This window comes from Haliaeetus leucocephalus, unplaced genomic scaffold (assembly GCF_000737465.1).
Source record: "Haliaeetus leucocephalus isolate CR32 unplaced genomic scaffold, Haliaeetus_leucocephalus-4.0 Scaffold0, whole genome shotgun sequence".
In the NCBI taxonomy this organism is placed as follows: domain Eukaryota; kingdom Metazoa; phylum Chordata; class Aves; order Accipitriformes; family Accipitridae; genus Haliaeetus; species Haliaeetus leucocephalus.
This window is the reverse complement of record NW_010972436.1, coordinates 11,189,228-11,252,406: the sequence shown is the minus strand read 5'-3', so window position 1 is coordinate 11,252,406 and position 63,179 is coordinate 11,189,228. Positions and strand designations below refer to the sequence as shown.

The following is a 63,179-nucleotide window of genomic DNA, read 5'->3' as shown; positions in this document are numbered from 1 at the left end:
CGAGGCCGCCGCCAGCCCCCCCGCCTGACCCCTCACGTCCTTCCCGCCCGCGGAGCCGCCCTGCGAGGGTCCCCGCTCGCTCCGGGCTCGCCCGGCCGGCCCTTGGGCCGCGTCCCCTCACCCTGCTCCCGTCCCCGCGCTTGCGTCCCCTCACGCCTCAGCCCTGCTGGGGCTGCCGGAGGGGGTGGGTGCCTGGCCCTGCCCGCGGGCTGCGGTGGGAAGGTGCGTGTGGGGCTCCCCGGGCTAGCGGCGGGCAGGGCCGGCCGGCTCCCCAGGCTTCACCGGGCTGTTGGCTCCCGCCGTGAAAGTACGGTCCTGAATTACCCGGAGCGGCGGCTGCGGCTGTGCGTTGAGATCAGGATCCCCAGGGATCCCGGCGTGTCTGGCTCTCCCCGAACCGCTTAGAGGCCTTTGAGGATCTGAGAGGGCCGTGAAAGCACGCCGTTAGGCAGCCCCTTAGTCTTCCGCGGTGGGAAAAAGCCCGAACTTTGGCAGTGCGTTTTGAGTACCTGTGGGGCTGAATAAATGATGCAAAAATGAACGGATATGCTCCTTCTTCTGAGGGACAAACCAGATCTTCCTGTGAAGCAAATACCATCACTGCCACCGCGTTAGGTACGCTCTTATTTCATTGTGGCGCTGGGATTTTAACCGAGTTGCAGAGCAGCCGCCCAGACCGTGGCCCAGAGCTGAGCGCTCTGCGTAGGCAGCGGTTACACCCTGTCCACGCCAGCGTTCCCTCCGTCCCCCTTGCAAAGAAACCCGTCGCTGTGTGTTCAAGCCCTGTCTGAAACCACCGCGCACCAACCACCTCTCCTGACACCTGTGTCATGAATGACATTTTTAAAGTGGGTGACTATGTTTAGTGCCAAAGCGAAGATATTGCAGAGGAGGAAATGAATGCTCATAACTATGTTCTGCTTGATTTAATTTCTTCTGCTTGCTGCACACATGCGCTCCCTAACGCCCCCCAAAACCAACCAAAAGTAAGGCCGGTGCACTTTGATTTAAGTTTACAAAAGCTGGATTTTGCTTGGTGCTTGCTCCCTTATTTTATACCAAAGCAGAATCCAGATCATTGTTGCTTTGAAGCAAGTACTGTGCTCAAACCTCACATGTACCCACTTTACCAGACAACAAAACTAGCAATGTTCTTCCAAAGGTGTTGCAATTGAATGTCTCCAGCTTCCCTTATGCCTCAAGGGAATGCTTTCCGGTATTGCCATGTATTTGTATTCCTTTTTGTATATATTCACATCAACTTTTTAAAGACCTGCTGAAGAATTTCTGCTGGGCTGCTTGAACATGGCAAGCCTGAACTTTAAAAATAGCTCTTTCTTTCACTGTAGGACTTTTTTTACACGCTTGTGTACCAATATATTTAGTATATATACTTATTTATCCAGTTGAATACTGTCTTTTTATTAAACAATCACAAATGTTTCCTTCATATTTTCAAGGGCTACAGCCAGAAGTAAAAAGAAGTTGAGTTTAATTTGGGGAGGATATTTTTTGATGCTTAGCTGTGAAACTGAGGATAATTGCACTTTTTCATTCTTTCTTTTTTTTTTTTTTAAATCGACAGGCTGAATGCTCATAATTTATGGTTACTTGAAAATGTCCATAGCATAATGCTGTGAATAACTTCAGGGTAAATGAGAATTTCTAAGCCTTATTGTTGGGAAGTGCCTGTTTAAAAGAAAGAAGAATATGGAATAGGCTTATTATATTAGAAAAATAATTAATTAGAAAGTACATATGAATTTAATCTTACTTGTCAAATGCCAGTAAGCATTTATAAATGAGAACTTCTATATTATTGCAAAGTGATGCAGTTTATGTTCTAATCAAGAGAACCAGAAGCATAGATAGGAGAATCAAAATTCCATCCTGATCCTGTTTCATAAAGGACTTATTGTAACCTAAGTAAAAGCTATTGGTTTGTATGAATTCTGAAGCAGTTGCCATCCATTTAGTGTGATCTTCTGCATCACACTAAAAACATGCAATTTGATGAGAATGCATAAGTAAGCAATACTGACAAGGGTTCTTAGTGGGTGTTTATAGTACTTACGCAATTTAAAGCACTATCTGAAATGGTTTCATTTTATGTTAAAAAGCTTTTGAACAAAACCATTCCAGACAGTTCATTGCTACAAAATGTTTAAAAAGTGTCAGCTACCCTTATGTACTGAAAGTGAAGATGGCAAAATAGGCTTCCCAGGCCTTCTGCATCAGTGTTTCTGGATCAAGATTTGCCTCTAATTAAAAACTTTGCCAAGCAGGATATTTATAATCTCCTGTTTCTATAGAAATGAGAAACATAACTAAGTAACTTTTTTCTTATGTGTAGTTTCAAGGCTTGTGTAAGTCAGGGGAAAAAGCTTTCATTGATTCCAGTGATCTCCGAGTCATGCTCTTTATGGGCAAATGTTTGGTAGTGGTTACCAACATATAACTTTTTTTGATACAGAAACTGTTGGGCAGATTTAAGAAAACATGACAGTTGAGGTGTATGTAGCTGTCAATGAATATGCAAAAAACTCCCAACCAAACAAAAATCCATGAGGCAGAACATTGTTTCAGTACAGCATGAGGCAGGGCTACACCTAAGTTCAAGAAGACTAGATGTGGAGGAGCAGCTCAACGTCAAATATGTTGTGTTAGCCTAGATATTTTTAAGACATGGTTTATTGCTCTATTACATGAAATCATAAGCAGAGGTTAGTTTCAGTGACGGTCCTTTAACAGCTAGATTTAGCAGAAATGCCATTAAGACATGCACTTGACAAAGGCAGGTTTCTCACCATTTATCCTTCTACTCAAGGTTCATGTGGCCAAGCTGTAGAAAGAAGAAAGACAGTATGAGACTTGAGGAACATGGTTCTAAAGCAAACCTGTTAGGTTTCACTTTTTATCCTGAACCAGTACTGAAGCAAAGCTTCGTAATGATTCCAAGATACCGTGTGAACCTGTGGGTCTTGTCTTTCGTAAGGAATTGTGAAAATTGTTGGCTTGGAGTTTCTTTAGTTCTTATGCTGATGACTTTGCATCTTCAGAGCTTCCTGAAGGCTTTGCCTGTTGGCTGATTTTTGCCCTACTTAATCTCTACTGCCATAGTATGCTGTGGGATCTGCTAATTGTTGTATCCTGATACTTATGAAACTAACATATATTAAATCTGTAAAATATTTTGTCTGTAAATGTCTGAATTTACAGACTAGCTGATAGTGAGGTGACATGCAAACATTTTGTAATCACTTATCTTTGATGACTTATCTAAATTAAGAACCTCACCTTTGGCAAGAAGTACAGTCTTCCACTGATTTGTACAGATACCATCCATGAACCACATAATTTATTCTCCTTATGTGCTGTTTCATCTGTAGAATATTTATTTATTTATGTGCGACTTTAAAATACCTTAAGACTTTTAATCTCACTGTCTGAATATCCCATTGGAGAATCCCTTCTTACTGGAAATCTTACATTTGCATTTCGAGTTTGAAAGTAGTAAGAAACTTACACTTGCCACTAATTTATTATTAAATATTTCCTATTTCAGTCTAGTTGTTTGTAATTTCAGGTGAAATTTCCCATGTTCTCTGGGGAAAAAACTGTAGCATTTGATTTCTGAAATATACTGAGAAGCAAAATAATTAATAGGAAAAGTGAAATAGTAAATTATAACTGGAAGAGAGTATGTCATATGATTAATTCAGCCAATAGAGTGTACTAGAACACTGATTTTGTATCAGTTACATATTGTCAAACACCATGAAGTATTCTTAACAGTACTATTTGATATGCAGATTTCAGACAATTGGCCTGGATACAGTCTGGATTTGTTCACTTATCCTCAGCACTACTATGGAGATCTGGAATATGTGCTCATACCTCACGGCATTATTGTTGACAGGTATGTGTAGTTTGAATGTTACTAAATAAATTCTTTGGTCAGTGGTATTATTCTTTTTTATAAAGCCTGTCATCCACAGGCAGTGTGTATAACATTTGTCCTAAAATATTATATTAGCAATTATAAAAATACTTTTATTTATTTAATTTGGAAAGTAAATAAATGCTTGAAGGTTAGGAAATGCTAGACTTGTAGTTGCCTTTGCAACTCACTGTCTAATTTCTTTCACGTAATTTCTGATTTGGGCATTGAATTAAACAGAGGTCCCACAAAAAGGAGAGTGTGATCGCATAGTGAAATTGGCATTGGAATGTAAATTACAAGAGAGCTGAACTGCAGGTGAAAGGGCAAGTACAAAACTTTCTATATAGTTATACTTGAATGTCCCACTTGCACTCTAACCATCCTGTGTTTTTAATATAAAAAGGATGTGGTGGGTTGACCCTGGCTGGGGGCCAGGTGCCCACCAAAGCCGCTCTATCACTCCCCCTCCTCAAATGGACAGGGGAGAGAAAATATAATGAAAGGCTCATGAGTCGAGATAAGGACAGGGAGAGATCATTCACCAATTACCGTCACTGGCAAAACAGACCTGACTTGGGCAAAACTAATTTAATTTATTATCAATCAAATCAGAGTAGGGTAATGAGAAATAAAACCAAATCTTAAAACACCTGCCCCCCACACCTCACTTCTTCCCGGGCACAGCTTCACTCCTGAATTCTCTACCTACCCCCTCCCAGCAGCGCAGGAATGATGGTTACGGTCAGTTCATCACATGTTGTCTCTGCTGCTCCTTCCTCCTCAGGGGGAGAACTCCTCACACTCTTCCCCTGCTCCAGCATGGGGTCTCTCCCATGGGAGACAGTCCTCCACGAACTTCTCCAATGTGGGTCCCTCCCATGGGCTGCAGTTCTTCACAGACTGCTCCAGCATGGGTCCCTTCCATGGGGTGCAGTCCCTCAGGCACAGACTGCTCCAGTGTGGGTCCCCCATGGGGTCACAAGTCCTGCCAGAAAACCTGCTCCAGCATGGACTCCTCTCTCCATGGGTCCGCAGGTCTTGCCTGGAGCCTGCTCCAGCGTGGGCTTCCCACGGGGTTACAGCCTCCTTTGGGCACCCACCTACTCCAGCATGGGGTCCTCTCCGGGCTGCAGGTGGATATCTGCTCCACTGTGGACCTCCACAGGCTGCAGGGGGACAGCCTGCCTCACCATGGTCTTCATCATGGGCTGCAGGGGAATCTCTGCTCTGGTGCCTGGAGCATCTCCTCCCCCTCCTTCTTCACTGACCTTGGTGTCTGCAGGGTTGGTTCTCGCACATGTTGTCATTCCTTCCTCCTAGCTGCAGTTTCTATTGTGCAGGGGTTTTTTGCCTTCTTAAATGTGTTACCCTAGAGGTGCTACCACCATTGCTGATGGGCTCGGCTTTGGCCAGCGGCAGGTCCATCTTGGAGCCAGCTGGCATTGGCTCTGTCGGACGTAGGGAAAGCTCCTTCCAGCCTCTCACAGAAGCCACCTCTGTAGCACCCCCCGCTACCAAAACCTTGCCACACAAACCCAATACAAAGAAGAAAAAACTACGTTCAGTTATGTACAACTTTGGCAGCTCCCCAGTACAAATGCCGATTAACCTAATGGCTCCTGACTGCACCATTGACTTCTGTCATTCAGCACAACCAAAAAGTGTGTCATGGACTGTTCGGGTCCAGATGCTAGGTTTGGAGGGTGGCAGTGGGAAAGCTTGATCATCACTCATTCCTTACCTTGTAGTAGTTCCTGTGTGCTCTCAGTGTAGGCATTTGATGGTGCTTTGGTATTTGTGGTAGTCCAGCTCAGTGTTCATGGTCAGTTATTATTTTGACATGCTGTTAAAAATCTTACGAAAAAGTTACAAAATGGAAACGGTAATTTTCAACAGTGTATTTATTGGGAATTTCATGGGACATTTTCAGCCTGCAGCTCTCTACCTACCACATTTAAACAGCCAGTTGCAAGTACTGAAATTGTTGGAACTCCTTGAAAGAAGATTGTAAACAGCCATCATAAGGAAGAGTTATGACTCTTGTATTTGTTTTTAAATACAAGCTTTCTTTCCTTGCCTTTTCAGTTACCATTGTGTTTAATTTTTCATCTCTTTTGGTTAGAGTCAACTGACTTTTAATTCCTCTTTTTTAAATAAATATGTTACAACTTCAGTTCTCATAGAATTCAATATAAATTTGTTTGAAGTAAGCATTGAACTACAGTTTTGTTTTTATAGTCCAGCAGAATGAACTCCACTGGTTTTTCTTACTCCAGCAGAAAAGACTGATTCTGTTCTAATGGAAAAGGACGCAGAACTGAATATATTGTGATCACGCAAAATTTTCATGTAGGAAGAAGGCTCAGCACTTAAAAAAATTATCTTGTCAGTTGGTAGCAATTAAATATAGGTTAAAAAACTGGTTTGTTTTTATTTAGAAATTGAAATTAGTACATTTGTCTATGCTGAAGTTCATGCTCTTTTAAAATACAAAGTGGTCTTTGGAATTTTTGGAAATTTCAGCTCCTCAAACAATCTGAGGAAGAATATAAGAAAAATGAAAATCACCAGAGAAATGTTTCCTCTTAATGAGAGGCTTTCACCATTATGCTCAGACTTGACAAAAGATGATAAAGACTGTTTTACTAATCTTCAGTGAAGTAATTGAAAGTCTTTTACTAATCTTCATTCTTATATCAGGAAAAGGATTTGTATATTTGAGGTCAAGCAAGATGATATAATGATATCTTCTATTTTTTTGAATCTAAAAAATACTAATTGTTGCTATATGGAATTTACTTGAGCATTGCAAATACCAAGATGTGAAAATGAAGTGACAGCTTTTGCTCATAACTAGTATATTATCTTCAATTTAGAGCTTATTCTTTGGTACATGCACATATGTAGATTTCACTAAAGTTCAATGTATTTTTTTAGTGGCAAATGCATTCCCATTCCTCCCACAGTGGGTAGAGAAAAAAAATACAAAAAATGTAATCATGAAAGACATGGGATAAATTATAGGATTATTTAATAAATTGCATCCTGTCAAGAAGTCCACTGTCATTGAAACTACTGATATAATTCAGAGAGCTATCAAAGAACTTGCCCGTGAAAGTGTTTACAGAAAATAATGCACTGAGCTGTTTTTCCTCAAAACATGAAACGATATTGTTCAGTTTTCTGTTGATACTTACTTTATATCTAGAAATGACCTGGTACCCTGTTTTAGGTCTAGAAATGCCATCTACCTTGTTCTTTAGAAAGCAAAGCTACTGAAGAAAAGCATTCATGTTTATTATTTTTATCTTGAAAATTTTTATACTATCATATGGCAGAAATGTGTATCTTTTGGTTTCAATCATCTGCCACGTTGTGTTTGCAATGCAGAATTGTCGGAGAGAAGAGAAAAGGAACCCTGCAATTCCAGGTTAACTACAGCATAACCTTGATTATTCTCATGGTGTGACCTTGAACAAGTCACTTCAGCTCTTTGCACTCTTCTTTTTTTGCTGTATGAAATAGTGATTATGTACACTGTTTATAAAATTTTGATTAATGCTATATTTCTTTATAGTATTTGTGTATATTTTTATTAAAATTGTAGGGGTAGCATCTTCCAAAGCCTATCAGTGTGAAATATTTCTAATAATTGTCTTCCCTATATTTCACTTAATTTATTGTTCTTGTGTAGTACTAACATAAAAAGTTAGGGGATTTTACAGGAATATTTTATATTGATGTTTCCTGTGAGGTAAAACTGAAGGCTAAGTTGCATTCTTTACTCCAAAGTCTCTGAAATGCTTATGAATTCAACATATGCTGAGATGTGCTACCTTCTTTTCTATAACTGGGGAATTTATGCATTTAAGGTTAACAAGTTCGATTCACGTGCTTTGCATCTTGTATCCATCACTCTATATTGGCCTACTATGAACTTGATCCAAACCCAGTCAAGTCAAGACACTTAAACAGACTGTCAGTCAAGCTATATACTCACCATAGTGTTTCTTTGTAACCCCATGGAAAGCATACCATGAACTTACAGAATCTGTATCTAATGTTATTTTATCCTTAATTTTTTTTGCCCCAGGACAGAGCGATTGGCCAAAGATATTATGCAAGACATTGGAGACAATGATATTGTGGTTCTCTGTGTCCTCAAAGGTGGCTACAAGTTCTGTGCTGACCTTGTGGAGCACATCAAAAATCTCAGCAGAAATTCAGAAAGGTTCATCTCCATGAAAGTTGATTTTGTTAGACTGAAAAGTTACCACGTAAGTCAACAACTTATTTATGTAGATTCTGGTTGTATGTTCACAACAAATAGTGGAGTTTTGTAAATGGGAAATTTATTTTTTTTCCTCCAAATTATAAGAAACACAGTGTGAAAAATATTTTTGTTTGAAAAACCTGTGAGGTTTTCTTTCAAAATATTTGCTCATGTCCCTTCATAATTCATGGATAGTATGAATGAGGATATGAAGCATCCTCAAGCTGTAGTTTTTTATTTAGTCTGTCTTCACTTTTGGGCAGAAAATTATTCAAGTTTCCATCATGTAAAATGTCAGCATGTTGTTTGTTCTCAAAATCCTCAACAGTTCTCTCAAGTTTATTCCATGTTACTTCATTTTCCACCCCCACCTCCACATAGTCTGGCATAACTGCAACATGATAAATCTATGTCTTATTCTAAATGTTTAATGCTAAGTAAATAAAATGCTTTCATCTTCATAACACACAGTTTACATAGTAGCTAAATACACCACTAGATGTTGATAGTGTTTTATAAGAAAATGAAACAAGCCATTGAACCAAATTCAGTGTTGAATTAAGGATCAAGACTTCCTGTTATCTTCAGAGGAAATTATGCAATAATGATTCATTTGTTTCAGTGAGGCAATGATAGTGAGATGACCGGCCTTTTTTTAGAATGTGTAATTACAGTTTCTATTTACATAAGCTATGCATTTATATTCCACCTTGTAGTGCACACTCCATAGTGAGGGAGCATTTCTAGAAGTAAGTTGTCCTAGAAATGTCTGAGGAAGTACACTATATAAATGGAGTGATAATACAGTTTCTCTCTGAGCACAAATGCAACTAGCTGAGTCCAGTAGTTCCCACAATAACTAGATCCTTTCCACAGACAGAGGTTGGTTGGTTGGCATTTTGCTCTGACCCCAGTGACCATAAACTTTTCCTAACTTTCACAAATCCAGTCTGAATTTTTTCCATCATGGAGGAGAAGTGGATGAGAGCCTTTTGTAGCCATTTGGTTAGGATTTGGTCCTGGGACTTCTCTTTCAAAATTCATCAGGCCTATGAAGGACATGTGCAATACTAATATTACACAATTTCTAGGTATTTAGCAGCATTACAGAACTAATTAATAGAGTAAAATACAATGTTTGTCTCACATAAAGGCACATGGAAATGATACTCAGATTTTTTTGATGTAGTAATGATAGCCCCTCGATAATACTTCTTGGCGAATAGTGGAGTTACTTAAACTTTTTTTTATTTTGCACCTGGCATATAGGTAATGCGCATGCTTTTCCTATGGGGTTCTCTCTTATCCAGTATGAAGATACCCCAGTTCTTTCCTTGGTGACAAGTCAACTCTTATTAGCCATAACCCATAAGCAATGAGTGGCAGGAGGTGTATAGCGGAAAAGTGTGGAAATCTTCACGTCATTGCTTAGGAAATAAAATAAAAGCATGTTATATCAAGCTGAAACTGCAATACAAATTTTTTTATGCAAGGATGCAATTATCAAGATCAAGTCCTAGATGATCATAGCATTTAGTGGCTGTGCATATTTTGGATCTTAGCCTCATGCTTTAGCAGGAAGGTAGTGCCTTCCCTAGAAATAGTGCTTGCATCTAGTTTTTAGAAAATAAATCTTTTTTTTTTCTTGTAAGTGTTTCCAAACAGATGTCATGTATTTAGAGCCTGAAGCTGTGCTTTATTTAGTGCTTGGAACAGTGCTTGATATTTGCCTGGTCCTGAGAAGTTAAATGACACTGCGGTATAAATTTGAAATTACATTAATATTGGTAAATTCATCCCATGAGATATGCATTAATGTAATGCTGCCTAAAGTACCAGTGCCACTACCTGCCATCCTTTGTGTTTTGAGTTATTGTTGTGTCCTGTCCTATCGCAGGTTTTAGAGTATGTACCCTTGTCAACGTAGCTGTGGTCAGAACACTTAAGGAACTCACTGTTACTAGTTTGAGTGACTCTTCATCCCAGCCTTGTTTGAGACTCCCAAATCCTCCATGTCAGTTTGTTCTGTAATAACATACCTCTCACAGTCTTTTACACTTTAATCAGAGGCAAATAATTACAGTTTTAGAGGTAAGACTCTACATGAACTCTTGGATCATCACCAGTTCCACTCCTTTGCTTCCCTTTGCCTTTTCTGTTCCACTTTCTATTAAGACTTATTACTGTTCTTTCTTTTTATCCCTGTTTTATTTTATAGACGCTGTTCTTCTTACATTATTTATCCTGCTTCCTTTTACTAACTGTTCTCTGTTTCTCTCCTAAAGGGAGTCCTGCTGCTCTCAATATACTTCCTTCAGATAAGTCTCCCTTCCCCCCTCCAGCTGTTTAAATCCAACAACTAATTTCAGCTCAGACTCATGGGATTTTTGAATTGTCTCATTCCAACTTCAATACTGAGAGGTTAGTCAATTTTTAGAGGTTGCAATTTAAAGTGCGATTTCTTGGTTTAATTGTGTAGCAAAAATGGGCTGTAATTGTGACCCAAAGTCAGATCTTGGCATCAGTGAAAGTACATCTTAACTGCGAAGTATCAGTGGAAAATGTTGTACTTTGATGTCTGGCATACAGACACGATTACAGGAAAAGGAGATTGCAAATATGACCAGCTTTACATGGCTCTTTGCTTTTCAAACCTGTCATCATATTCCAGAGTTCAGACACTTCATTAGTATGTTAAGATCTGCTTTCAGATCAGCTTTTTAAGTAGCTAAAAGTTGGGCATGTAAATTCTTTTTTAGACTTCTTCATACAAATGAATTGATTTTTTTAAAAAAAGCATAGTATATTTAGATTCTCTGGATATTAATGAGATGAGTGGCTGCTTGTACTTCCATAATCAGGATGGTTTTATCTGGTTTGCGAAGTACTGACATATGTGCCTAAGCCTGGACATTTTCATGAGAAACTTTCCTGTGTTTTACAAGTGGTGTCTTGTTTCATTATCTCTTGATTCATTATCACGTCAGATTACTGAATTTAGTACATATACGGGTAATGTGGGAAAATACCATTTGATTATTATTTTTAGAGGAAACAAAGTGAAATCCAACTTAGGAAACCATAGCCTAAAAATAATGTGGTTATACTGTTTATATTCTACAGACATCAGTATTAGTTCTTACACAGTTAATAGAATTCCTGCAACTGAAACTGGAGTTGCAGCCTTGTCTGAAAGCATATTTTTATTTCCTCTAGAAATCAAACTGTTTTTTTCCATTTCTTTAGGGTTTTTTTCACTAGAATGCTAAAATGATACAGTAGAGAAACTTAAGGAGTTTACACATGTGGACAGAAACTTATAGGCTCAGGTACACATCAATAAAGAAAAAAATAGGTGTGCTTAATTGTAAACAAAGTTTACATCTACAAATTGAGAAATACACGATTTACAAATAAACACTTGATAATGTTGTTATAGCTCACATTTTTAAGGCTTCTTAATTAGTAAGAATGATATTAAAAATAATAATGAAATGGAAAGGAATCATGACTGGAAGATATGTGGATAGTTTTTCTCTACAGAAGTATGATTTTTGGAGAATGCCGTTTCTTGTAGACTTACAGGTGATATGATATACTTGTTCTCATTTTAATTTTGTGTATTTAAATGAGCTCAAAATAAGGAGATTGTTTAAGTGGGGATTTGATTAGAGGCTGTATGGTGACTTTACAAGCTTCTAGCACAGTGGGAAAATTAAAAGCACCAAGGTGAGAGTTAGAAAATATGATTTCAGAAATAAACAGATATGGAAGTATCATGTAGACTTAAGGGTAAGAGTCAGGAAGTAGATAGAGAGGAAAATAAAATCCAGTGATGGAAATTTGAATGAGAAGCAGCAGCTCTGAGTTTCAAGAGGCAGGGAAGAGAAAACTTTTTAAAATTAACTCAAGAGTAGTGAAGCAATAAGTATAGTGGGTAGACAAGGAAGCACTAGAACAGACCTCATATGAAATATGATGCAGGTATAGAAAGCTGCATGCCAGGTTTTAGGGGAAAAAAATGTATTCTGGAAACACTGATGTAAGAACTGATAGAATTTGGCAGCTTCTTAGATATTGAGTTCTAAGACAACAGATTTTAATATAACATAAATTAGGAACAGTGGAATTGACTGCAGAGATTTTTGAGTTTAGAACTGGATGAATAAAATTTAATATATTCAATTTTCACTATATTGAATTTTTTCCTGAGTGATTGCTCCTCCACAGGGAGTCAGACCTCTAAAGTTGAAAAGAGGTGAGAGTTTCAGATTGATAGAAGAATTCAAAATTATTTTCAGAAACATGGTAGGTTGAAGTCAAGGATGAAAAGTAATGGAGGAAGAAGTTGGACTTGGGAATATCATCTAAGGAGAATGTGACACCAGCAAGAGAGGTAAGAAATATGGATCCAGAAATTCTTTAATATGTTTGTGATATTGATACCTTTAGCAGATTAAAGCACTACTTAGGAAGAATTCAGAGGGAAGTACAACAGAGGAAGCAGGAAGGTGTTTTACTAGGGTGTTTACAAATTAATGGATAGGGCTAGACAAGAAATAACAAAGGGATAGAAGGATGTGGCTGTCATGAAGAGAAGGGCTGAATGGGATATGTTTTAGCAAAAAACCATAGCACAAGAATGATAGCAGAAAAGTAGAGTGTCCACAGACAATAATTAGAGCTTCTCTTTGTTCAGTGTGGAAGAGACAATTTAGGGCAGGCTAATAAAGGTAAAGGTTGAATTAGAGCTTGAGACAGAAGAGGTGTTCTGGCTCATCAAGTCTAATCCCCTACTAATGGATGCAACAATATAACCTAATCCTGTTCCATGGGTATGCCAAATGTGATCTTTAAACCAAAGCTCAATTTTGAAATGGAATTGGAAAAATTAAGTGGAGAAGCAGAAGAAGTATGCAGAGTCTGTAGAACTTTCTTGAGAAGTTTTCAGCAACCTGTCAGTAGAAGAGAAAGTAAATGTGTGTGAATTAAGACTTCTTTAGTGGACAGATGATGGAAGCTAAAAATCGAAAGAATCATGCTAAGACTCATTCTTGAAACTGGTGGGGGGGGTTGGTGGAAGAGAGGAAAAACACCACATACTTTTATTAGGCACATCAGTGTGCTTTCTACATGCATTGCTACCTGTTCTTGTGAAACATTTAGTATTCCCATATCGTTATCCATAGATGTCTATTTAATTCTCTTAATTATCATATTTTACAAAGTAAGTATGATAGTAAACCTCATGTTTTGGGGAAGGGCAAATGAATCTTGGTGGCATAGCTTTTTTTCACTGAAAACCACGGAGAGATGTAATAGGAGTGAGATTGATACTTTTCCTTAAGACTTTTGTGATTTCTTTGGTTATCCCTGTGTGGATTAAAGTGACAGAAGACCAGTCATCTCTGTTCTTTTGAAATAACACTGTCATAATAAACTCTGGTGCTTTGAATAACTTTGAGACCCCACTTGGAGTACTGCATCCAGCTCTGGAGTCCTCAGTATGGGAAAGACATTGACCAGTTAGAGTGGGTCCAGAGGAGGGCCACAAAGATGACTAGAGGGATGGAACACCTCTCCTATGAAGACAGGCTGAGAGGGTTTGGGCTCTTCAGCCTGGAGAAGAAAAGGCTCTGGGGAGACCTTATTGCAGCCTTTCAATACTTAAATGGGGCTTACAAGAAAGATGGGGACAGATTTTTTAGTAGGGCCTGTTGTGATAGGACAAGGGGTAATAGTTTTAAACTAAAAGAGGATAGATTCAGACTAGATATAAGGAAGAAATTTTTTACAATGAGAGTGGTGAAACGCTGGAACAGGTTGCCCAGAGAGGTGGTAGATGCCCCGTCCCTGGAAACGTTCAAGGTCAGGTTGGACCTCTGAGCAACCTGATCTAGTTGAAGATGTCCCTGCTCATTGCAGGGGGGTTGGACTAGATGACCTTTAAAGGTGCCTTCCAACCCAAACTATTCCATGATTCTCTGAAATTGTGCAATGTGTTTCTGAAACAGGATAGTAGAGGAATTGTTGGTAATCAGATTATACATCATAGTTGTTAATTCCATCTTGAGCACAGATTATTACAAAATATTGATCTGTTTTCCATATAGTGTCTGAATTGTGGATTGTAGAAGTGCATTTTTCATCTTCTGATGTCAAGAATATATCGTTGAAAAGCATCCTGAAAAATATAAATGAACTTCAAAGGAATGTTACTTGAGTCACTTGGAGGAAATTTCCAGAGGATTTTGTGGATTTGGTCAATTCATGTAATTCTTTAAAAAGAATACATTATTTATGGTTTCCAGAACATAACTAATAAAAAAATGCGACCTCTGAATTGTAATCCATTTACAATGGTTGCACTGAAGTCTGTTCACAAACAAAGCCATTGATATGATGCTTCCTCTTCAGCCTCCAGTTGTTTGAAATACATTTATGACTGTTTGTTATTAATCTTGGCATAAACAGGACCATTAGTGCTGCAAAATTCTGAAAACAAGCAACAAACCAAGCATTGTTGAGCAGAAATCTGAATGTTTTTGCTATATGAAGCCATGTCAGTAAATAGTTTTGCTAAATCTCTCTGCTGTAGGAGTAAGGAAACAGAGGGATTTTATAATGAGTAAGTTGAAAGCCGGTTGATAAATATAGTAAAATAATTTATTTTTCTGCTGTGTAGCTTTACTTTGCATACACCATTACTAAATACTTATATCTTAAAAAAGACAACAGCGTGAAGCATCAGACTATAATCAGAGTAGAGAATGGTGTAAAATGACATTCTTGCTTTGCATAATAACCTGTTCTTACTCACTATGATTTTACTGTATGGAACTTGTTTTTTAAGATCACTATGAACTTTACATCTGAAAACAATATGTTGTAATCCTGACCCTAAAAAGCAAGTAATTTCAAAATAGTTTTATTCATTTAACAACACAAAAAAACCCAACTAAGCTTATTGCTTGCATTGAATGATTAAAATCGATATCCAGACTCTACAGTAGTGTTACCATAATTGCTTTTCTCCATGCCTGTGTGTCATGAAAACACAATTTATGATCTCCTGAGAAAAGTGCGCATCCTGAGATAAAAGAGAATCCACATTAGCTTTTGTACTTACAGGATTTCTCTTGGGCAGGTTGTGAGTTCCCGTTATTTTGCTTCATGCACACAGTTTAGCTGATGTGCATGAAGCATGTCATCTTCTTGATGCTGAGTAACCATGGAAGAATTACAAATTGGAGCCTACCTGGTAGAATGAATTCCTATCAACTTTAAGGCCAAATTCTGCAATAATTTCACAGGATTGAACTCTGAATTACCAATTTGACATGCAAATAAATATCTTCAGTGCAGGCAAAATGTGGTTTATTCATTTAATTTGGAGAGAGGTTGTGCGTGTACTAGATGTTCAAAAACTAAAACATACTCTTTTAACCTTTTTCAGATGCATGGCTTGCAGTCAGCACTGTAGACAGTGAACATCTGTACGGAGAGTTTTGCAGCATGATATACTTTTAGAAGCTAATGGGCAACAGAAATATGACATTTAGTCCACAGAAGCTACCAATGTCAAGGATATAGACCTTAAAGTTGTTGCAGTTCTGAGAAATGTGTTCTAGTGATTGTAGACAGTGCTGCCTAATAGATGTCTTATGGACAAGCTAAAGATGAGAGATTTGGGACTAGAAATCTACTCCTAGAATTGCCAAAGGGATTTTATCTCTGTGTACTTTTCTATGTCCATGAATGGATAAAATGGCATTTGCATCCTAAAGTAGTAGTATCTTTCTGAGTAAAAGCTCTGTGAAATGCTCAAACCTGCTAAAACGAGTGAGTAAAAGGTCCTTTACAGTTCCAAGCCAAAGATACTCCCAAGTCTTAAGTAGGCACTGATGTTATCTCTATATCTTTGATGCTTCAGTTATTTCCTGAAACTTAGTAAGACCAGAGATGGTTAAGAAGGTGAGGAACAGTGGAAAGAGATCATATTTTGTGTGGAGAGTATGTTTGGGGATGATACAATTCACAGTCCTAACTGTGTCCAAATGTTCATTTTCCAAGTGCTAAGACTTGTTTAAAAATAGAATATTTTTCATGAAAGAAACAAAAACACTTCTACATGCAGCAGTGTCTTACTGCAAAATGTCAGCCTCAGAGACACTAAAGCTTTTCAGAGAAATACCTGAAAATGCGTTAGCAGCGGAAGTTGTCCCAAAAGCTTATTCTTGCAAATAGTTGATGAATTTTTTAAAGAAATTTACAAAAATGTAATGAGAAGAACAGCAGTCTCATTGGTTAAATTATGGCTGGTGTTATTAGTAACAGCATGATTCAGGCAAATTTGAGAATAAACTCTCCTGCTAGATTCATCTTCACATCAGGTACAGATAGTTAGTGGTTTGGTGTGAAAACTGAGACACTGGAAATGGGTCTCTTTTCTGATTGTATCTGCACTGGCTGGAACAATGACAGTCTCCAGTTCATTCCTCAGTGACTGCAGTGCCTTTCTGCCAGTCACACTTGCCAGCTCAGCTGCTTCTGAGCACTTCCTAACCTGTCTCAGCCCAGATGAGACCAGTTATGAGAGACTTTCTATTTGAACCGCTTCAGCTTGCTGGATTCATTTTTACTGACCCAGATGCACATATGCATCTCAGCCTGCCAGTAGCCCCTGCCAGAGGGAGAGTTGCAAGCAGCTGGGAACAGCTTGTAGGCAGTAACTTCTTTAGTCAGCACAGCTCTTGCTGGAAAAAGAAGTCTGCTCATAGTCAAGGGATCCTCGCTACCAAGTGTGCAAGCCTCAGACTCCTCTCTTCTTTATCTGAGAGATGCTCCTCAGAGGTATCAGAGGGAGCATGGATATTTCAACCCTAATTATTTTTGTGAACCAACCTACTTTTCATAGTGTTCTAAGGCAAACTGAAGAAGGCTGTAGTATATGTAATAAAATGTGACTTTAAATTCAGTGTCATGAAACTTCTTAGATCTGGAGGCAGATGCTCTCCTTTCTAGGCATTTACAGTTTCCATTTAACGTGATGGCAAAGTTGTGAGATATGAGAGCTTAAATTCGTCACTCGCTCAAGGCTGTCTTGAGTGTAAGGAGGAAGAAAGTATTTCTGATTTAAGTTGTTTTAATTAAAACATGCAGTATTTTCCTGTCGGACACCGCTGGGGGGCTTGGAGTGTTACTAATAATATAAGTAGGCATTAATTTGTGGGCATAGTTCAGGAAAGGTCATAATAAGCCTATCATACAGTCAGTTTATCAAGTTTATCTGTAATGTAAAACTTACTCATAGAGGGATGATCTCTGTAACTGTATGCATCAGATAACACACCTACACACCACTTAAATATGTTAGCACCATCTGAATTCTTAGTGATTTTTTTTAAGTATGAGTAAGTGTTTCAGTGACTCACATATAAAAGATTTGGGGGAACCAAACAGCTCAGCCGGGGGAGAACTGAGTAGGAAGCAGCCTGATTGCCATGGGGACAGAACGAGAACAGATGTGGCAGTGAAGGCAGAATGGCACTGAGCTGTGTTACAGCTCTCCAGCAATATCAAAATATTGGTTTAAGGCATTTATGGGGCGTATTAAAGCAAGTAATGACTTGCCCTGTCAAGATACTTTTCATTTTTTTCTATTGTTCCCTGCTTAGGTATTACCTTCCTTTATACCGATTTGTGATTTTTAGCTGTGGAATTCTTTTTTCTAACTGAAAAAATTTTACAGTTTTCCTGTGTTGTGGGGTGATACTCTGCTCTTCTGGACTTCAGATCTAATGCAAACTCCACAAGAGGTATTTTCTAATCTTTTTGGAGAAATTTGTCTCCCCAAGGGCCACATTTTTCTAACAAGCTGTAATGTTTTCTTTTGAAAAATGTTTTCCAATTTGAAATAAATGTTTTAGATCACAGTATGTTACAGAGGGTACAGCTACTATGTATAAATGGAGTTTTAGATCTGAAGTTCATTTTTCTCAAGTTTCTTTTAATATAGTTTTCTCATGAGCTTAAATCTTCGATATTTTTAAGTAATCCAGGTTTCTGGAACATCTTAACATTTGAGACCATGGATGGTTTTAAAATTGGTCAGTTTTAGAACAGAGTCAAAGCATCAAGGGATTTCATTAAAAACATTGAAGAGGTCATCTTTTCAAAGAGTTAGATTCTAAAGTTCCCCTGGATACAATATTTGTTGTAAAGCGGTGGTTTGTTACAAAGCCTAAAAAATTGAAGTTTAATCTTAGTAAAATATTTTGTTTCATGTTCTGCCAAAAATACAGCAAGCTACTACTAAATAATGACATTTGCAGCAATACTGTATGTCATCATTAGGAAAGACTATAGTCTATATTTTCAGTCTGCTTCACAGATTTTTACAGTGACAGTGAGATAGGCTCTTATGTATAAGAAAGGTCCAGAACATAATGGATGCTAGTCCTGTTGTACAAATAAGATCTGATGAGTTTGAAAATTTTGTGACATGTTTATGCATTGGAAAAATATCACCTTGATTACTTATTTGGATGCTAATCATACCATTTAGTGCATGTTTTTTTATATCAAGATCTGAAATGGGGCAAAATTAATTAAAAGAAGCCGGAGGGTTCTAATTTTCCCAAGGAATTCTATGACTCCCTTTTACTGGCATCTCTTAAATGCTGTTTCTTAAAACAGATCATAGCATGTGTGATGTTCATGCAGTGCCACACCCCAGGGGTGCTGTAAGGCATAAAACAAAAAGATTACTTTAAAGGATGTAGCAATAACAAGAAGTACTGTATTATTGCAGTGCTTATCTGTGTGACAAATACAAAATTCTTTTTCTTCCTCATTTGATAGACAGAAGTTAGAATATTTAAATAGAGAAGGGATACTATAAAATAACCTTGCAAGAAAACTCACAAAGGTGTGAGTCAAAAGTTTCCAAGTTGTCACTAGCCAAGGGACTAAATGTAATGGTGTGAAAGAGAGCTCTACCGAGCTGTAAGAGTCAACGATACGCTAGACTCCAGATTGCTGGAAGGGACTAAGCATTTGAGGTTTTTATCAGTCTCATCTTTTGTGAATTTGCTTACACCTATCTATCTGTTTTCTCAGCCTGTGGCTATTTGACAAATTTGAAGATTCTTCTCCTACCTTCCTTTTATCACCAAATTCTAGGAAGTGCAGATAGTCAGGGTCAGAAGGTTAGTACTTTGTACTTAGTCTAGAGAAAGCAGTTTTCTCTTGTGCTTGCAGAATCCCCCAAAGGGACAGGGGTTTTAGTACGGAGCTACAAATTCACTATACGATTTTTCACGGTGTTCATTTACTTTTTTTCATTACTTTACAGCACAATTAAAAAAATGGGATAAGATTGTATGTATGGATCTAGTAGTGCCCCAACTGGCATGCTGAGACCTTCTGTTGGTGCTGGGAAACATGATTTCTAGTTTTGCTGCTGTAATGCTCATGTATTTAATGCTAAACAGTAATTGGGTAAAAGACAGATACTCCAATTAATGTGGACTTGAACCCAAACTGACCTTTTCCTAGCAGAGTCCAGTATAGTGGGCCATAGCATCCTTGATGGCCTTTATGATTTTTGCATTACCATAGCATAGTAACAGGAGGAAGATTTTCCCTGCTTTCTTTGGCTTATGGTGGTCTTCTGAGAGCTGAGGAAGAAAAGAAGCCCAAGTCTCCTATTCCAAGAATGTGGGCTTGTATTACATTATTATCACAAAAGGTGGAAATGCTTAGTGCTGCCTCCTGGCAGTCCAAAATGAGTACCTGAGTAGGATTATGGCAGTTCTGGAGAGTATGCTTACTAAATTGTTCTTCTGCCTGTAAGTTTTAAATCTTATTTGCCTCCCATCTCTGGAGACAAAGTATGTGGTCTGAACCTCATCTCATGCAACTGAACAGCCTTATGAAATTGTTGGTACCTTTTGTCATCCTGGAACACATGCAGATTTTATTTTTATGTTTTAAATATTATTTTACAGAATTAAAAAAAAGTTATAGTACAAGGAAACCTCAGACTACACTCTGTGGAAAGTAAACTGAGTTTTGAGGATATCTTGTGTTTCTGATTTATATGCAGTTCAAAACATTTGGTATCACATGTTCTTGATTTCAGTTCTTGCTGATCTTTTTAAGTGTACAGGTGCTGTTTGTGCCATATGGTTATATGTGGTGCTGCAATCTTACTGCCTCATTCTTAAACAAAATAACCCATTGAACCAATACCAAGCAAATATATAAAACTTAATTGTTAAAACAGAAAGGAAAATTTATTGTCTATAATCCTTATTAGCCAAGTTAACTGGTCTAAATCCTACTGCAGTTTACAACAGTTGGCCCTTTTCCTGTAGAGTTACTTCATGTTTATGCCAATAAGACTGAAATCATATCTCTGTTTACAGATTTTAAGGAAACTTTTACCCACAATAAAATTACAGGGGTAGATCTTGTATGCAGTCATGGTTTTAGAAAATTTGTTTGAAAATATTTGAAATATCTTTATTCTGAATATCTACAGAACTTATGGAAATATAGTGTTGAACACATGCTTCCAGCAAAATGGAAGAGTGTAAAGATTTTACAGCTTTTAATATTTGCCCCTAGCAAATATGTTCTTAGTTGCAGTTATAATCTGTATTAACCTGTGTTAACTGCATTAAGATTGCATGTGAGTTCACCTTTGTTGATGTCTGAGAGTACACACACGAGAGATCAATTCCAAATGCCTTGACCGGGAAGGGAAAAGCTTCAATGGCAGTTTATGCTTCGTTAGATACCAGAGAATCTCCATGGAAGCAACTCCTATAGGGGATGAATTTTCTGGTATCCATCTGTTTCAAGATACCTTACCTTCTTTAGATTAAATACAGAGAAGGCAGGCAGGAGTCCGGGTACGCAAGAAATTACTGAATGTGTGAACAGATGATTGTAAACAATCCAATTTATTAAGTTTAATAACTTACTGCTGCCCTGAGAATTGTTTATGCTGAATGATCTGCCTTGCTTTTACAGCAGGGAAGAAACATACACAGGTGTTACCACAGGTCAGCTGATAAGGAGTACCTTGCTGTCAGTAAGTTCATTGTTTGTCTTTCTCTGTCCAAAGCCAACTTCCTCATTGCAGAACTCTGGCCTTCCCTGGAACTGGATAGACTAGCCTGAATTTGAAGCACTCCCAAACCTGTATGGTAGAGCTTTTAGTTAAGGAATAACAGCAAGGAAGAACAAGAATAAAAAATAAGTGAAACCTTCAAATTAGTAATGTTGCAGATCTAACCACAGAGAAGTAAAGTATGTCTTACACTGTAGTAACTAGAGCTCTGATAGATGTACCTACACCAGTTTAAAATTTACTATTGCAGGTTATCATGGCAATAGCAATAAGGCAGATCTCAGTGCAGCATAGTCAGTGGTGTGGTTACCAGGCAGCTCAGGAAGGCAGCTTTAAAGCTGACCATGATATATGAAAACTGTCAGTGCTTCAGTGCAAATGTACCATTACTGTCCCTGCGGGATAGGTGATGTTCTGACAGTGGGTGTAGGCCAGTTTACTGTATTTGATTTCCAGTTGGTTCAGCATTGTTGGCTTGTTTGCAAGGTACTCAAAGCACTTCTTACAAATGTATCAGTGACGTGGCACTTGATTATTTTGAATGTGGGTGTGCCCCGGAGGTTGCAGTCTGCCCTTTGGTATACATTTCATTCTGGGGAAGGGAAGGCATGCTTTCCAGTCTTTACTGGGAAGCGATCCATATCATTCTCACTCATTTGCACAAGTCTCCAGCTTAACTACTTACTAGTTCTCCTCTGAATGTTGCTACTTAGGTCTGGATGGTCCTTCTAGTTGCCTGCCATGAAAACTATGACAGTCTGTGTTCTGACCTACAGTCTTGAGGTCCTTTGTTCCTAGCTGTTCTTCTTTAGAGAAGAAATCCAAAACGGTATCAGTTCAAGTGTATGTTGCTTGTAAGTACAGCATCTTATGTATTACCAGTCCACCGATGTTCTTCTTACTTCTTCTGATATACTGAGAATAATTTCATAGCCTATACTTTATATATCAGTTTGAATTTACCTAGTAGTCAAAATAGGTTAACAGATGATGTAGATGCCAGGCTGACACTTCCCCGACCAACATACTCATATATTGAAGTACTTCTCAGGAGGCAGGCTGCAAAGCAATGAAGTTTCATACTAGGGTGTCAGCATCCAAACTGGAATGTCAAAATTTTCATTTTAATTATTATGTTCATGACTGAGATGGTAGACCATGGTCATGTAGCAAAAGGTATCATAATTATTGAATAGTATATAATTTCAAAGCAAAAGTCTTTATAATTGCAGATAAATCTATCTAAACTCTGCCAACACCTGCAATTAATTTCTGCAATGCTATTTTTTAAGTGCAGAAAGCTTAATTATATTATGAATCAGTTTGCTGCAGCTAAGTCACATAGAATTAATTTCTATTTCAAAGCTGTGTGAGAGACATTGCTTCTGTGGTTTCATTTTTTGAAAGATTTTAACTGGAAAGTAATTTCTTGTCATATCTGCTCTGTTTTCATCTGAGCATTACTTTTTCTTAACTGAAAAACATATCTATAATATGTGTTACTTTGTATGCGAGAGTATACAGTTCTGCATTGGTTTTCTGTCATTTTCAATTTCTGTTGCAGCAGTGCATTGTAGCCATGTCTCTGAAAACATATATCCATGCCATATGTCAGTTGTGTCGATGTGATGTTTCAAAGTCTCAGCTTTACTGTATGAACTACCAAGAATTTTGTTCAAATCCTCATCCTTCATTAACTTGGTAAATGTCTTTTCCCCTTTGGCTTTAATGCCATCCACCATGTTCCCAGTGCTCAGCAAGGTTTTTAGGAAGAAAATAATTGATCTCATCTCTTAAGCTGGGATTCATCTCACCTAACTTCAGATTTCTCACAGTTAGATGTCTAGGTCTAAGTTATTTGCTATAGATTTCCCATATGGTGAAATAGATTATTTACGTGATCAATCTTGTTTTCTCCATTGATTATGAAGGAAGCCCAGGATGCATAGATTTAGATGTCTTAACCTTCAGATACCTAAATTAGGAACAGAGTAATCCTGTCTTTAATGAAGACATTTCAAGGTCACGGGTCACCCTGTGAGAACAGAAGCAGCATAGACCACTTGCAGTTAATGACAGTCTTAATGGAAAATAAAAAGGTGAGGCCAAAGTGAATGTGAAGACTGAACTCCTTTCTGCTTTAGTGGACATGTCGCACCGAACCTATCGGTTGAGTGGTGCTTGACTCTTGCTTTTCAAACTCTGCCAGTTGTGGGTATAAGTCAGAAACCTTACAGGCAGTAATTCTGTCCTAACCATTTCACTTACTGATTAGGGAAGGGTAAGGGAAGCCTTAGAGATGCTCTATATTCAACAGCTTGAGGTTCCAAGGGACAACTGAAAGTGATGGTCTGTCAATCACTTCTTTTTGGTCAAAACCTTCCTGGAAAACCCAGTTGTAGGAGATGGGATGATGGTGCGAAGTAAGAGCATTGTCCTCAAGGGAATCCTCAGGTTGGTGGATCTGCTGTATCACCCAAGTGGCAGAAAGCAAAGTAGAACAGGCCTGATGGTCACATCCTTTGTTAACAGTTTCCCCGATGAATTTTGGGAGAAAAAGGTAATCACATTTCTTTCAAAGAAATTCCATATGAACTCTGCAGACTATGGTAACTAGATGTGTGATAATGACCTGGTGTCCATATTTCATAATTTAGTTATGCATTTAAACTGTTATGTTAGAGCTACTTTTTTGCCATGATTAAAGAATCTTTGTTTCACTGAGCCCAGTATTAATGTACTCCAGATTCTGTTTCTTTAGAAGAGTAACAGATGTTCACAGTTTGGTGCAATTTTCAGATGAGCAATGCTGTTTTTAATGAATTTTCCTGAGACCACCCAACTCATTTCACTTGTAACTTGAACTATGTCCAAGTGTTGAACTCAGGAGATGTAAAAGAGATGTAATAATTCTGTGCCCCACCCAGTTCAAAAGACATGACTTAGTATAGACGGAATTTAAATATCTATACTTCCAATCAACATAGAAAGTCAAAGTTTTATCTTGCATGCCGTGAAAAATGGAGGTGGAAATAACAACTTTCTTGCTTTCATTCACCGAGTATTCATAGGGTCTGAAGATGTATATTGACAAGATCTGAATGAAATAAAATTATAAAACAAAGATGTACAGGTGAAAAAGCACAACACAGCAAGTAAAAACAAAGAAATTAAGATTTATCCTGAAAAATGCAGATTTATTAAACATGGAAAAAAATCAGAAACGCAGTATTAAATATAGCTTGGGATGAGGTGTAGGGATGCAACAGAATGCATCATGTCTTGTTAGAAACAGCTGCAATAAATTTTGTGCTGCGTTAACCAAAACATAGCGTGACTTAGATATGTCTCTATCTGGGACATTATATTTAGTGTCAAGCATTTAACAGCAAAACTTGTGTTGATAGGGTTTAGGGATGTTAGAAAGCAAGTATGAAGAACTTTGGGTGACGGGAAGTGAACCTTTAATTCATGTCTCTGCATTTATAAGAAGTCCTAGAGACTCAATCATATCAGTTTTGTGAAGGTATGGAACAACTCCCGAAGGAAAAAAGAAGCTTTTGAATGACTTGAGACCATGAAAATTAAACTGAATCGACAGTATTTGTACTGAATGAAACAGATGTTTTTTCTTTCCTGATACTTATTGTATTTTATACTTAACATTTAGTGCAGTGTTATTTTGAGACTATAAACTGAGAACTCAGAAAAAAGTATTGAAAGGTTCCTATGGCAACCATAGTGTGCACATTATCTATATGAACATTATGATTATGGTAATGTGATGTCATAGTATTGAGTCTTGCTGTTTGGCAGGTATGTATTTTACAATATGAGTTAATTGATGAATGTAAAGACACTTATAAATGGCATTAAAATCTATGATCTGAAATTTTTTTTGGAAGAGAATTGCCCTACTGCATGATACAAGTAATTTCTTTAAAATTCTTTAAAGCACCTTGTCTGGAGGGTTCTGAGCTGCATTTTTCTATGTGGTTTTTAGGGACAGTGAATACTCAGCCCTGTCCTCTGACAGCAATCGTTCTCCAGTCAGAAGATGAGGATTTTCATAATTGTGTGCAGTTGTGTCACAACAGCTAATGTGTGAATACGCAGATTGACGGGTTGCTGTGATCCCCCGGCTCTCAATGGCTTTTGTGTTTTCTTAACTGCTTGCCAGCAATGAAGATGCTATTTCAGCATCTTCCTTTCAGCTGTAGCCAGAAATACCAAATGCAAAGGAAACAGTGCTGCTATGAAGACTGCTGAAAGAGATTTTTTTTTAGTTAAAAATAAATTCCTTAATCATTGCACCTCACTGTTATCTTTTTTCCCCTCTCTTTTTTGACTAGCAACTAATGGCAAACTGCCTTTTCAGTAATTCTTGTGTGTTGGTTGTTAATGAAATTCCAGACTTTCTCATTTGGAAATGAAAAAATATTTTGTTAGTGCCTTGGTTACACATGCCAATATTAGAAACTGTCTGCTTTTTATAGTCTTATAATAGTCTTGACCTGAATATGTCCCTGACTTTTGAAGAGTGATCTCTCTTGCTCTACAACAAAAGGCTTATGCTTTTAAGCCTGGACTTAAAATCTTCTCTACCTCCACTTCTTATTTAGTTTTAAAATAATCTTCTGAGGAAATCAGTTGCTTCATTTTTTTTTGTTTCTGTTTTTCTTTGCAAAAATAAGATAAATGTTGAAATTTATATTAGAAAACATATGGGATGTAACCTTTGTTCCTGCTTTAGCTCTGTTTCCCAGGAAATGAATCAGAGCAGCATGAAAAGGATCTAAAGCTCCTAGATCTGGTGCAGAAAAAGTGAAGGCAGGTCTAAAAACTGTCTTTTAAGGCAATGACTGCTAAGGACATCTTACAAAGCTGTGGTGTGAGAGTTTTGGGGGGAGTGGAGTCTGAGTAAAATGGGAACCTTTTCGTGGGTCGGCAGTATGCAAACCTGGAGGAATTGTCATCTGGGCAATTCCGCAACCTTACTCACAGTTACTCAGGAAGGCTGTATTAATTTAGACAATCCATTCCCATGGGGACCACGAATAGTTCCTGGGGTTGTCAGATTGCTTGTCATCCAGTGGCTGCGAAGGTGCCTTGGAAGTCCCTGGACTTCTGCCACCTGGGCTGTGAGCGTGGGCAGATGCAGTTCCCATCTGCACAGGCGTGCAGCTGTAACCGTGCCGCATGGCAGGTGCGTGCCTGCTACCTCTGCTAGTGCTGCTTTTTGAGGGGAAGAAGAGCTCTAAACCCCTTAGCCCAGTATATCCTCACCTACCTTGTAAGTCCTGCTGTCCCATTATTTATTCGTGGAGAAACATTTGACTTCAGAGCACTGGATTTATGAAATAAGAGCAAAGTATTCAAGTATTGCATTTTTGTCAGTTGTTTGTAATGATAAAGCTTTGTGATGTTACTAGTAAACTATAGTGTCACATTGTGGTACTGCAGCTATTATTAAAATTGGACTAACTGTGTCTTCCTATGGGTAGGGAGATTAGTTTAGCACATGCACCAATTTGGCAAAAACCCCACATTAACTGTACTTAGTTTTGCTCTCGCTTTCTCTGTAAAGTTGATATGGCCTGGCCATGACTATATGTTTTTTAATTTGCTACCTTCTTTAAGGCCTCTTTTGTCTTCCCTTAAAAGTATGGCTTCTGTATGTTTCCCTTATGTGATCTTAACCTTGCATGCTGCTGATAATGACTTTGAACTAGAACTGGTTGAGAATTTTCCTTCAGAACGAATTTCAACTATAAATGTCTGTAAACAAAGAAATTTATCAAAAAAAGAAGCTTTGCTGATTTTTTTGAAAAAAATACCTTTTCTAATAGGAAAATCAAAGCATACTATTCTGTTGTGTTTAGTTTGGCCTGATTGACAGTATTTTATTTTACAAAATTGACCTCAAGGATTTTATCTTTGAGTTAGTTGAAAAAGCAAAACCAAAACTCTTGAAACTGTATGGCGCACTGAAACTATTCCTGATAAGTGATAATTAATAACAAGTGATAATTTTTGCAAAACTTTTTTCCCCTGAAAAAAATACTGAGTTAATTTCTTCAAAAATAGCTGAGTTCTGTGTGTGAGTGACAGATATAAGCACATTTTGCCTGTGTTTCTAAAGACTTCCAAAAAAAGAATGTGCTTACAGGTGTTTGGTCAAGTGTTGAGATGCTCCTGTCCTCCTGTTGTGAAAGGGACAAATACGTTACTCAATACTTGTCATATTAAGAAATAGCAAGCAAGGGAACATTACTTATTTCATAAAGAAAGATGATGTTAGCTTAAATACAACCAGGAGATGATAGAAGCCACAGGAACAAGTGAGAGTGTGGTTTTGTCATACACCAATACTAACAAAGCATTAGAAAATATTGGTAACCAAGACTGTGAAAGATCCAAAAAAAGTTAACATGTTTATACTTTTATTTTATACAGCTATATCCAATTTCAAAATTTGTCCCTCTTCTTTCAGAATGATCAGTCTATGCAAGATATGCAGATAATGGGAGGAGATGATCTTTCAAAGCTGACTGGGAAGGTTTGTTAATTTTAAATTTAAGAAAGAAAATACATCCACTAAAAACACTTGATAAAAGCTGTGTAATTTTGCACATGGACTGTCAGATACTAATACTGGAATCAAAGAAATTTATTAATTTCTATTAAATTGCTGTAATGCCATTGCTTTCAGATTGCAGATGCCCAAAAAGGTCAGAATGTAGCCCCTCCATCCTAGTGTAGGGATTTCCCAATAGTTGAATATGTACTATCAGTGACATTGTGGGCAAAATTTGTGCTGGAATGCTTCCCCTGAGCTTGTTTATGTCTTGGAGCCTTGTTTTTTTCTGCCTTCAATGGGTACATGCAGGCAAACTGCATGTTGAGTATCCCTGTTGAATTCAGCTTGTGAGGAGTTTAATACAATTTTGCCTACTACACAAAGTTCAGTTGTAGAACCTTTCGCTCAGATAATCGAATGGGAGTTTTTTTATTTCAACATCAGGCTGGCTGTATGACTGAATTTGCTTTGCACTATGCTTGAATGTTGTGGTAATGAGAGTGATCTGAGTCAGTGAAAAGGCTATTTTCATCCAACCATGGTAATACAAAGCAGTACTTTGAAGAGGAAGGAAGGCTTATTTCATTAGGCAAATGGTCTATGTGGAAAATGGTCAGAAATGGATTCTTAACTTATGCATTAAGGCAACATAATACTTATCTTGTTACTTGTACTGTATGTGCAATTACTCTTCTATTAGCTGGCACTAAATAATATCAGTTTTTTCAAAGCACTCAAATGTAGCACTAGCAAACTCATTTGTTTTGTTGCACAGTAGCACACAAGAAAAAGAAGAGAAAAACTTAACTTTAAATATTTTATTAATATTAAATAGGCTTTGATGCAACTAGAACTTAAATTTAAAAAGTGGTGTTAGAATATTTTAGTGATATGTATGTCCTCAATTTGCACTTCTAAATACTCCTGCTGGGTGTTTGTTTCCAAATTATCACTAAAGCGTTAATCATGTTCTTGGGAAATATTAATTCATTTCCTACTTTCTAATATTCAAACACTGGAGCTACCTGCTTTTCTGTGATGATTTTGAATGTTTCTCTACCTCACAGGCAGAACTGGCAGTGCACCTATTCATCTTACCTAACATTTCTCTTTCCCAGATAGTCCAAAGAGTTTCTACGCTTCCAGGCCCAGCTCCCTTTCCCCATCTTCCAATCCCAAATTTTCTTGATGAATGGTTTGACTTATTAATATATTTTCCAGACATAATCTTTCTAGTACCATTTGAATTCACTGGGGCAAAACATTATTTTCTTTCACAGGACTTTTGTGTATTTGTGTGTGTCCACATGTGTATGAGGGAGAAGGAAAATTTCACCCCAAGTAGTTCTGCTCTTTCCAAAAATGAAATCAATTGTTTTCTTATGCCGAAAATCCCAGTGACCTTTTCCTCATTGGCACTGCCCTCCTGTTCTCAGGTGTGGAACAGGACATAAAATTTGGCTGTTGGGAGGCCAGGAGATACTTGGTGGGAAGACTGAACAGCGTCATAGTTTAAGATTGCTGGGTAAGGAGGCTGGGATCTTGGGAATGAAGGTGGTTGCTGATGAGGAAGGGAGCCCAGTGCTGGAAGCTGGGTGTGGAGAGGCCGAAGTGCAGGAGGAAGGGAGGGCTGGGACTGCAGGGGAGCAGAGTTACTGACAGGTCATATTCAGCAGTTGTTTGTATGTGTGGTTGTCTGTGACACAGCTGATGTATGAATAATTAAATAGCATTTCCACTATAACACCTGAGAATGGGGTTTCCTTAATACTTATTGTACTGATTGAAAAGCTGGGATGCAAAGCTTGAGCTCAAATGTTCATACTTACACATCTAAAGTTGGATATATGAAGGAGTGGCCTTATGTCCACGGATGCCAACTCCTCCATCTGTTATTGACTTAAGCAATTAGTGCAAGTATTCAGCACATTTTACTAATCAGCCATTTGCGGACTGATTCAGAGCCTCCTACAGTCAATGTAAATCTTCCCTTGGAGTGTTTTTTAGTACCTTAGTTTAGCTGCTATCTTTTAAAACTTCTGGCTTTCGTAACCATTCTAAGTCACTGAGTGAATTAGTGGAAGACTTACTGACAGAATTCAACTTCCCTGCTTTTAAGTAAGCTGGGTGCTTCTGCCTGCTTGGAGTACTTATGAAGAAAAGATTGTAATTATATTGAAAAACTAATATGCCAGGTTAAGTCCCATTAACTTAATGACCATGGAAGGTGTTTTCAAAAGTGCTAGCATGGGCTCAGAATGTAAAGTTCCATTAAGTTTCTGTAAAGTTCAAAAGCATCAATAACATAAGCAGTTATGAAACCTGCAGAGAAAAGATTCTGAGATTTTGATCTTAAAGTTCTCTTCATTAAGTAATAATACCTGGAACCTCAGCTAGCCTAGAATCTTTGTGAACAACTCAATCATCTCCATGCCTTACTTATTATTGGAAAAAAAAAAAATTACTAAGTATATTATTGAACATGCTGTTCTATACCAATGTTTTTTTCTGAGGAAGCTTAAAGAAAGCAAAAAATTTTAAAAGCTAATTAAAAAGAGGCTGTTAAGGATAATAGCCCTTCTGAAGGAATAATATCTCCTCTGTACTTCTCTACAATATGCTTTTGTTCATAAAAATATTATAAGCCTGGGAAGAATGTATAATGACCCAAACCATGAAAAAGAGAAATATTCTTAGAGAGAGGAGAGTTGGCATACAGACTTAAACTGTTACCTGAAGAAAATCATCCACAATTTGAAATTCTTCTTCTGTGAAGAAAGTCACAGAGGCAAGAATGAAGAGTTCCATGGCATGAATCATTAATAAAGGTACTTGAAGAATGAGTCCTGATATAAAGACTCTAATGCTTTGTAACTATTCATTTCTATGCAGAAAAAGAATAATTTCAAACTCTCTCCCTTAACGATGTAAGTGGTGATCATAAAATTTCTCAGTAGCTGATTTCATAGTTAAGTAGCTGCTTAGTTTTCAATTACTTTAAAGCTGAAATGCTCATTTGGGTAGAAAATATCGTTAACGTTTGTAAAGAGGAATACATTTTGAAAATGGGGAGATAATTAATAACTGTCCAGAAAACTAAAGGCACCGTTTCAAAGCAAGATGGCTATGAAAATTTATGTAGATGAGGAGAAAGAACAAATAATATAGCCCTGTTTAGTATTAATAGTGTAATCGTACCGTATAATATTGTAAAAATTTGTAACATATTTTAAAGTATTTGTGGCATTTATACAAAGTAAATTTTAAAACGTCTAGAAACTTCAGTAGATTCATCTGTACCAGAGTTGTGAGTTATCACTGCCATTTACCTCTTATACTCCAAGAGCTTTGGAGCTGGTTACATAGTCCAAAGTCTCTACTCATAGCAATCTTTCTATATATCATTCCATATGTAATATGTCCTGTAACCTTTCAAAAAAGCTCCTATACCACTTTGATGTGTCTCCTTGCAAATGAGACAAGTTAGACAAAATCATAAACTTAGAGTTTGTATAATTTTGCAATTAAATACTTATTACAGTTGTATGATGTATTTGATGTCAAAATTAGACCTATATATTTTTATCATTATCACTATTTCTACATAACATAGAACGTGAACAAAATTAATCCTTCTTACTTGTTAGGTTAATAAGAACTTCTAATTAAAACAAAGTAGTTATGTAGTTAGTATGATATAATTATGGAGCAAGTGAATTTCTGATATTCCATCTGTCTGTAATATGGGTCAATGCCTATGTTCTTTAAGAAAGACTGTTTCCCTTGTTCATATTAAGTACATCTTGTTGACAGCCAGTGGTTTTTGCATTTTTGGAGAAGGGTAGAAGGTAATAAATAGCAATCAAGAAAAAAAGAAAGTGAATGTCTTATATTCTCTCTGCACTTCATTGTGTTAGTTTGAGCGCTCCATCACTACTCTGATGCTCTCATAAAATGACTAAGCAGCTCATATCAAAAAGAGGTTTCACTCAGAGGAAAATATCCACCATGCAGCACGCCACTTCCTTCTGGCAGGATTTGTGCTATAAAATCTCCAAACTTCCTTTATATGTCTCACCTAAATCAATTTCTCCACTGTCTACCATTTTCTTGCCCCACTTGTCTTATGGGAATGTCTCTCATTTTTTCTCTTATTTTACTGAACCATTTTCTCTGCATGTCATAGGTTCTAACAACAGTTCTGAGGGCTGTTGCTCTAGCGTTCTCCTAAATATGTTAGCATTTCAGTATTTAATAAACCATACATGTGGCAGCTGTGTAACACAAAGTTTTATTCTCTAGATTTAAAATACATATTATCCTCTCCTTCACCATTCCAGGTTTGTTTCTCAGAATTCTGTTGGGTCTGTACTTACTATTTTTTTCTCCTTCAGTATTCACTGCCTTGACTAATGTGCTTTCTCTCCCTATATGCATTCCTTTCTGGAATAATGCCCATAAATTTGCAGAAGAAAAATAATGGCATTCTCTTTAGAACATTATGTACATGAAAGACTATTTATATGATGGTAAAGGTATACAAAATCCACTATACACTTCTGCAATAGTCATGTCCCCCACTCATCTCTACATCTTACTGTATTCCTATCAGACGTGCAGCCTTGCCTTTTTCATCTTTTCAAAGGTTGATTTTGTGTGTCTTGAAGCATTCCCCACATCTTCAATACCTCTACTTAGCTGCCATCTTTAGCCACTTTCGTTGTTCAGCATTTTTTCTTAATTAGATTGATTTTATACTGTTTACTCTTCTGACAGTTGCCATCTGTAACTGCTTTTTCCACAGCAAAAGACATTTTTTTTTTCTTCCCCAAAGTCAGTCACCTTTCTTTGCACTTCCTTCTTAGGTAATCTGTTCTACTGTTCATCATTATTTTCTTTTTTGTTGTTGTTCTAGAGGAAGGAAAGTACAAAGAAAACCTCCCAGCCTTCCTATCCCATTTTTCACATGGGCTCTGCTCAGCTGCTGTCTACCTCAAATAATTCTGTTGATTTCGCCTGTGTCCAGAAAATCCTCTTCCAATTCCAGATGATCAGAAAATTATATTTTTTTCCTTCAAGTAAGAGAATGGAGAGAGTGATCCATTCCTGCATTACCTTTAGTTTGATTATGGTAATTTGCTCTACTTCTTATGCACAACAGAAGCATGCTGTAAAGATGGCTGCAAGCAGAACATGTGCGTGTACAGCATTCAACACAATGCTCTCTAAGAACAAAACATCAGTGAGAGCATATCATCATGCCCTCCATTATGTCCCCCACTCTGTTAACTCTTGGAGATACTGAACTAGTTTTACAGACTTTAAGTAGCTGGAGTCTGTATACAAAGACTCTTAACGCACTAACAACCAAGTTGCTCCCATCAGCAGCTGACACTGACCAAACTGAGTGACTAAAATACAACATTTTTGAGATATTATATCTGTCCTTTCAGGAATGCCATAAGATGTGGATGAGCCCAGCAGAAAAGATTAAAATCAGACATTCATGACCTTTTCTAGAATTCTGTAGAAAGCTCCTACTTAGATGTCTAATTTCTCAAAAGTCTTTCATATTATTTTCTAACATCTTGATGAAATGTTAGTATATGTGGATTTCATTCCTGTGCATACTGTAAAATAATTTCACTTCTAACAGCAGTCCTTGTAGCTCCCTTTGGACCTCTTCAACTGAAACTCTATGCATTATTGTTTAACCTTTGTTTGCTGATGATTCTTCAGCCCTATGGCACTGCTTCTTCAAGCCTAACTTAAGTTGTCATAAAATGTTCTGTTTAACCAGTGGTACTTGAAGTTCCCCAAATGCAATGCTAAGAAAGCAAGTGCTGCAGGTGTGATGATTGGTAAGCTGATAATCCATTAACAATTCAGTTTGAAGAGCCACATTATCAATTTATGTATTTTTGAAGATACGGAGTATCTTCATGGTAAGAAGGTGTCTTTAGAAATAATCTAACTGAAAATGCAGACTTCTGAATGGAAATTGAACTAAAGGGAATGAACATACACTATTTTGTAGCCTTCCATCTCCCCCTCAAGAAAAGAAATAGAGATAGGTAAAAAGGGACTGTATCTTTTTTTAGTCTTTTATTTTTTACAAATATGCCTTCATCTGTGGAACTGGATGTATAAAAGAACTCATGTTTTCCAGCAATTGTGTATTCATGCATACCTTACAAGCTGGTATAGCTAATAATACGTTAGATGTGTCCCCAAATAGTTTAAGAATAGTTCTGTCCAAGAAGGAGAGAGGAAGGAACTCAGGACACCAATGGGGACTTGAAGATGAAAGTATTTCCATCATTCCCAATTTCCATGTATTTTCTCCACTTTAAGACCACCATTATGACCATACTAAATAGGATGAAAGGTCAATCTAGGCTTGTATCATGTCTTCAGCAGCAGATAACCAGAATTTTATTAGGGAAAGGTTATATGAAACACAGCAAGAACAGAGACTTCCAAAATCCAAGTTACATCTGGACTATCATTCTGAATACATCCAGTGCTAGAACTGTTATCCATGTCTGTGTCATCTCTTTGTAACTCCAGTTATGCCTCTAGTCCCACAAGATCCTATAGCAAGGAGTTTCATATTTAAGTAACATGTGAAAAAGTTCTTTCTTTTAAGCTTGCTACCTGCTTACCTTCAATGAGCTTTACAAGACTTAGGTAAATCTGCCTTTTTAAATTGCTTCCTTAAAAATTTCTGCAAATCTTGCCACATTAAGGTTTTTGGGTTTTATTGTTGTTATTTTTTTTTTTTTTTAGTGTAGTTATTTGGCCTGATCACAAACAGAGCTTTGTTTAGAGATTCCTATATTTTAAGGTCCAAAAGCACCATTACATTCTTATCTGAACTTCTTATCCAAATGATAATTTCTTCACTGTGCGTACCGTTTCTCTTTTGAGCTACCAACTATTTTGATTTAAAGACTTGATAGAGAAGCCTCCATACTTCAGGCATGTTTTACCAACAGTCAACTGTCATCACTGCTAAAATGGTGAACCTAATTTTCTCTTCTGAATTTGGATAGCTTCTTGCCTTTTGCTGTTGTGTTTTTTAATACCTTTGCCTACTAGATTGAGCAGCTTGTCATTATCAAATTTATATTGCCATATGGTTGCATATTTGCCTACCATCGAGTCATTACTTGAGCTTCTTTTAGATAAACTAATACCTTGGGAGCCTTCTGTAAAGTACTGGCATACTGTAGGATATAAATGAGACAAGGTTTGAAGGTAGAATTAGTAACAGGAAATGAATACTAGGCAATTGATATAATTGGAAGAAACAAAATTTCAAGCATGCAGATCCTTCTGTTGGTCTGAAAAGAATCAGCAAATTCAAGCTAAGTACACATTGAAAGAAACTCTTAATTTTAACCTAATGTGGTAATCAGACAATTTGGGAGAAAAAAGTGATTGCCCTACATGATCACCTGCCCTATGACCAAAGGGGAGATAAAAATGTTAAGAATTCCTCTGAGCTAAAATAAGAGAGCAAATTATCAGCTGTAGAACACTGATAAATGAGTTGGAGGTCAGCTGCAGTGGAAGATTATAATGTGCTGTAAAGCCAGTATTTTACTGAGTCCGTGATTTCTAATGAATACAGCAGTTCTGAATTTTTGTTCCCAGGCTCAGCTGTTGAAGGTATTTTGTGGTCTCTTTGAGGTTTTGGGCTGAAAGGTCAAAGTTCTTTTGTGAAAAATGTTCTCCCACTGGGAACTGGGCTGTTAATTAAATAAAAGCTATTACTTCATGCTACAAACCTTACTTCACTGTAAGGTGTTTTTTCCAGGTCTCAGATCATTCTTCTTTTCTCAGTCTTAAGTTCTTTCTGTTTTGTTTTCTTTTTTAACAGCTTTTTGAAAAAAAATGTGTGCAAGTTATTCTACTGATTTTATGATTAAACACTTAAGGAGAAAATACCCTCTTTGCATATCTGATTTTCTTGCTATAAAAGCAAGGGCCATATTTGTCCTCTTAGCTGTAGTATTGCGTTAAGTATGGTTGTTTATTTGATTACTTAAGTAGAGTTTCTGCTTTCCAGAAAATACTCCCCCTTTCTAAATCTGCAACTTATCATTGTACCTTGTTAAAATTTTACATTTTATGTGAATTCAAAGACACTTTCCCTCAAACTCTTATTCAGTGCTAATTTCAAAACATAGCTATTTTTCCTTTGAAATCAGTCTTCTAAATGGAACATGAAATGAAAATCTAGAAAAAATTATTATTCTTTTCCAGTAAGGTGAAAAATAGTTTCCATAGCACTTACTACTGTCAGGCAGGAGGCATACATGATGTCATTACTCTGCTTGGTCTTGTTGGCTGACATTGTTCAATTTATTACTGACCTGTGAGAAGGTAAACAATAGAAACATATTGACTCAGTGCCAGAGTATTTTTCAGCTTGTAACAAGTCAGGATTTTTCTTACGTGTATTATAATAACAACTTACTTTCTTGCTGTGTATAAGCTCATGAGGCTTTGAAAAGCAGTAAACTACAGATTTTCAATTTTTGCAGGTTTCCAGTCCATTATTAAAAATTTTAAAATTCACGGATACATTGAAATTTATTATAAAAGTCAAAATGTGTCTCTTTAACATGAGAGACAAATTCACATGGAATGCAGGGATTAGAAAGCATTTCTTTTTCATTTTACATAGTACCAATATTGTCAAAAACCTCCTGCTTTTTGCAGATGTCCAAAGACATGCTGCTATGAACCATTTCTACTACTGTCTAAAAGACGATATGAAAACACAAATTTTATTTTTGAGTAGATCCAGTTCACACCACAAATAATATTTCTGCTCAGTACAAGTGTCCATGTGCAGAGTCACAAGTTGCATGCACCCTGATCACTCAAAACTGGAGAATTTTAAACTTCACAGCACCCCTTTGCATTTAAAAACACAGAGTACAATTTTAGGGCCAGTGCTCTTTAAGATTTTTATAAATGATCTGGACACAGGAATTGAATGTACATAAGTAGTTTTGCCAATGACACTAAACCAGGACAAGCTGTGGACTCGCTTGAGGGTAGAGAGGCCTTACAGAGAGATCTGGATAGGCTAGAGAGATGGGCGATCACCAACTGTATGAAATTTAACAAGAGCAAGTGCTGGATTCTCCACCTGGGACAGGGTAGTCCTGGTTATATATACAAATTGGGGGATGAGAGGCTGGAGAACAGCCCCGCGGAAAGACATTTGCGCGTTTGGGTTGATGGCAAGTTGAATATGAGTCAACAGTGTGCCCTGGCAGCCAAAAGGGCCAACCGCGTCCTGGGGTGCATCAAGCACAGCATAGCTAGCCGGTCGAGGGAGCTGATTGTCCCACTCTACACTGCACTGGCCTGTACTGAGTGCAGTTTTGGGCACCTCAGTGCAAGAAGGACATCAAACTATTAGAGTGTGTCCAGAGGAGGGCGACCAAGGTGGTGAAAGGTCTCGAGGCAAGACTTACGAGGAGCGGCCGAGGACACTTGGTTTGTTCAGCGTGGAGAAGAGAAGGCTGAGGGGTGACCTCATCACAGTCTACAACTTCCTCAAGCGGGACAGTGGTGGGGGAGGCACTGATCTCCTCTCTCTGGTGACCAGTGATAGGACACAAGGAAATGGAATGAAGCTGCATCAGGGGAAGTTCAGATTGGACATTAGGAAAAGGTTCTTCACTAAGAGGGTGGTTGGTCACAGGAACAGGCTCCCCAGGGAAGTGGTCATGGCACCAAGCCTGTCAGAGTTCAAGGAGCATCGGGATGACGCTCTTAGTCGTATGGTTTAGTTTTAGGTCGTCCTGCGAGGAGCAGGGAATTGGACTTGATGATCCTTATGGGCCCCTTCCAACTTGAGACTTTCTGTGATTCTATATTGCACCAGCCTACTTCCTGCCAGCTACCTGGTAGAAACAGCTGTAAGCACAGGATGAATCAGAGTCATCCATATCTATCAGCTCCCAACCATCCCTCTGATCCATCAGCAATGAAAACTGCTGATTCTCTTGCAACGACTCAGTAGAAGAGTGTTTCAAACTCAGAGTTGAGCCACCGCCCCTTCTTTATTTGGACTATATAAGAAATCTTTCCAGGACATATTTAAAAAAACTGTTTTCTGTGTCTTACTGTAAGATATATTAGCACCTTTATCAGGTTTCTGGATGTACTTCACAGATTGTATTCGTAAAGATGGGTCTACTCAGAAGTTAAGCTATCTTCGGTCTAGTCAACATGTCAGTAAATATTCCTATTTCCTGTTCTCCAAGCTCCAAAAATAGACAGAAAATATTAAATGCATGCCAGAAGACCGGATTACTTTTCATGTGGTTTCCTCCTCTGCAATTACCCCAGATATATCTGAAAGGAAAAAACAGTCTTGATCTATGTGGTACAGGAGCTTCAAACACACATACTTGAAAAAAGATCTTTTCTTCAGCATCCTTTAGCTTCCTATCATTTTCTAGCTATCAGTTACTGCCGTAGCACCAAAAGCTGATGAGTTTCACCAGTCTTCTGCCCACCAGCTCACAGGTGAATTTTGTGGTGAAGCTGAATATGGTCTTTCACATAACTGTGACCTTTCGCAAGACATGCTGGATGCAGCCAGCTGTGCATTTAGGATGATGGTGACATTACTGATAATGTACTAATTTGTTGTATCCATTGCTTTCTTCTTTTATCTCCTACCCATCTGCTCAAGGATAAGCTGATCTATTTCAACCAGTTTTAGTTACCCATCACCACTATCTAGTGTTGGATACTGTGTATCAAAACATTTCTTGGCAGTTTGTTCCTCTACTACTCTGCTATGCCGTCCCTTTTCTGGAACCCTTCTATCAGTAACCTGCTTCAACAAGAGAAAGGTGGGGGATAGGCAGCAATACAGTCAGTTTCTCAGCACATCATGTCATTTTGTAGGAGATGGCTTTTGGTACCAGAGGATGGCAAATCATTTTGAATGCCTTCAGTTAAGTATGGTGACTTTAGTCACAGTAACCCTGCCTAATCAAAACAGGGATTAATGTATCACTCTCAAAGATCAGGATTCCTGTTTATTTAAATGTACAAAATGTGTTTACATTTAAATATTTTGTAGTGGCTTTTCCACTACAAAGTCCTTACATACAGGATTTCCCCATAGCATGGAAAATCCTCATCAATGTTCTGGAAGTAATGAGAATATGCATAATACAAAACAGAATCTATGTTTCCTGACCTAGACAACTGTCTCATTAAAGGGACTTTCAAAGGACCAAATCTCCCAATGCATATCATTTGCAACTATTGGACGCCTTGACTCTGAGGAGAAGAGGCAAGAATAACAGAATGCTGGTCAGACAGTTTCAGGGTCCACCAATATCCTTCCTTCTCAAGTTAGTCAATAAATATGAGATCTTAACACTTCAGCTGAAGTCATGTGCAGGTGACTATCACTCTTGTGGCCAGACAAACCCTTCAGGCATGTCTGGATCCATCTAAGTCTTCTTTCCTTCATATGAGTCATTTGTGATAAGGAAATGTAGACAAGATTAAATTTCTATTAGACGGTTGTATAACTGGTTTGAAAACTGTTCTCAAGAAACAGTTAATTATGCTTCACTGTCAGGCTTGATGCATTCAAGCATGTTCTCCAGGGACTATATGATATTTAATTCATGATTTAAAAGATAGAATTAGCATTTAATGCTAGTGATACTACCTGGAAAAATACTACAAGATAGTATTATGATCTTAAGAAATTATTTTAAGAATTTGGTTCAAAGAATGACATGTAATGACAATAAAGATGAATACTAACTTCTGTGTTTATATAGAAGTAATCTTTTGCATAAATGCAAGTGAGGAAGGACTGACTAAGCAAAAGTTCTGAACTGGAGACAATAGGTGGATCACAAGTTGCACATGAGACAGCAGCATGCCTTTATAAAAGATGTAACTGTTGTACTGGAATATATAGAAAGGAGGATTATTTGTAAAGCATACAAAGTGGTTCTTTTATTGTTCTCGACACTGGAAAAGGCTTCTCTCTGGTTTAGGGCACCACAACTGAAGAAGGATTCTGACCAACCAGACAGGTTCTAGAGGAGAACAAAAGAATGATCAGAAACCTAGAAAATATAACTTGTGAGAAAATTTTTAATAAATAGGGGTTGTTTAATCTGAAGAAGAGGAAACTGAGGAAATACATCCATCTTCAAATATAGAAGAAGTTAAAAAGAGAAGAAAATAAAGCTTTTTCTATGTCCACTGCAAAACAAGTTCAGGTCAAATAGCAGCAGAAGTTTTCTAACTTAGTTTTTTGCTCTTAGATAATGAGGCACTGAGACACATTGCCTGGGGAAGTTCTGAAGTCCTCATCATGTTCAAGAACAGGTAAATCAGGTATCTGTGAGGGATAGTTTGAAGTTGATTCTTTGGGCCAATGGAATAGTCTTGATGACTTTTCATGGTCTCCTCAGCCCCATTTTCTATTAACGTCTATAATGTCTAGGATTTTTTTCTCACAAGTTAGTAAAGTCTGCTCCTCTCTATTGGTTTAATCCCAATGCCATGACCAGGGAGGCTGCTGTCCCCTCATTCTGTCTAATTTTATGGTTTCCACTTGCAAGTAAGCAAGAGAATTCCTATTGCTGCTCATGATAGGATAGCTGAAGCAGCTGTCGTAGCAAAGAAATTTATTTGTCTATCAACGAAATGTCCCAGGACTATGCTTTTCTCTCCATCAGTCATGGCCCTGTGTGCGGTAATAGGCCTTAATGGCCATGACCTGTGTCAGTTGGGGCCCCTACCCACACCTGTGGGCACAGGAGCCTCAGTTCAGCTCAATTCTGGGCTTTTAGTCCGTGCCTGAGCCCTGCTGTATGGATACCAATCTTCAGCTCAGCTACAGCCATGCCTGTACATTACTACAGATGTTGATCCAGACCCTAACTCACAGACTGACTTCCCAGTTTAACCTTGGACCTGTCTCATCACTATGGACCTGCCTGGACATCAGTGAGCTGTGTTTGATCATGGTTACTCTCACTGGACCTGATCCCAACCTGTGGATTGACATCCCAGCTTGACCTCAGATCTGCCTCCTCACCGTGAACTCACCTGATGATAGGCACTCTTGTTTGAACAAGTCTCAAGTCTGCCTGCTTGCCTCGCTGGGGCACTGTGGGGCTGGGCCCTGGCTGGTGAGGCCCCTGCACTGCCAGCTGTGTTATTATGCTCAGCTCATGGCTACCCTTCACTCAGGGAGCAACCAGCCCTGACACAGTCTGCTAATGCAGGACTTTGCAGCCATGTCAGTTTTGGTATGTCCCATCTCATGCCATAGGTGCTGGATAGGTCTTGTCACTACAAGATCTGTGCTTTTGCTTTGGGAGGAAAGTTCTTGTCAACAGTATGAAGAGCAGCAAGAGATGCACAAAACTGGCAGAATGGGTCAGGGTGTCAGGCTGATGTCAAGTCATAGTGGACATCCTGGACTGTTTGCTGGTACTAAAGGAGTTCATTTCCATCTTTAGGTGTGGTGAGGTTCTTTCCTTGTCAACTCTTCTCTTTATATCGTATATATATGTGTGTATATGTATATATATATACATAAATATTTACATATTTTACACATTTACACATTACCAGCTGTGCAAGTTCCCTGGGGGATGGTTAAACCATTACTCCTGCACATAATCTTAAGGTGTCCACTGACTGAATCAAGTTATTTGCTTAAGCATCAGACCCAGGTGTCCTGGGCTATTCTTTGGAAATGTTTTTCCGAGTTATGACTTCATCCAGGAAGCCAGATGAGAGCCAAACCCTTTTTGGATCGAAATGTCTTCCTTCAAGAAAATGTGTCCCTGCATACCTGTCATAAAGTTCCCCTGAACATGGTTTTGGTCTCTTCATCTTATCTAGAGGACTGATATGCTTCCTTTCTTTCTTGAAGGAAGAAATTTCTAGAGGCAGAGCATCTTTCGACTTTTGTTTTTAAGAGGCCTTTGACTTTTTACCTGCACAGGACTAGGTCTTTCAGATCCAGAGTTGTTTGTGTCAACAGCTGAGAGGTTGAAAGTCAGGAGTGCCAAGCAGGATAACCACCAGTGAAACCTGTTATGAAAACACCAAAAAGGAGACACCCTCCAAGATTAATACACATTCCACCAGAGCTCAGTCTAAATTAGTGGCTTTCTTGAGTGATATCTCCATTGCTGACATCTGCTGAACTACTACCGGGAGTTGCCTCCACACCTTTACCAAGTGTTTTGCCATTTCAGAAGCATCCAGGTATAATACAGTGTGTGGTAACATGTTTCTGCAGTGGTTGATGCACGAAGCATGCTATGTCTCCCTACCAAGCACTGTGATTGTTACGAGGAACTGCAGTATGACTATAAATGTGGATAAACTATATAAATAATTTCTGTTTTGAAGATTAAAAGAAGATTTACATACCAGTTAATGAAACTGTCAAAGGTGTGTGGTTTATGAGCACACTCCCTTCACACACTCCTTCTCCATGGTGTTTGCGTCTTCCTCAGAAATCTCAGCCTTGGGATTCTGTGATGGAAAAGGAAGTTAGGCAGTCCCCACATTATGTATGTAGCAAAGCCAGCAAGCCTGATAGAAAGGAAGTGGAATGTAAGCTAGTCTGGTGAATACTGCATGGATATGAGACCATCTGTCTCAAGGTTTTGCGGGACATACAGTGTGCACATGCATATAAGATATATACAGGGATAGATAGATAAGTATATAGGTATTTGTGAAATAACTTCCCTCTTGCTATTGCAAGTTTCACCTCAGAAAGTAGATCTTAACGCAAGATTGTAAGAGTCCATCCTTTTGAACATGCATATGGTAATGCCCACTAATAAATAGATTTTTATATCTTCTAATAAGGACATTACTTCGTATTATTGGTTTTAATAGAAGAATAGAAGTCTCCTTAGATACTGTGATTCCTGGAACAGTGGTGAGTAATTTCAGCAAAAAGATCAGCCTGTGTGATCCTGCTGTCATAAGGCTTGACATCACTGCCCTTGACTGGACCACTCCCCTTCTCTTCAAGTAATACTACTGATTTCAGCAGCAGCATTTGAAGAGAAAGAGGGTGCTTCACAGTATGAGAATGGATGGTACAACTTGGCCTGTAATCCTTTACTGTGAGGTTTCTGGGGGGTGGGAGGAAAAGCATTTCAGAGTAAGAATATTACTGCTGTAGTCTCATATTAACATTGGAAATAGTATTTTAGCGAACTAGAGAGTACACTGTAGTACATGGCTAGACACACTGGAATGAAGTGAAGCTCATCCCATTTGGATTTATTTCATCTAATTTTATTTTCTGAAGCTACATCTGTTCTTGCACGAAGAGGATAATCTAGACAGAGCTAAATAAAGTTGTGGCTCCTGACTGCAGGTCTTGCGCTTATGGCTGGCTCTTTTTCAGAGCACAAGAATGAAGCAGGACACTCCTTGTGTCCTACTGTGTTGTACATATGCGTATGGAGCTATCTATCTTCATTTCACTTGTTCAAACATTTGTTTCTTTTAGTTTGTGAATATTGTGTAATTGTATTCTTTTTTGTTTGTTTCTTTCAGAATGTTCTAATTGTGGAGGTAAGTTGGGTGCTTATGTCATATTGTACTTAGATAAAGTCACATAGTCAAGTTGTGATTGTGTGTTCTGTTTCTAAAACCCATCTGTGTTTAAACTTCTTTAGCTGGGAGGTGGTGAAGAGGGAGAGGGGTTGATTTGCTTAATGACCTCTCAATCCTTCCGCAGTTGCTAGATGGATCAAACTACATTGCTGCCACTCTAATTGGTAACCTGCCTTGCGATACCCAGGAGTCTTTGTTTCTGCATCATTTGATTTGTTCTTTCTATGGTTTCATCAACTCCTGTTCTGCAAGTTGTTCTGTTCCCTGGAGGACAATGAATCAGCTGCAGCGATGCCCTGCACTTCTCAGTTGCATGACTTTGAAATAGTAGCATAGCCCTGCACATGCTTTATGTCAAGGTGGTTCACACATGGGTTGAGAATGTCAGTCATTCTCTCAAGTCCCTGTGACTCCTGCTCTTTAGCATTGCATCCTGCAGTGTCCCCTGGAGAGGGCCCATCACAGATATGTTGCTGATGTAAATCAACAGCGTTCAGCTGTAGGGGAAAAGAATGTGCCACCTCACTGGTGCTGCAAATTCTCTCTTAATTAGTGAAGGTGATTCTCTTTAAAAATGTTGGAAAAGCAACCGGGATGGTTAAAGAGCACATCAGGATCTGACTGGCATTTCAGGCCCAGTCTGCTTGTGTGGGAAGTAAGCTGGGCAGTGTAATGAAGGAAATGTATAAATGTTGGAATGTCTTTTCTTGGCAAAGGACAGAAAAAAAGTCATCAGCCACAGAGATGGCTGGTTACCTGAATAGCTGCTAGAAGCTCCGTATTTGCTAATACTAACTGCTGTAACAGAAATGCAAAAAGTTTGCAGCAAATTTTGTTAATGCTATTAGATAGCTGGGGAGCAGAGACAAGGTGTTGCTAATGAAAAATTCACACCCACAGAGTTCAGGATCAACAGCTGCTCTCCATGTCATGGTCAGTTTTGTACCCGCGTATCTACTGATCTCATTCAGATCAGGTTGGGCACAGCAGCTCTGGAGAATACTCATTTGTACTGGACTAATAAAACAACAAGTAGGGCAGATTTAGCCATGACATGGAGAGATGTTGACATGCTGTAGTCTTCAGCATAATATGAAAAGTCTGATCCCTGCATCCTCCCTGTGCCCAGTAAAGTCATCTGCAGTCCCGTGTTACGTCCCAAGTACTAGAAACATAGCTATTTTCGAAGTAGATGGTCCTTTAACTGATTATTTTATGAGTAGAAAGTGCTTGCTTCAAAGAGTGTGAGCTCATTTATAACCTTTTTTGGATGTGGCTTACAATACGCTGGGAAAAACCATCATTGCTGCAAAATAAGAAGGTGGAACTGCTCAGTCATTGTCCAGATTTCCTCTTTTCAGCTTTTCTTTGTTTTTTACTTATCCTATTTTTCATGTTTTGTAAGGATATTGTTGGAACTGGAAGGACTATGAAGGTTCTGCTTAATAATATAGAAAAATACAAGCCAAAAATGATTAAAGTGGCAAGGTGAGTAAAATGATCACAAAACTAAGTAATTAATTAGTCTAGCCCAACCTATTTTGCAGTGGAGGTTCCCATTCCGAGATCCTGCTTTAATTTGGTGCTGCAGTATCGCGTGGGGAGCTCTGCAGAGGAGCTGCCTGAGTCACTAAGAGGAGGGTGGAGGAAAGGAGAGGAAATGCTTTTGTATTGTTCTGTAGTGGCAATGACCCTTCAGCCATTTCAAGACTGGCACTGATGGACTTTGCAGGGGAACACACCCATCTCTTCCCTGCCATCAGGAGGTTGTCAGGAGGAGAAGTGGAATGAGAACAGTGATTCACATGGCTTGGAAGTTTTTTGATAAAGGGAATAGGTTTTATGCATGTTATTCAGGTAAATAGCCAGATTTACATGGGTTTTATTTTGTTTTTAATTACAGTTTGCTGGTGAAAAGAACGTCTCGGCCTGATGGGTACAGACCAGATTGTAAGTGTTGTTGTGAAAATCTTACGTGACAGTACAAGAAGTTGCCGCTATTCTACCACTTGCCTTTCATATCATTCTATGGTCTTCTAGAAGCATTGGAAAATATCAGTTGTCAATGGGACTACGGGATGCAATGGAAGGATTTGTATAATTGTGGTTTGGAAAGCCTAGCCTCCTTATAGTCTGGTGTTTTCTGCAGAGTACTAACTTTACAGGGAAGTTATCAAAGCGTTTAATTTTATCCATGAAAGGTTAAGTGTTTTATCTTCTGTCTCTGACAAACTATATAGAAGAGAAAGTCCATTTCTTCCTTTTCCTTCCCCATTGCATCTCTTTGGAGGAGCTGCAGGATTCCATCTGAACATGAAAGGTGTTTTATTGTGACCTAGTTATTCACAAGTTTTACATTTTTATAACAGAATCACACTTTTTATTATTCTTTGGAAAGTATTATTGTTTAAAGGGTAAACAATGATATTGTAATTAACCCCCCCCCCCCAAAAAAAAGCAAAAGATAAATTGGGCTTTTTAAACTTCCTCCTGCTGTTCTGTTTGTGTCACACCAGCACCACTTTTCTCTGAATTATTGGTACTTGTACTGTGCTATGATGAAGCCATAAATGGAGCTATACCAAGCTATTGTCATTTTAGACTTATTAGAATAAATGATGTAATAACAGGTATGTGGCTAAATACTGAAAAGAATAGATCCATCTAGAAGAGATCGACCAGTATTTGCTACTGAAGAAGGCTCTGGTCAGCTGAGCTGGGAGGAGGGTAGAAGGAGAGTAGGCAGGTGAGTACCAGGAGGCAGCATGAAGGGTCTTGATTTGAGATGTGGGAGAGAGGGAAACTTTATGAAGCAAAAGTTACTCAATGTTGGGCATGGCCCTGCGGTTTTAGCCCAATAATCTGAACTGTGACACAAACATTTTGTTGTACAACTTTTTATATAGTGGTATTTTTAACATTTAGAATTTAATCCAGTAAATTAACGTATATATTCAACTGGATTCACTGATGTTAAACATATTAAAAATACAATAAAATAACTTCATGAAGGCTAGCTTAATATTTTTATATAATAACTTGTAAAATGAAACAGGTTTTATCCTTGTTTATTCATACTGTGATGAATATTTAGAAAACATTAGAGATCACTTGTAAATCACTGATAGTGCTGTGTCATTTGCTCCCTTACTTGAATTTATGACTCCAAAGTGTCTATTGCCCACAATTTCAACAACTGAAAAAAATTCCTTACTTGAATACCTGTAAAATTTTTTATGCTGATCTATTTTTGTGTCCATAAGGTTGTGTTTTTCTCTAGTTACTTAGTGAACAATTTGGAAAGAGTCTAACTTGTTTTATATAGTGCTGATACTGCACAGACCTTCACACTCAAAAAGATACATGCTTGTGCTTAGTCTGAAGTGTGTGAGTTTTATGATTCAGCTACACTGCATGCATTTACTTTGTTAAGCATGTGCATGAGTCTTCATAAGGTTGGGGCTTTAATTTAGGAAGCATTTGACATGTTTTGGTAGCATAATACACAAAATAGTTTTTGCTATTCTCAGAAGAAAATATATAAATCTCTGAAAGTTTCTTCTGAGTTAAAATTGTACTTTTTTTTTGTCATTAGTGTGATACTAGACAGTTGTCATCACTCACGTATACCAATGGAGCTTCCACATGTAGGCAGAATTTTTCAGCTCTGATTTTGGCTTCCTTCCACAGTGTGTCTGTTGTGCCACTGATAATTGTACACAACTCTCCTACCCTCCACTGACTGTTACATGCCTGTCGCAAATAGTCTGTGGGAGGGAACTAGGCATAGGGCTACTGCTGACCTTGATGTCTCAGAGTCAAAAATAACATAACCTCAACTGACTATATATCTTGTCAGAGAACCAACACATGAATTTAAGGTCTATATAATTGCCACTGATCTTGTATTGATGGTGTTTGTTATTTGTCTCAATACAGATTACGGATTTGAAATTCCAGATTTATTTGTGGTAGGTTATGCCTTAGACTACAATGAGCACTTCAGAGATCTAAACGTAAGTTTCTTTAAAAAATAATAGTTTAAAAAATCACTCTTTTATATTTTCCAGGGTATCTTAAATACTCCATAATTTGCCTCCTCCCTGGGGCCTTATTGTCATGGTTGGGATCCTTTCAGTGAGTGTAAAACTCCCTGCAAAACCTCAAATAACCCAAAGCAGTCACTGCTCAGCGCTGTGAGCGGTTCCTTCCCATCTCTTCCCCATAAGAGCAGAAGTCATACCTCTCCTACACCTCCAACTTCTGTAAGCATAGGATTTCACAGGTTCATTCACAGGTCCATTCCCAGAAAGTGCAGAGACAGCAGTAAAAAGTGAAACACAGCTACAGTTCAGACAGGTTTGGACTTCTACTGCTATGTTGCCTGCCCCTTTTCTCAGCGAGATAATGATGGAAAAAAGGTGCAAGCCTTGCCTCTGCTTCCTGTGGTACTCCCAGGGGTGGACCTCAAAGCTGGGAACTGCAAGTGGAAAAACTTGCTGTAGCTAGAAAGTGAAATCAGAATTCAATTCCAGTCTCTGGAAAGGAAGGGGTAATTACAAGATCACTAGATTTGTCAAGCGAAAGTATTTCTGAACAATTCATTAATAATTAATAATGTAATCAACTATGCTGTTGCAATCAGTGTTATATTCTTTTCAGCACATATGTGTTATCAATGATCATGGCAAAGCAAAATACAGAGTCTGAAGCGGTAACATCCTCACCTGAAGATTTGTAAGCTCAGTGAAGCAGAAATTTGACTACACTCCCTCAAGCATCTCCCAGAAGAGCGGTTCAACTGACTTGTGTTTCTTTCAGCTTAGTACAATAAGGGGTTTGCTCTAGAGATACTGATTAATATTTACAGAAGTGAGAGCTCTTATCTAAAATGTGAAGTAGAGGGCTTTTAAAGTTATTACCTTTTTTAAGTATTAAAATTATACCGCATAAGATGCCTTTTGACTAATAATTTGTCTGCCTCAATTCTCATTGTGAATGCATCTTTTCTTTGCTCAGTCCATCATTCTACCCACTGCAATTCATGTACTTCACTGTGTTGCATTACATCATTCAAAAGAGCCATTCTGTACATGAAGATTATTTTACAGAATTTTATTGACTGCAGCATCCCTTTAGTCTTGGTCAGATATGCTGCTGCCAAACTGAAAGCATTATTTTGATTTAATTCCACAATTCAAAAGTTTCAGCTGAAGCTGTGTGTTGTATGATAGTACATTTCTAGGAGTTTGTTACTGCCTCTTTGGAATGGAAGTTTTAACACTCAGAATGCACTGAACTAGAGTGCTGATACAAAATGAACTTTTGCAAGACACCGGTAATCTGAAATTGGAAGATGCCGTGGTTTTGGTATGTCATGTAGCCATAGATCCAACCTGTTTAATGTGCTGAATTTTAATCAAGAGAAAAGAATGCCAGGCAGGTTTCAATTTCTGCATGGTATCCTTTTACTTCTATAGGACACAAGTAAAAAAACTAACATAGTGTTCTCCTGTGCATATATTCTTAATCAAACCTCATTAAGAACAAAAGTTTAATGCTAGTCATACAATTATTCAGTTATGATTTGATTTTTGTGGCAAGTCTAAGTTGAGACTTTTTGTGACCATTTGTCATCTTTAAGAATACAGATCTGACAATGTTGGAGAAGACTTGTATAAAAAAAGAAAAAAAAATGTATAGGAAAACATAGAAAACAAGTTAACCCATGAATACTGTAGACTCTAGAGATTCCTTCCTTCCTTTATACACTGTGTTTGAAGAAGTTTGTTAACTTACATGCTGTGTTAAGTGTGAAAAATTTAATTCTGTACTGTACGTAACAACTTCCCGAGAGAAGCCAATGCAAAGTAAGTAGCTGTGTATCAATAGCTTTGCTCTGAACTGTAAGAGGCAGATTGTTATTAGCTCCAGGTCCCTTTAAACTAATAAAGAAACAGTAAGAATACTTGTTACATTGCACAGTTGTTTATTTTCCTGCTTCAACCTATTTCGCACATGCTGTAAAAGCTCTTCAAAAATATGCATTTAATTGGTAATCTAAACATACCTTATATATGTATTCTGTGGCTCATAAGCTATTGTTATTCGGATAAAATCCATGATGTTAATGGCACGAAGAAGTAAGATCAAAGAATTATTGTGGTTGCTAGAGAAACGCTTTAGCCCTCTCTTCTTTACTCTTTTAACCTATTTTTAAAGAGTTCTGTTGAAAAGCTTTCCCTCACAGAATAACTTTCTTCTGTTATAGAGAAGAAAGCACACCCGTACAGTCCCTGGAAGAAGCTGGTGAGAAGAGTTTAATCTCTTTTTCTTTTATGAGGGTGTTAAATTTTTTCTTAATGCTTCTGATTTCTATGGATTTAGTAGTATTGGCACACTGTGCAGGCAGACATGCTTAGGCTTAGGCTTAGTCCAGGAGATCCATTAGGTTATTTCCCTTTTTTCTTCTCTTCTTAAAAAGTCATAATCTAATTTGCCTTTCTACTATGATCAGCCTTCAGCAACAACAACAAAAAATGTAACAAGTGAATTAGTGTGAAGTTAGTGTGAAAATATGAAGTAATATCGATGCACATAATTCAGGCTGTGTTAAAGTTGTTTCATTGGAAGATTCAGATTATTAAAATCTACATACTTAATAGAAAAGACCAGAGTTATAGAAAAGATAAGAAGAAGAACTGGAATATTTCTTCAAATTAATTTTATTTCCTTCTGCCATCAAGTTTTTAACATTGTGTTAAGGCACTATACAGATTTCACTAGAGAATTTACATGTGCAATTATACTGTGAATAAGAGGTGTTTTTCTCTTCTAATGTCATATTTGAATTTTGTACCTTTGTATATCTGAGTGTGTCCAGATGTCTCAGTTGCCATTCCACGTTACTCTTTGCTTGAAGCACTTCCATCTGAAAAATTAGTTTTCAGTTACTTTAATAATCTGATTCCAATATATCATTAGTGTAACTGAGGTCACAGGTAATTATGCATATATGTCTGATTATTATTTGGTCTGGTTTCTTCAGTGTGCTCATAGTTTAAAAAAAACATACTTTTTTTCTGTAGCTGTCTCCTGGTTCAATAATAGTGTTGATGCCCTGTGTCACAATGTACTTTAACTAGAAGGCCACTAAACATTTTTTTCAGTTGCGGTTGCACCCTATGACCCACAGAGCAATGTATCTTTTTTTTAAAATCAGTTCAGCAACATCTGTTGCTGAAGAAGAGAGGATGTTCTTTACAATTGGTTACTTTTCTGGACATTGTGTTTATGTGTTTGGTGGGCATCCATTTTTATGTCAGTTTTTCTTCTCATGCACTCTTTAACACCAGCATCTTTTCCCTACCTGTTGAATACAAATTAACATGGGCAGTAATTTGTTTTAAAGTTACATGAATGTTTAGCAGCCATCAGGTTTTAGACTTTATTCAGTTCATTCCTGCTTAGTCTGGTCCAATTCCAAAATATCTGAAAGTGATTTTCTGGAGAGAAGGCCAGAATAAGAAGAATAATTCCTACAACTTGGTTAACTAAATATCATTTAGGATTTCATGTTACAAACTATAGATATGGGCTGAATATCTAGTAGTTTCTGCTTAAAAAAATAGAATTTAAATAGTCTAAACAGTCTGTAATTAAAATATTTTTTCTTTTTTTTCAATTCAATCAGCTGCTGCATTCTTGTATTTATAGTTGAACAAAGTTTTATTATTAAATTTCTATAATGTAAAATTCCAACATTTTGCCCCAAAACACAATGTTAACTGTATGTGATATTCAGCTGCAGAACAGTTTCTGATCTGTGAAAGAGTCAAATCATCACACTTTATACACAGTAAAATGCTTAACTTGGAGATATACTTATGTCATGCATCACCATTATTGCTCCATGGTGAGAATAACGTTTATTTCCATAAAAAATTGGAGTTTTAAATTTTAATATTTCTTTAGACTGAAGAAGATAAAGGCCAAATCAGCTTCTCTGCATATGTTTGCATTTTTATTTTCTCCGATAAAATAGCAGTGAAAACCTCTGTTGTAATCAAACTTGTTACACATGGAGACTGTAATTGATTCTAGCTACCTAGAAAACTTTAATTTTCAGTTTCAGGTAAAAATGAGAATCTCAAAAGAAAAACATTACAGGGTAGCATAGCAAGAGCTAGAGGCACCCTTGCCCTTTTGTAAAACCATCACATTTGGGAATGTTTTCCCCTTCTTTTGCCTTTTTAAATGTTTTCCAAAACCTCTGATAGTCTACATATATAGATCTGAGATGAATGCAGTATCTAAGTGTACTGCGAAAGGTATCTTAAATTCGGTTTCTCCTTAGACTGGAGGGAGAAATTTTACACATGTATGTTAATGTAGGTGTGTGTCACCTCAGTTCAGTCTCCCCAAATTTGGCTCTGGCTGTACTCACCAGAGAGCACAAGATAACTGAAGAGGATGAGTCAACCTCTTCCTCTGCTTCTTTCAGTGGTCCCCATTTGAAACCTTGTAGGTGAGAGAAGCAGAGTGTCAGGTACTTTACCCATGCCCTCAACAAAATGAAAATAAAGTGCAGGGAAAATAAAAGCTTTGATCCTAATTTCATACACCTTTTGCAATTATTCATTTAAAGCTGTATGACTTCCTCCAGGAAGTCAGCCACATCTAGCTATCCCAGTGCCTGAACTGATAGTGTTTGTACCACTAGGGAATGACTGCTGTGATTGCCAGGGATATTCAGAGCAGTGAGAACACCTCAACAACACGTGGCTGGCTAGAAAAGATTGATCCCAAACCATAAACTATACTGTGGGATTATTTTGTGGTGTTAAAAGGATAATTCTTTGTTAAGAAAAAGCAATATTCTGCACTTATCATAAATGATGAGAGGGGAAAGATAACCAAAATAAAGAAGGAAGTGCTAAGATACTGAAGAAAGGTTGTCATTTATTTTGCAGAAAAAATGAAGAACACCCCATATTTTTCAGAAGGAAAAAAGGAGACATCAGTTCTGGGTGAGGCTCTGTAAGCCCATTGAAGGTTGTCAGCTGTAGTTCTGCTGTTACCACGTCCTGGCTGACACTACCTTCCTTTCTGTCCATGAACTAGTGTTTGGTTTCTTTGTAGCTTCACAGGAACACATGTGTATCCGCAGCTGAACTTTTCACTGTTGCCAGTGGTTGTTTTGGAACTCAAAGGGGGTTCCAAATCTGCAGAAACTTAGACTCAATTAGTTAAATACTTGCTGTCATGCCTTGTTCCTTCTGCTGCTGCATGGAACACTGAACTACTGACAAATTACTGGAGTTTGCAGTACAGCAATTTATTTGTAATATTAAGAGAGAAAAAGGGTTGGATACCATTCAAAGGATGACCTTTAGTTTGTTGCAGGAGTGGCATGAAAGGTTTCCCCATTTTTTTTGGTAGAAAGAGACAAAAATGATTTGTAGTATTGTGATCTAGCAGTCTGTCTTAGACCTGCATGATTGGGCCTCTGATAATGGTCAGAAAAATCTTGTTTCTAATCATGACACAAATTTCATTACATTCAATCACTACTACACATGTTCCAAAATCCATTGGTCCTATTGTTAGTAAAGCTTCCTATGTTTGTCACCACTGTTAAGTCACGAGGTTATACAAGGGACAACTCTATTGCTGGAAGATGTATGTTATGCCTTCATAGATACTCAATTTGCATAGGAGAACACTGGAATCTAGCTAAGTTGTTTTGGAAGCAGTGCCAGAAAACAGAGTTATCTTGAAGCGCCTTTTCTCAGTAATTTTCCATTTTCCTGGAAATATTAATCTCTTTTCTTTAGATTGCTTTTCTCCAGTTACACCCTATTTTTATATTGTTCTATCCTAGTGTCTTTTAACCCAATTCTTGCCAGTCCTGTAGTTTTTAATGTAACTCGCAAGCGTTTGTTGTTTTCCAGGAAAGATAAGCCCTCATTCTGAAACATTTAAGGGCAGATTTTAAAAAGTGCTTAAGCATCCAAGAAAATTTTATGGGATTTCACCTGCTTGGGTGGGTGCCTAGCTGCATCTTTCAGTGATTATGTACCTTTGAAAATATGTTTCTTGCCTAATCTGGATAGACTGGGAAAAAATGCAATAATATAACTTGGAATGAAAACAGGAGGTACCCCAATAAAAAGGAGAGGCAAGTACAATTGTGTCATTCTTTGATGTGGGCATGAATATCTCTTTGTCCTTCTGAACCATGCAAATGTTGTTTAATTGATTTATTTGTTTGGGTTTTCATGAGAATTATTGTAGTAGTGTTTCTGTTTTTTTCTTAGGAAATTTGGAGTGAGGTGAGAGTGCTCAAAATTTAGCTTTTGGAAATAATAGCTCAGCATAAACACTAGCACAGAGAGAAAAAAAGCAGACCAAATACAAAGGAATATTCAACAGTAGCATGAGCAGCATAAGAGTCAAGGAGGGTAAAAAATGAAGTGTCATTAAAAACTTTAACTGTAGAGTATTGATTGGAATGTATCCACCAGTGAGTGTACAGGAAGGATATTAAAATCGGTTAAATATGACCTGCTGAATGAGGGCGGAGATGGAAGGCTTTCTGTTGAGAGCCAGTTTGGTCCTGGGCCCATTTGTGCCATATGTGAAAGAAAACCATAATAAACTGAAATTGTTTCTCTTCCTCCAGAAGGCATTTCACATAATAACATGATGCTATTAACGGCATTGAAGCTTTTAACCACAAACACCCAATTTAAGCTTCCAGTACTATTTTGCCTAAGCTTTATACAAGGCAGTCTCAGCTCTGTAAGGTCAGTCAATGTCTCTGTCTCTTAAATTTAATCAAGCACATTAGACACCTATGTTACTCCATCTGAATAGATCTCAGTGTTGTTCCTAACAGTCTCTTATTTTCTGAGGTTTTTTAGGTCTTCCCATCTCAGGCTTTACTGTATTCCTTTGATCTTTATTTCAGTTTTTCCCAATTCCTCTTAGTCCATGTTGGGCAGAAACCAATTTACAAGCTCAGCAGGTGCTGGGAGCGAGGTGAAGGATGATCCAGAGACATGGCACAAAGACCAGTGAGTTCGCAACTCTTAGAGAAAACAAATCCCATAGACCGCTGAGACACTACTGGGTGGCAGTTACTGGTCTTTCATGGGAGATTATAAGAAAAGTAGAAAATACATAATTTAAGGGGAAAAAAAAAATCTATGGTTCATGTCCAAAAGTACAAGAGTGGAGAAGCTAACTGGCTCACAAGGCATGGAGAGAGGAGTCTGTGTCCCACCACCGTTGCCCAACATGGTTTCATTTGCTCCTGGAGCTTAGGCAGCAGCTGCGGCTGGAGGAGGAATCCCGCCACTGAGACACAAATCGGCACAACAAATATCCTGCCTTGCTGCAGTATTTCTAGCTCCAGTACTCAGACAAGCACAGAAGAGGGTTTATCCAGGTCAGGTCTGGCACACAGTTGATTCTGTCAGGCCTCAGCCATATCTTGCAGCAGCCTAGCCAAAATATGCCTCAAAATATTCTGATACTTTCCCCACATGAGTCACAAGCTGGAGTCCAAAGCTAACGAGTGTTTTCCTGATTATGTTCTATTTATTTATAGAAAAACAGTCAAATACAAGAACACATTTCCTGTGCAGAAGGGAAGAAGGAAGTCAAGGCACGTCATGGCACTGCCCCAGGCTGATCTGAAGTCTTCAGTCAGGCGTAGATTTACTGGGGTTATTTTCCATCCCTTAAACTGTGTTTAGACTGTCTCAACTTCAGCAGCCTCTGAGACATGTAAATTATTTTATGCAGAAGAAGAACAGCATTTTGTGAAGTCAAAATAGGTTGTGGAAACTATGTAAAGCTACTCAAGAAGAAGGAGTGCATGTTATCTGTATTTGAATAGCAAACTAACACCACAGCATCCGGGCCCTGTTCCTACAGAGAAACACAGACCAACTGAACACAACACGCCCCGAGTTAAGCCCCTACTGGGTCTTAACAAGATCAGAGCCATAGTTTTTAGTTAATATAGGTTCTACACATGAAAATAGTATCATTTTCAATGTGGATGTTATTCCAAACAGTCCTTTAGTCTCCTTTAGCATAATGGCATTGACCTAAAAATAGGAATGCTTGTACTATTGTTAACTATGAGAATTTAAATTTTTGGTACAACATTTAATACATTACTAAATAGTATGGAAATGCGGTCGTGCAGTTCGCGGTAAGGCTCACCAAATGTACATCTACCAACAACTCTGGGAGTCACGGCTCTGAAAGTAAATCTTCATTACCTGAGGAGAGAAAGGCATGTCATAGCTGTTCTCAGCCATCACTAAGCAGACTTTCCAAAGTTCATAATAAAAACTTACAAGTCCCATTTCTAGTAAGAAAAAAAAGAGTAGAATATAAACTCTTGTTTATGAATCATAACAATCAACATGGAGCACAGCTGCTTTTTTCTGCTCTGCAGTTCACCTGCTCATAAATGCCAGAGCTTTCTTCCTTCGGGCTCCTCAGGGCCAAACCTGGCCTGCCTAAAGCCATAGTTTCATCCATGTCGTAACAGTCATTATCCTGACAGAGTAGGCAGAACCTCTGCATCTTCCACCTTAATTTGCCAAGAGAAGCCCTTCCCCAGCTGAAGCACTAAACTATGCAAAATTATTATAAGCTCCATATTGCAGGAGTGGCCAACAAGTACTACATATCAGCTAAGCCTATGGGGTAACAGACTTGGGTTGAACCAGGACGAGGATAGTGGCATTTTACCCTACCATTTTTTGAAGGGTTGGGTTGGGAGGATGAGAAGGACTATCATAGTCTCTGGTTTACGCAGCAGCCCGAGCACCTCGCGAGATGCGCAGTGCTCCCTCAGGACACAGAGGCTCTCATGGCAGAGAAGAGACAGTGACGCAGCTACCAGTGTCAGCTCCAGCATCTTGCTGAGGTCTCCTGGTATTTTCCAAGCTCAGCTCTCAAAGTTAGAGCAGATGGGACCATAGTTTAAAACTGTAAAGACGTAGGAGTTAGCTTTTTGCTGAGAACAAGCTCTAAATAAAAAAAAGTCAAGTTAACTTCTTTAAACCTCCCTGCCCTTCTCCCGAGGGTTGTGCTGCCCTCCCTGACGGCCAGTGCTACCTTTATTCAGCTTCTTCCCAGAACCAGTTTTTCTCACCCTCTGCTGGCTCTCACTCTTGCCCCCAGACTGCTTTACAAATGTGTATTTTACAGTCCAAAAATACCATTCCTGACTTACCATTCCCTTGCCAGCCCATGGCTCCAACTGAAATAATTGGGTGGGTGGGAAGTTATTTTGAAAATCAAGGAAGTAGGTGATTTCTATGTTTAGGTTTAATCAAAATTATAGTACCAAGATACATGAAACGCTAAGGCAACAAGGCCTGGCTAATGTCTTCTGCAGCTGTTGACAGGAGCTGCTGCTTTCACTCCTTCAGATGGTTTTGATATATAGGGAAAAGTAGTGACCCAGTTGATCGTACTGTATTTATCCATAACATAACTGATAGCTAACAAATAAAAAGCTGCAAACTTATAAAAAACTATTTAAGAATTTAGGGTTTGGAGGCTTTGGACCTTTTTTAAATTTTCCTCTGCCCTGACGCACTTTGCAAAAGCCCTTTGCCAGCATATTTTCAAAAGTCTTCTAATTAGTCATTCCAGGAAAACAAGCATTTATGATTTGATCTTTTGTCTATAGGTTCATCTAAGGTGAAAAATCCTGGAAAGTTGCCATCACTCTTCTGAGTTAATTCAACACAAAGTCATCATACCAAAATTGCTCTAAAAGTTAGTTTTAAAATATGCAATTAAGCATTCATGTGTCACTGTCTGCGTTAATTGCTTTCTGAAAGACAAAAAGTAATTCTTATTTATGTATAACTTTCCTGTAATAATAGTTGTTAGGAGAAATGTGAGCATAGAAAAACAGCCCAAAATGAAAATCAGTATTTTTATCCCTGTTTTTAATAAAGTCTCAGCTAAAAAGTTCTTTTCTATTTCTCATATTCTCAGTTATTTTCTAGACCTCTACCAGAACTTCAGTGTTCAATGTTTTAAGTCAGTCACAGGATTCCTGCTTGCCTATTGAGTGTACTTCATTAACTTTACTTTATTGACCTTAGAAATTATGGTTAAGGGAACCTTCACAAGTCTCATTTTAACTAAGGATGCTCACTTTCCCTCCTTCCAACCAGTATATTTCAAAGGTGGCGTCCAGATTGCTCATCCAAATTAAATTTCTTTTTGCCTTTCCTTGTACTTTCTGCAGCAGGTCCAATCGCCTTATTTCTTCCAATACATCTTGTGTGTGTTGATAGTGCATGGCAGTGCTCCCATTTAAATGCTGAATTATTTCAGCAACTAGGAAATTATTTTTTCTTGCTCCAGTGACATTTTATGGCACAATAAGGCAGCCTTAAACTGAGAACAACTGGCTTTAGAGGAATATCCTTCATCATCTGAGCCGTTCTGGACATGACAATAGCATAAAATATATGCTGGGCCTCATCTTAGTTCCTGGCCCAGATTTTTTGTGGCCATGCCAGAGCTTGCCGATTTGCTTTTCTCAGTGCATTGCAATCGACAGTTACCTCAGCAACCCTGGGTTTGCTTTCCCTGACTCTCTGAACTGGGCAGGCTCCTGCACAAGCCTTACGCAGTGCCAAGATGCCCTAACCCCCACCTCGCTCCCACCCTCGGTACTGGTTTCGCACACAGGCACAGCATAATGCAGGATTACAGTCTGATGCCTCGTGCGTCTCTTACTGTATTTAGTCATTTGCAACACCTGGAGAAACTTCTAGAAGTCCTGCTTCGAGTTTTAGTGTTCTTCACCTGTGTGCTAGCTCTCTCCTTTCTGTCTCTAAAGATCTGTCAGTCTTCAAAAACAAGAACTATTTTTCCTGACAAAGCCAGATTCTTGGCACGTTCTTCCAGCATTCCTTTGAACAGCCAGTCAGCAAACAACAGCGCAAACACTTGCCTGCCCTCTCATTGTTTCCTGACCCTGATTTACAGGAGGTCAGTGTGATAGATGTTTAACTAACCACAGGCTCGGTTTATGCCAAGCCATTCCATCTGAGCTTTCATGTCATATTAATTACAATTCCTTTAAATTCTCTTGCAATTAAAATCGAAAGCAAAAATTGTATGCTTTCAGCACCTCCCACCCAAATATTGTGTATCGCTCGAGGCCAGGTTCTACCCCTCTCCTTCTTCCTGGATATCATCCTCCCTTCTAGTATTCATATTTTCAAATTGCTCTTGAAAAACGTGGAAGTTCATCTAACCGAGTGGACAGCCAAGTGTAGTGATATCCAAAAGCAAAGTGCTACTTTAGATGAGTGTTACAAGCTGGCCGTTTGCAGACATTTCTAAGCTGGCTTTCACAACATAAATACGTGATGTGGGCAAGCCTACAGTCTTAGATTTTCCATTTCAAAAATCAAGAAGTTGCAGCCCTGTCCGTATCAGCTCTACTTTCAAGCTATTAGGGAGTGTGCCACAACAAATGAAAACAAGGTACTGTAGGAGCCGTAGTATCAATGCATTTTCATATCCAGCAGTGGCACTGCGCATCTCAAAGTGTCCTATTTAGCAGCAGCATCTTGAGGGGGTGCCCTTGTCACAGCACCAGCCAGTTGTGCTAGGGTTATCTGCTCGACCCCTTGCCCAGGAGATCAACTGCTAGATCATACTCTGCTTGCCGCACCTTGGCCTCTTCCTAATATCACCCCCTTTTTCCCTCGCTGCATTTCTTTCACTGTCTTCCTTCATCTTCTGCTGTATTTTTAATTCTGCTTTGTTTTAATTTCACTGGAACTAGCAGCCTTCTGCTGGGCTCTCAGACTCTGAAGGATCTGCTGTACTTCCTTTCTAGTCCCGCAGGACTGCTGCTGAAGCTTCTGGCAGAATTTCTTTCTTGTAGCTTTTTTTTCCCCCAGACTCTACTGAAATAGATGTTTGACTTTCCAATAAGAGATGCTGCATTACTACCAGGAGCAGGTGGTTCTCATTTCAGAAATTTCAGTCAAGAAACTGAAGCATGTGACATCTTGTGAATCACAGATTTTTGCTTTCTGTCCTGACATTTCCCTTATCTTTTGAGTTGAAGGCTGATCTTTAAAATGGATAACTAAGTGAAATTGCATACCACGCCACTACAGCCCAGCCAAATTATATCTAGGCAAATGGCTTAGGTGGAGTCACTGCAAAATGCAGAATTTAAAAAGATCACTAGATTTTGGCCTATACAGTATTTTTGTATTTGTACTATTGCTTTCCAGATGAAATAAAAATTACATAGCCTGACAACTCCTAAGTCAGTGTTTAAAATCTCCCTGTGTCTTATCTATCAGCATAACACCATATTTATTTTCTTTTTCAAAAAGTTTAACCTGAGATCCTATTTGCCATTTTGCAGCCTTTCTTCACTCCTGTCTGAGAACTGGAGCGCTGGTAACCCCAGCCAGCCACCAGGCACTTCAACTTCTTCCATGCTGTAGGGAGTCAAACTGAAAATGTACTGTCTTAAACCTTACAATCTGTCCAATGAGAAAAAATGCATAAGGAAAAAAAAGCAAAAGATCACAGAGAAAATTATTTTTTAAACATACATTACAGAAGGTTATCTGCAGCAAGAGAAGATATTGAGTTTAAACACCTAAAATTTAAAATCTGAATGTCTTACACATTTTAAAATATATCTGGGCTTGGACGTCCCTGGCTAGGGTTTATCTCTTTATTTGGTGTTATCTGAATTGAGCTAGTTGAAAGGACATTCTGCTGTCTCTAGACCGGTTCACCCAGTTTCTATCACTAGCCCATCGCATAACAACAATAACTTTACACTTAGCTCATGAAGATATCTCAGAGAATCTTCTTCTGCACCTTACTGCAGTCCAGATGGGCTGGAAGGCAATGGGAGTAGCCCTGCCTGAGCCTGTAACAACTGGGGTTTTGTCCTACTTAGTATCTGAATGTTCTTTATGTTTTCAGTCATGTGCAAAGGACAAGAGCCCGGAGCTTGTGCATGTGCTATTTGAGTGGCCCTTGATAATGTCAGTGCCACAGAGTTACTTACAGTCATTATCCCTGATAAAAGTAACGTTCTCTTGCTGCCTCCTCAGTGGATTCACTGTGAAAAAGGAAATACCGTATTAGCAGGTGCAAGGAGCAATGCTTCCCAAGGATTCTTTATTCTCTCCCACCTGAAGAAACCTGTCCTTGACTCCAGTTGCCCATCCAGGTGCTCTCTCCTCCTTGCTGTGGGTCTGCTCCTTGAGCAGCACATCTACAATCATTGCCCATAGTTTTCTTCTTCAGTTCTGACCTAGATATTCCCTGATTTGGCTTCTGCCACCTGTGCTCCACTGAATCAGTGTACTTAGCTCATGACTTCTATAAAGTTCAGAACTGGAGGTAAGATGAGTCTTTCATTCTAATTTTAAACTGTCACTTTAAAAACATTTTAAACTGTACTGGTAAAACTCAAGTATTTTAAAGACAGGAGCTCATGAGGGAAGGAGAAGAAATAGTGCATGTCTCTTAGCAGCTTCCTTACAATGAAAGCTAGCAAAGAACAGACCATTCTATTGATGCTGCATTTCAGCTCAAGCTTATGGAAAGCCCAGTTATCTCTTAAGTCCCACAAAAGCCTCTGTTGATTTATTTCTAGTTAATACTACTGCTCCCTCCTCTGATCTGTCTCCTACTTTCAAGAGATTTGCTCAGGTTACTCTTCATGCTTTCATTTGGCTTCCATAATTCTATTTCAGCTTCCACATCTTTAATCTTTCTTACAAGGTGTTAAGGGATCCTCATTCTCTTTCCAGCATTTTCTGCAAATTCAAGAAATAGATTCAATCACCTTTTCTTCACTCTCCATACTTTGCCTCTGAAGGATCTCACCATAAATACCATTTCAGCAGCTTTCTCCATGCTTATGATTCACCAGCCTTTCTACTTCAGATTTGTCATACTCTTTCCAAGCGAAAATTTTGACTTGTCTCTCTGGCATTAATTGCCACACTACTGTCTGGTATTTCCTCAGCTGAGCTAGTGTAGCACCCACATTGAGATATTTTTGGTAATCTTTTTTAATGCCACTCCACTAAATACTTTTTCTTGCAGCTCTTCAGCTTCTGTGTCCTCTTATTATAGAAACTGATTTTGGTTTCCCACATCCATTACTCCCACCTTGTATAACTTGTGTTCCTGTACTTCTGACACAGGTAGGAAAGAGGTGGTAGGTTTGTGTGGGGTCACTAGTCACTGTATCCTAAAAAACGTGAGCAGGTCTCAACTAGGTTTGGTGAATGGAAGTAGATTAAGTCTTGAAAACATCCTTTAAGACTTGTACTATCCTTTGCTCATATTTTTTTTGTTTTATCTCTGCATTTGAGAAGGTGAATAACACAAAATCAAGCCTACCAGATTTTTCTAAAGACAACTGTATCCAACTGTGAAGGTGTAAACACAAAAGAGAGGGGATGAGTGCTTAGCACTGACCGATGGGGAATAAATGGGAGTAATGAGATTAAACTGAACAAAGGAAAACCACTGAAGGTTGAACATCAGGAAAATATCCTGGCTGTGTCTATCAGACCATGGACTAATTTCCCACAGGAAGTGATGGAAACTCCATGTCTTGAGTCATTTAAAATTAGACCAGATAAATAACTAAAAAACAGAGGCCTGGGAACAACCCAGTTAGAATTGGAAGGGGATGAACTAGACGGTTTCAAAAGATGGTTTTAGTCTCAGTTTCTCTTATTCTGAAATTAAATAACATGCCTTGTTTAGGCTCTGCTTGTGCAGGACTGCCAAACCTGCAGCTGCACTGTGTTCTCCTCGTTATGGTCAGGTTGAAATGCTAACGTGACTCTGATCATTTTTCTGTGTTGTGGTAATGTTACAGCTCAAGCCTGCTAGGGTAACCAGAGGAGTCCCCCGCGGGCCCTCCTCCTCCCAGTATCACAGACCTGGTTGGGGACTGTCATAGGATTTTTCTGCCAAAATGCTTCTTTGTTTTGGACCGATTCCTCGTTATTTCCTCTACCACGTACCCTGTTGGGCTGAGCTCCCCTAGATGGCAGAGCTGAAGCAATTTAAAATGCGAACTGCTTTATGCAGCCTTGCTGTAACAGAGACTGCCATAGACAGCCCACTAATTTCTCGAGAGCTACTTGCTAGAAACAGCTTCTGTTGTCATGATTCACTCTTTGCTACACGTGAGAGACAGTCAACTCTACGTAGAGTTAATGCAGTCATGATTTGCCCCCAAAAGGATATTGTTTCCCACAAACGACTCAAATTTCCAGTTCTCAAAAACAGCAGGCCAAGAAAATGGTTCATTTATGGTTCCATGTGTCTTTAGCAAACCCCCACGGTCCAGCTACACAGACTTTTCAAAAAAAATCAGCTTTGATACAGTTGTGCAAATGCTTGGAAAAGCAATGAGCGTGATGAGGCAAGTTCAGAGAAGCTACAAGTGACCTTCCTGTCCATTTACAGTTTTCCAGCCTTCTGTTACGTAAAACTA

General features: G+C 38.3%; 1 protein-coding gene across 1 annotated transcript; it reads left to right on the top strand.

Moving 5' to 3' along the window:
* Positions 1-2,864: 2,864 nt before the first annotated feature.
* On the top strand, positions 2,865-48,673 carry PRTFDC1 (phosphoribosyl transferase domain containing 1). The gene is made up of 9 exons (XM_010562830.1): positions 2,865-2,990; positions 3,813-3,919; positions 8,037-8,220; positions 27,851-27,916; positions 43,553-43,570; positions 45,018-45,100; positions 45,516-45,562; positions 47,552-47,628; positions 48,275-48,673. The coding sequence occupies exons 1-9, from the start codon at positions 2,865-2,867 to the stop codon at positions 48,320-48,322; spliced, it is 756 nt and encodes a 251-aa protein (XP_010561132.1). The 3' UTR covers positions 48,323-48,673.
* The last annotated feature ends 14,506 nt before the right edge of the window (positions 48,674-63,179 follow it).

Excerpts from the sequence above, each read along its gene's own strand:
- PRTFDC1 (XM_010562830.1), top strand. The coding sequence starts at position 2,865 with ATGAGACTTGAGGAACATGGTTCTAAAGCAAACCTGTTAGGTTTCACT. Across the intron at positions 2,991-3,812 it reads ACCTGTGGGTCTTGTCTTTC|ATTTCAGACAATTGGCCTGG; the intron begins GTAAGGAATTGT and ends TTTGATATGCAG. Across the intron at positions 8,221-27,850 it reads TTAGACTGAAAAGTTACCAC|AATGATCAGTCTATGCAAGA; the intron begins GTAAGTCAACAA and ends CTCTTCTTTCAG.